The 70,762-nt window shown below is 50.2% G+C and overlaps 1 long non-coding RNA gene across 1 annotated transcript; it reads left to right on the forward strand.

Annotated features, from left to right (window-relative positions):
• The first annotated feature begins 35,607 nt into the window (after positions 1-35,607).
• LOC135328793 (uncharacterized) lies at positions 35,608-39,115 on the forward strand. The gene is made up of 4 exons (XR_010389832.1): positions 35,608-36,123; positions 36,729-36,869; positions 37,044-37,188; positions 38,432-39,115. It is a non-coding gene; the product is annotated as an uncharacterized LOC135328793 (long non-coding RNA).
• Positions 39,116-70,762: the final 31,647 nt, after the last annotated feature.

Raw genomic sequence — 70,762 nt, forward strand, 5'->3', positions numbered from 1 at the left:
CACAGGCCTTTGCCTCAAAATGCCTCCTTTTGCTTTGCAGGCAGTGAAGACAGCTGGGCTGGCATCAGCCAGGTCACCCCAGCCGATGGACTGGTCGAGCTCAGGCAGCAGCTCCCAGGTGGGTGGCAGGAGGTGTTAGTTTGGGCAGAGTTGGAGAGGGTGGCTTGGCAAGCGTGTGTTCTGCTGGGCAGAGGGGCACCATTGCTAGATGTGCTTGGAAGCATGGGCTTGGAAGCCTCTTGTGCATCCACGCTTGTGTGCCTTTGGTTGTGCACGAAATGGGGCATAATGCAAGAGACGTTATTGCGGGGGGACCTGGGCATGTGTTTGCTGTCCTTGGCATGTGGCAGAACCCAACAGAGAAGAGGCAGTGGCTCTTGGTGCTTCTCTCAGTGTGCCCTTGCCTTAAAATGCTGTCCTTTGGTTTTCAGGCGGTGAAGACAGCTGGGGTGGCATCAGCCAGGTCACCCCAGCCGATGGACTGGTCGAGCTCAGGCAGCAGCTCCCAGGTAGGTGGTGGCAGGAGTTAGTTTGGGGAGAGGTGGGGAGGGTGGCTTGGCAAGGGTGTGTGCCGCTGAGCAGAGAGACACCACTGCAAGATGGTCTTGGAAGCGTGAATTTGGAAGCCTGTTTTGCATCCATGCTTGTGTGCCTTTGGTTGTGCCCAAAATGGGGCATAATGCAAGAGACGTTATTGCGGGGGCGCCTGGGCATGTGTTTGCTGTCCTTGGCATGTGGCAGGACCCAGGAGAGAAGAGGCAGTGGCTCTTGGTGGTTCTTTCTGTGTGCCCTTGCCTCAAAATGCCTCCTTTTGCTTTTCAGGTGGTGAAGACAGCTGGGCTGGCATCGGCCAGGTCACCCCAGCCCATGGAATGGTCGAGCTCAGGCAGCAGCTCCCAGGTAGGTGGCGGCAGGAGTTAGTTTGGGGAGAGGTGGGGAGGGTGGCTTGGCAAGGGTGTGTGCCGCTGCACAGAGAGGCGCCATTGCAAGATGGGCTTGGAAGCGTGAGCTTGGAAGCCTGTTTTGCATCCACGCTTGTGTGCCTTTCATTGTGCCCAAAATGGGGCATAATGCAAGAGACGTTGTTGCTGGGGACCTGGGCATGTGTTTGCTGGGTTTGTCATGTGGCAGGACCCAACAGAGAAGAGGCAGTGGCTCTTGGTGGTTCTTTCTGTGTGCCTCTCCCTCAAAATGCCTCCTTTTGCTTTTCAGGTGGTGAAGACAGCTGGGCTGGCATCGGCCAGGTCAGCCCAGCCCATGGACTGGTCGAGCTCAGGCAGCAGCTCCCAGGTAGGCGGCAGGAGTTAGTTTGGGGAGAGGTGGGGAGGGTGGCTTGGCAAGGGAGTGTGCCGCTGCACAGAGAGGCACCACTGCAAGATGGGCTTGGAAGCGTGAGCTTGGAAGCCTGTTTTGCATCCATGCTTGTGTGCCTTTGATTGTGCCCAAAATGGGGCATAATGCAAGAGACGTTGTTGCTGGGGACCTGGGCATGTGTTTGATGGGTTTGTCATGTGGCAGGACTTAGAGAAGAGGCAGTGGCTCTTGGTGGTTCTCTCAGTGTGCCTCTCCCTCAAAATGCCTCCCTTTGCTTTGCAGGTGGTGAAGACAGCTGCGCTGGCATCAGCCAGGTCACCCCAGCCAATGGACTGGTCGAGCTCAGGCAGCAGCTCCCAGGTAGGTGCCACTGCGAGATGGGCTTGGAAGCGTGAGCTTCAAAGCCTGTTTTGCATCCATGCTTGTGTGCCTTTGGTTGTGCACAAAATGGGGTATAATGCAGGGGGACCTTGGAATGTGTTTGCTGTCCTTGGCATGCGGCAGGACCCGGGAGAGAAGAGGCAGTGGCTCTTGGTGATTCTTTCTGTGTGCCTCTCCGTCTAAATGCCTCCTTTTGCTTTTCAGGTGGTGAAGACAGCTGGGGTGGCATCGGCCAGGTCACCCCAGCCCATGGACTGGTCGAGCTCAGGCAGCAGCTCCCAGGTAGGTGGCGGCAGGTGTTAGTTTGGGGAGAGGTGGGGAGGGTGGCTTGGCAAGGGTGTGTGCTGCTGAGCAGAGAGGCGCCATTGCGAGATGGGCTTGGAAGCGTCAACTTGGAAGCCTGTTTTGCATCCATGCATGTGTGCCTTTGGAGGTGCACAAAATGGGGCACACGAATGTGCGCCTTGTGTTCCTTTGGCTGTGCCCAAAATGGGGCATAATACAAGAGACATTGTTGCGGGGGGGACCTGGGCATGTGTTTGCTGTCCTTGTCATGTGACAGGACCCAACAGAGAAGAGGCAGTAGCTCTTGGTGGTTCTTTCCGCAGGACTTAGCCTCAAAATGCCTCCTTTTGCTTTGCAGGCGGTGAAGACAGCTGGGGTGGCATCAGCCAGGTCAGCCCAGCCAATGGACTGGTCGAGCTCAGGCAGCAGCTCCCAGGTAGGTGGCGGCAGGTGTTATTTTGGGGAGAGGTGGGGAGGGTGGCTTGGCAAGGGTGTGTGCTGCTGAGCAGAGAGGTGCCATTGCAAGATGGGCTTGGAAGCGTGAGCATGGAAGCCTGTTTTGCATCCATGCTTGTGTGCCTTTGGTTGTGCACAAAATGGGGCACAGGAATGTATGCCTTGTGTGCCTTTGCTTGGGCACAGATTGGGCTAGAGTAGAGGGGACTTTGTTGCGAGTTGGCCAGGAAGTGCGTTTGCTGTCCTTGGCATGTGGCAGGACCCAACAGAGAAGAGGCAGTGGCTCTTGATGGTTCTTTCCACAGGCCTTTGCCTCAAAATGCCTCCTTTTGCTTTGCAGGCAGTGAAGACAGCTGGGCTGGCATCAGCCAGGTCACCCCAGCCGATGGACTGGTCGAGCTCAGGCAGCAGCTCCCAGGTGGGTGGCAGGAGGTGTTAGTTTGGGCAGAGTTGGAGAGGGTGGCTTGGCAAGCGTGTGTTCTGCTGGGCAGAGGGGCACCATTGCTAGATGTGCTTGGAAGCATGGGCTTGGAAGCCTCTTGTGCATCCACGCTTGTGTGCCTTTGGTTGTGCACGAAATGGGGCATAATACAAGAGACGTTATTGCGGGGGGACCTGGGCATGTGTTTGCTGTCCTTGGCATGTGGCAGAACCCAACAGAGAAGAGGCAGTGGCTCTTGGTGCTTCTCTCAGTGTGCCCTTGCCTTAAAATGCTGTCCTTTGGTTTTCAGGCGGTGAAGACAGCTGGGGTGGCATCAGCCAGGTCACCCCAGCCGATGGACTGGTCGAGCTCAGGCAGCAGCTCCCAGGTAGGTGGTGGCAGGAGTTAGTTTGGGGAGAGGTGGGGAGGGTGGCTTGGCAAGGGTGTGTGCCGCTGAGCAGAGAGACACCACTGCAAGATGGTCTTGGAAGCGTGAATTTGGAAGCCTGTTTTGCATCCATGCTTGTGTGCCTTTGGTTGTGCACCAAATGGGGCACACGAATGTGTGCTTTGTGTGCCTTTGCTTGGGCAAAGATTGGGCTAAAGTAGAGCGGACTTTGTTGCGAGTTGGCCAGGAAGTGCGTTTGCTGTCCTTGGCATGTGGCAGGACCCAGGAGAGAAGAGGCAGTGGCTCTTGGTGGTTCTTTCTGTGTGCCCTTGCCTCAAAATGCCTCCTTTTGCTTTTCAGGTGGTGAAGACAGCTGGGCTGGCATCGGCCAGGTCACCCCAGCCCATGGACTGGTCGAGCTCAGGCAGCAGCTCCCAGGTAGGCGGCAGGAGTTAGTTTGGGGAGAGGTGGGGAGTGTGGCTTGGCAAGGGTGTGTGCCGCTGAGCAGAGAGGCACCACTGCAAGATGGTCTTGGAAGCGTGAATTTGGAAGCCTGTTTTGCATCCATGCTTGTGTGCCTTTGGTTGTGCCCAAAATGGGGCATAATGCAAGAGACGTTATTGCGGGGGCGCCTGGGCATGTGTTTGCTGTCCTTGGCATGTGGCAGGACCCAGGAGAGAAGAGGCAGTGGCTCTTGGTGGTTCTTTCTGTGTGCCCTTGCCTCAAAATGCCTCCTTTTGCTTTTCAGGTGGTGAAGACAGCTGGGCTGGCATCGGCCAGGTCACCCCAGCCCATGGAATGGTCGAGCTCAGGCAGCAGCTCCCAGGTAGGTGGCGGCAGGAGTTAGTTTGGGGAGAGGTGGGGAGGGTGGCTTGGCAAGGGTGTGTGCCGCTGCACAGAGAGGCGCCATTGCAAGATGGGCTTGGAAGCGTGAGCTTGGAAGCCTGTTTTGCATCCACGCTTGTGTGCCTTTCATTGTGCCCAAAATGGGGCATAATGCAAGAGACGTTGTTGCTGGGGACCTGGGCATGTGTTTGCTGGGTTTGTCATGTGGCAGGACCCAGGAGAGAAGAGGCAGTGGCTCTTGGTGGTTCTTTCTGTGTGCCTCTCCCTCAAAATGCCTCCTTTTGCTTTGCAGGCGGTGAAGAGAGCTGGGCAGGCAACAGCCAGGTCAGCCCAGCCAATGGACTGGTCGAGCTCAGGCAGCAGCTCCCAGGTAGGTGGTGGCAGGAGTTAGTTTGGGGAGAGGTGGGGAGGGTGGCTTGGCAAGGGTGTGTGCCGCTGAGCAGAGAGGTGCCATTGTAGGATGGGCTTGGAAGCATGAGCTTGGAAGCCTGTTGTGCATCCACGCTTGTGTGCCTTTGGTGGTGTACAAAATGGGTCACAAATGTGCGCCTTGTGTTCCTTTGGCTGTGCACAAAATGGGGCATAATACAAGAGACGTTGTTGCAGGGGGACCTGGGAATTTGTTTGCTGTCCTTGTCATGTGGCAGGACCCGACAGAGGAGAGGCAGTGGCTCTTTCTGTGTGCCCTTTCCTCAAAATGCCTCCTTTTGCTTTGCAGGTGGTGAAGACAGCTGGGGTGGCATCAGCCAGGTCACCCCAGCCGATGGACTGGTCGAGCTCAGGCAGCAGCTCCCAGATAGGTGGCAGGAGGTGTTAGTTTGGGGAAACCTGGGGATCGTGTTTTTCCTGTTGGTGCAGCTGTCGTTCTTTTTGGGAGTGTTGGATTTGAAGGGCAGTGAGAGGTCGTAGTGCTGCCGGGATAAAGGAGGTGCTGTAGGAGCGGGTACTCTTGGGTGTCTCCCCCAAGTGGAAAAGCTGCCCAGGCCATGGAGGCTTTTTGTGTGAGTGGCTGTGGCAGGCAGGAGAGAGCTGCGTTTAGGAAGGCTGTGTCTGTGCTGGCATGTGTACTTGGATTGTAGCAAAGATCGTCGGGATGTGGGAGAAGATTTCAGCTGAGCATGAGAGCATCCCAGGCTGTCTTGCGGAGTGTGGCTGGCTGTCTTCTGGAGGTTCATTTGCTCTGAAATATGTTGGGAAGCACTTTGTAAGCAACCACCTTGTATTTGAAGAGATGTTTGTGGAGGACGTGGTTTCAGAATTATTGGCAACAGCATGCAGGAAATAGGAGAGGAAAATTAAATAAATTTTCTGAAATAGTGTTCCATCAGCTGCATGCTACACTGTTATGTCTTGTTGATACAGATGAAACCTAATAACTGCTCAGGTAAGAGGGCAGGTACTCAGCATAACATGGCTGCTGACAGTTTCTGACATTAGCCTAAGAATTTCTACAAGCTGATGCTCTTAACAGCATATGAATAAGGCTGAAAGAGGGGATCTGAGCTTTTCTGAACGACTTTCAGGCAGAATAGGGAGGGCTTTTGGACTGTGGTGACTTTGGACAACTTTTGGACCCCCTTTTGGACTGTGGACAACTTATTTTGGACTGTGGTAACATAGACCCATGAGACAGCTTCAGAAAAGTGGAAGAGAAGTTACAGCCATGAGTTTAAGATCCCTTTCAAGAGGCTCTTCCTGCAACATCCTATGATTATGACGTTCTTTAATCTTTTGGTGGCACCAGGTGCCTATAGCTGAATTTGATCTTCAGCAGTTGCTGGATACAAGGTTTAGTTGCTTATATTTTGGGCAGATCTTTTCTGGGAAGGAGGCAGTCTAAAGGATTCAGCTGTTTTGGATGATAAGGGAGAAGAACCATTTGGTGGGGGCAGGGGGAACTGTCCTTGCCTCTGTTAAGCAGAGCAATTCTGATGTTTTCCTGCTTCAGAGCCAACAGCTGGGAAGTAGGGAGGTGTAGAGCTGTTCTTGTTGATGTGCCACCTTCTGCTGTTCTAGTGAGTTCCTTTTTACTGCAAGAGCACAAAAAAGTCTATTGGAGATGGGCAAGCGGTTGAGCTTCTGCCAAGAGGAGAAGGGCTGAGGAGTCCAGCAGCAGAGAGAGGGAGAACTGCCAGAGAACACTCTGCAAACCTGGAGCCAGCTCCTTATTCTCCAGCTTCAGCATCTCTCTGCTGCCTATAAGGTACTGGGAAATACACTGGGAAAATACATGAGGTGGTTGCACTGTAGGTTTTTCTAAAAAAGAATAATGTGTTGCTGCAGTTAGTTCTTGTAGTTCAAGCAGGTGAAAGGAAGCTCAGTGGGACTAATGAGCTGATGTGTCCTGACAGCTCCCGTGCTATGCGTTACTTGCTTAGAAGGACTTTTGGCAGTTTAAAATACAATTTCTTGAAATACAAACAATCTCAAGGTTGCAAAGGCAAGCCCTCAGCAGTGAGAAATGCTAGAGTAGAGACTAGAAGTCTCTCCTGCTCCAGCTAGGTGTTCTGGGAATCTGAATTGTCATGATCACGTACTGTAGTGCCACACATCTAAGTTAAGTGTTAGGAGGGGGTTGAGCAAGACTGGCACAATAAGGTGAGTCGGGCACTTTTCAGCTCCAGTTTACAGCCTCTTTAAGGGGCTGAGTTGTGCCCAGGTCTTGTGTTAAGCAGGAATGGACAAGAACTTCCTGAGAAGAAAAGTCTGTGGCAGGAATTGATTCTGCATCCAGGCCCTGCTGTTTCTCAGCTGTCAAAAGCCATGTTTAATGTGACAGCCCAGCCTATTTTCTTGTTGATAACTCTCTGGTATCCTAACAATATCAGCCCAAAATGCCCATTTCTACTCCCTGTCTTCTTTCCTTTCTCCCCCTTCCCCCCCCCAACCTTTTCTTCTTTCCTGTTTGCTGTGTCCGAAGCATGAAGAGCAGCAAGTTGGCAGTGAACTCATTATTCATCTGCAGAATAGCCAGCTAGAGTGAATTGGATTCAAACGATACTTCTTGCTTGGCATCTTGATTTTGAAGGACTTTGTGGGCTTTTTTCCCTCATGTCTACTAGCGAATAGATTTTGAGGTTTGGGCAGGGCTTTTCCAGTATTGTGACCACAGGACAAAGTGGTGCTGAATCTTTCAGACTGGTACTCTAAAGCAGTCTTGTTAACAGCCTGGATGCTCTGGGCCTGTATATTTGAGATCAGCCAAACAGGATGAAGGTTTTTTTCCTTGTCAGTTCTGTGGAGAAGGCAGCTTTGGGCCTCTCTGCAGAAGCCATTGCTGCCATATGTGACTTGGGCTGCTGTAAAAATCCCGTGTAGGGTGAAATTCAGCTACTCCCCCCCATTTTTAGTAGGCTTTTTCTCAATACCATTCATTTTTGCAATGGAAGTGATTGTTTTACAGAACCCAAAGGACTAAGAGTTGGAACTGCATCTAACAGATGAAATTATGAAGCAGCAATGTACAGAAGCATTTTGTTTCAATTGGAGCTCGTAGTATGGAGGTCTGTAAAATTCAGGCGCCTCTGGACTGCATGCATTCAAAATGACCTGTTTTACAGCTGAGATGCAATTTTACTCAATTCTGCCTCCTTCTGGCCTCTTGCCATTCTCCACAGTGTTTAACAGTGTACTATAAATTGTGGAGCCAAATTACAATTGGTATTGTCCTTTCCAGGAATTTTGGAAAATAACCCATTATCTGTTGAACTGTGACTTCTTCTCCACTGCTTCTGGGAAAGGATGCTATATAACATAACCTGTCAGCTAATATTAAAGAGGAGCTAGTGTCTTACGTTCTTGGGTAAATGAATTGCACCTAATGACAACTCTCAGGGAATCCTGACCAGCACAACAAAGTTATGGACAGGTGTAAGCAGGGGACCTACAATGCCTTGGCTTTGCCATGCCGTCAGGATGCACCAGCTGAAACAAAAGGCCTAGCATGTATTACACTGACGTTTGGCAGAACTGAGAGGGATAAAAAAACAAATCTTGGTTAATGTTTGAATTTGCTGATCAATAGTTGATTTGAGAGTTGGGGAAGAAAAAAACGCCCAGCTGCAGTATTAAATCTTCTTCTCCTCTGTTGGGTTCTTTAGCCCTTTCTGAAAACGCTTCTTTGCTTTTCCTGCTTTTTCCTGCTTTCCCTCTCATACTGAGTTGCAGCCATAAGCATCTCTTCCACCCTGTTACAGACACACTTAAGCTTTCAGTCCTCATTATTTTATACTCCACACAGGTGTGGCATAGGCATCCTGAGCTCAGTGAAGGAGGGGATGCTGCTCAAGAAGAAATTTCTGAAACCATGAACATTTAAAATTCTATCTACAGGCACGCTTTGGCAGAATTGGGTCTCAAATCACCAGCTAACAAAGAGCTACAAGTGCAAACTGATCTTGTTGCAGTTTGGGTACAGTGGATGTCACCAGCCATTGAAAACGTATTTAAATTCAAAGAATGTGTCTAGAGCTGAGGCACTCATACAGCAAATTGTACTTTGAAAATACTGTAAATGATGAAGAAATATAAGTGGAGCAATGGTGTTGCCAGCCATCTTCCAGCTCTGATTCTGAATGTTATTGGATTGTCTTTCTTTTTTTGTTGAGGAACATATCTATAGGAAGGAGAAACAGAATTCCACTAACAATTTTGCTTCCTAAGTATTTAATGACACACTTAACTACATGTTCTAGTTCCCTCCTCAGAAATCATTCCGAAGTGAGAAATACTGTGGCGAGAAATACTGTGGCTGGGCAAATGCAGTGGTGTCCAAAGAGACCCAATCTTCCCTCCCTTCCTTCCTTCTCTTCCCCCTGCTCCTTCATTCATAATCTTCCCGAAGTAAGATCAACTTAGTACGTCACAGAGCGGCTATCAGGTTATTTCTCTTAATGTGATTCCAATATGCTGCAGGGCAGGGCTTGAAAGACATTTCAGAACATGGCATCTCCAGCCACCTCTGATTCCTGAAGGCCAGTCCTGGCGTTTCCCTTGAGTGACAGTTTTATCTTCTTAGGGTAATTATCACTCATTCCTCCTGGCAGTATAAGGGAGGTCTCTCATCACTCTTTTTCAGAAATTAGATGAGAGGTAGAAACTAGGGTATTCTTCTCCTCCCCCCCACCCCCCCGCCCCGCAGTTGTTTCCACACAGTCCACACTGGAACCAGAAAAATACCCCCTCATGTTTACAGCACCCGTTCCCTAAAGGAATGTATCAGGCCCTAGTACGTTTGTACAAGACCCTTCTCTTCCTATCATGTGTCTGTCTGCGGTGTCTGCATGACAGTCCTGGAGTACAGGCTTCTCTCAAAGCAAGGAGATTCCTTCTTCTTTTTGAACTGCTCTCCCTTCTCTCCCTCTTTGAATCCAGAACCCAGCATTATTCCTGTTCCTTTGTACGCTGACTGCAGTGCAGACTGTCTTTTTTTCCTGACAATACAGACAGTCTGGAAAGCCATCAGAGCCCTCCTCGTGGGTGGATTTTCTATGTAAGCTTCCTGCAGGGAAGCAGGTCTGAGCATGTTCCCTGTGAGACCCCTGGGTGGAAGCAAGCAACGAACAGCATGCAGTTGTGTCCTCCTGCCTATCTGGAGAGCTAGCAAAAATGTTCATGGAGGCCTCTAATCAGAGGGGGGAAAACAGAAAAAAGCGCAACATTTGTGACCTTTCTGTTCCAAGGTGGTTTGTCCTTCCCATGATTTTTTGTCTGTTTTCAGTAAACCAGGGACAGTGGGTGAGATTTACCTAGGATGTTACGCTCTGTAAGGGAAAGAGGCTTTCTCATTTTCTGCTGGAGTTGAGGATGATGCTACTCAGCAAAGTCACCTGTGCTCTCTCTCTGCTCCATGTAGGCAACGTGCGACATGTTTGGTCAGTCACTGCGGAGTCGCACTTAGACGTTTGGAGGCGTTGTGTTTCGGCATCTCTGAAGGGTGGATGTGCTTCTCAGCAAGAGCCTGATCTTGGTGGGAAGAATGTCAGCAGGTACTGTGTTACCTTCTGGGGGGAATTCCCCTCCAGTTATGGTGACAAAGCCTTGTCAGACCTCAGGAACTAGAGTGCCAGCAGTCAGTTTTAGAGCAGATGCTGTGTGAAAGTTGCCAGTGAATGACTTCTTCCCTCAGTAAATTAAACGCAGTTTTTGTGGGGACTGGGTTGTGGGGACAGTTGCTTGTTTGCAGCTGCCCTCAAGGTTGCTCGGCGTACCTTGAAAAAGGCCTGATGAGCAAGGCTGTCTGTGGGTGGGTTTAGTGCCCCTTGTGGAAGGAAGCAAGAGCCTGTGGCAGTTCATTGCAAGGTCCCACAGGAGACCGGGGTGAAACATTACCCTGGTCCTTCTCTTTCTGGTCCTCTTGAGAGCACACTGAGCAAGGTGATGGGAGCTGCACTCCTGTCTTTCTCATACTGTCAACTGAGTTGCTGGAGAGGGGCCGATCTGCTGTCAGCACAGCTAAAATAAACAACAGGCCAGGCATTTAGGGGAAAGGAAGCCATCATAGACTATATGGCTTGTTGATGTTTGCCAGGAGATTGATGCAGCTTGTCCATTGTCTGTGAAAATGTTTTTCCTAGATGATGCAGGAGAGTTTATTTCCTGTCTTTCAGAGCACCTTGTTCCTGAAAGCCAAACCTGTTCTAATAGAGGGTATGGGCACTCTGTCTTTTTGCATTTTTCCAGGCTGCCTCAGCAAAGGTATTGCAGCAGTGATACAAGCTTATCACAAGGCAGATCTCAGGGTAAGTACGGGGATAACTTGTATTTCCCTCTGCAGTATATCTTCCAAGCAGCACCAGTTTACTGGACTTCCCAAAACATAATAATGCTGCTAAAGTCCATTGCACTTTGTGCTTGTTTATGTCAGTAGATGAGAGAGACCAACAATAATTTCCTAAGTTGCTGCATTTAGAGTCTCTGATTCTTCTTTTTCCCTCTTTCTTCTCTCGCCTTCCCGAGTTGCACATCTTGTGACACACTGATGTGGTTCAATGGACTCAGAATTCATGGAGCTGGTGCGAGTGCCTTCATCCCCAAGATACCTCCTGCAGTTGGTTTGGAGCAAGAGAATTTACCGTTAAATGGGCATATTACAGAAGTACGCAGCATGCTGTGGCCAAAGATCCCCCTTAATATCTGTGGTTCCGAATGGGGATAAGAGACCTGTGCACGCCATGGACGCTGCACATGCCCCTTTTCCACACACCTGCCCAAACACAGTGCTGCGTGCACACAGCACAGTGTCCAGCACACCTGCACCTGCTGCACCCACAGCCCTGGGGCAGCGGGGCTGGGCATGGGGGTGGTGCAGGGCTGGTGCACAAAGACTGCCTCCCTCCTCTCTGGTTTGGGTGGGAAGGTGAAAGGCAGGGGTCTACTGGGGAGAGCAGGGGAGAGGCTGACTGGGAGCCCAGACACCTGGGTTCCCTCCCAGCTCCAGTGCACTGCTGGCAGCCAAGTCTGGGGAATGCCATTTCTCTCCTCTGTGCCTCAGCCAGTCCCTGGGCTGTCCAGTGTCAGCTCTGGGGCAGTGCTTACCTTCGGGGGGGGGTGTCCCTGGAGGAAGGCCCCTACAGCACCCAGACACCCTGATTCCCCAGTCCAGGGTCTGGCTTGCACTGCTTGCTCCTGAGCTTCCTAGCTGAAAGGAGAGGCAAACAGACAGAGCTCTTTATGCTACAGTGGCCTGTGGGATAGTGCATGAGGTTGAGCAGCTCCCCTTTCCTGTAGGGAAATCCACTGCAAGGCACAGGCTGGTCGCTTCTGCTGGGAAGCAGCACAAAACCATCTTTCTTTTGCATTCATAGGTAGATTTGAGCAGCTGGGAAAGTATGCCACCACACACGTGCTTTTTAACAACACCAGTGGTACAGAGGGGCCAGCACTGACAGCAGCAGTGGGAGCTCCCACACGAGACTGCCTCCACTCAGCCTTGTATGTGCACTCAGGTAGGAGATGCCAAATCCGATAGCCCAACAGAAGCCAGGCTGCCACAGCTCCATGTCCCCAGGTCCAGGCAATAGCAAGGCTGAACCTGTTTTACCAGTAGTCAGACAAGCACACCTGCACACACTGCATATATTTATCACCAATCACACAGCTCAACACAGAAAACAGCACTTGCACAAACAGAAAGGAGAGGGTCCCCTCACCCCAGAGAATAGTTCACAAGGGAGTTAAGAAGAGGACAGGACAGGCTGCAGTTATCAGGCACAGGGCCAGAGCAGCTTACTGGCCAAGCACCTTTTCACAAGCAATCTGCACCTTTTATCCCCTTTTTCTTCTGCTTTTCCACATTGGTTCCTCCCCAAAACTAGCTTGATCCCTCTCTTTCACTGCCTTGGGTCTTTCCTCTAAACAGCCCATAATGAGTCTCAATTGCAAGATGTTCTTCCTGGCATCCCGTATTGAGTCCCATAGCCCTGCAAGCAGTAACCCCTCCAAGGGGATCTGCAAGGTGGTCCAGGGAGACCATTGACTCATGTGGTGGGTGTCACACCAGGATCATGGGCTGAGGAGCCATGTTAGGGAGCCCTGTTGGTTCTGATGAGGTTACGGAGGGTTCCTCAGCCTGTCATTGTTCCTCTGCTCCTCTGTGTGTGTGGAGATTAGCCTTTAGTCCCATAACCTAACACAAACCAGGAGGGACAATAAGAGCTGATTGGCTCAACAAGACACACTTTTAAGTATTTTAAAGAGCATATGCCAGGCTGGCAAGGGGAGGGGGCACGGCAGAACCAGGGGAGATAGATGGAATCAAAGTGAACGTGCTGTACAATCAAGAGTTAATGATGTTTGTCATTATTGCAGGGAACAAGGACACTGGAAGCAGCAATGCCCAGTGAGGCCCCGTGTATTTAGGAATAGAGGGGCCAGCATGAGACAATCAAACACTAAGAAGGAGATCAGGCGATTCCCAGTCAGTCCACAATGACAGGAGATAGGAGACTCAGAAAATACTGTGGAAATTGGGGTAAATTTATGGGATATAGGTTTGAATTTGAAGGGCCATGTAATGGCAAATACAGAAGGTTTAGAAGTTCCCTTTCTAGTGGATACTGGAGCCACCCTTTCCCTTTTAAATTTGGAGCCTAAAGGATGCAAGTCACCAGATAAAATAGTGATGCGAGGAGTAATGGGAAAAGGCGAACGAATGTTATCTAAGCCTTTATTGCCCACTATTGGAGGTAAAAGAGTGTGGGGCTGTTTTATAATTTCCACAGACTCGCCCTCTTGCCTCTTAGGGAGAGATCTCCTGCAAGCCTCGGATACTCAGATCTGTTTACAGCCGGAAGGGATAAAATTAATAATTATGGGTTCATGTGTTCTGGCTAAGACACCAGAACCAGAGTCAACTAATCTGCAGATTCCAACAGGTTTAGAATCAGTTCCTAAAAAGTTATGGAGCTCTTCAGGAATGGATGTGGGACTACAGAAATCAGCTAGTCCAGTCCTGATAAAAACAAAGGGGGGATTGCCTCCCGCAGTTAAACAATACCCTATCCCAAAGGAAGCAGAGAAGAGTATCCAAAAACAAATTGATCATTATTTGAAACTAGGTATTCTTAGAGTCTGTGAATCCCTGTACAACACCCCAATTCTGCCAGTTAAAAAGAACAGGCAAGATTCTGATGGTGATCCAGAGTATCAGTTTGTACAAGACTAAAGGGCTATAAACCAACATGTAATTACTCCACACCCAGTAGTTCCTGACCCATCAACCGTGTTATTACAAATACCTCACTGGGCAACTTATTTTACCGTGATTGACCTAACGGCAGCCTTTTTCTAGCATACCGATAGCTGAAGATAGCCAAGATCTCTTTGCTTTCACTTGGAAGGGACGACAATTAACTTGGATGAGACTACCGCAGGGATTTACTGGGTCTCCGACTATTTTTTCGCGTATACTCAAAAATGATCCCTCAGATATCGAACTTCCAGGACATTCAGTGTTAATACAATATGTGGATGATTTGTTATTAGCAGGTAAAGATTATGAGACATGTTTAAAAGACACTATTTCTCTATGTAATGCTCTTGCAGAAAAAGGGCATCAAGCATCTCTGTCTAAGCTTCAGCTGTGTCGACGAGAGGTAAAATATTTGGGTTTTATTTTAAAGGAAGGACACAGGTTAGTTTATCCGGAACGAGTAAAGACAATTCTTGATATGCCTCGTCCTGTAACAAAAAAACAGCTTAGGGGATTTTTAGGAGCTGTAGGATTTTGCCGACCATGGATTCCTGGGTTAGGAGAACTTACTAAGCCTTCAGTGCAGGCAACAAAAAAAGAGGAGATAGAGCCTTTGGCCTGGGGCCCAGAAAGGGAGAAAGCTTTTACATCTGTAAAAAAAAGCGTTGGTTTCAGCCCCTGCTCTAGGGTTGCCAGATTATAGCAAACCGTTTGAATTAATTGTCCATGAATGACAGGGAGTAGCAAGTGGGGTACTGACCCAAAAACTAGGTCCTCACCGCAGACCAGTGGCCTATTACTCCACGCAGCTAGATGAGGTAGCTAAAGGCACTCCAGGATGCATCAGAGCAATAGCAGCTACTGCAGCTCTTCTTGAAAAAACACGACCTGAAGTTTTGGGTCACTCACTGACTGTGTATGTGCCACATGAAGTAGAACTGTTAATGAAACAATACGCAACTCCAGCACTATCCCCACAGAGAGCTCACCGCTATGCACTGATAATACTGCATGCAGATAATGTGACTTTAAAGAGATGCAATATCTTAAATCCAGCAATGCTATTGCCTCTGCTGGAGGATGGAGAGCCGCATCATTCCTGTGAGCAGGTGATCGTCGGCTCGAGCAAGCCCCGGGAGGACCTTAAAGATGAACCTTTGGAAAACCCAGACTTAGTTCTGTTTACAGATGGATGATCCTATTATTTGGACGGAAGGCGCCACTCAGGTTATCCTGTCACTAACATCTTTGAGGTACTTGAGGCCAATCCTTTGTCTCCGTCTGTAAGTGCTCAAGGAGCAGAATTAATAGCATTGACCCAAGCAGCAAGAATTGGTAAGAAGCTGCAGGTAAATATCTATACTGATTCTAAATATGCATTTGGAGTATTTGATGCAACAGGGATGTTATGGAAAGAACAAGGATTTTTTTGTCATCAGGAAAGAAATCAGCTAGTGGAGAAGAAATACGTGATTTGCTGGAAGCAGTTCAACTGCCCCAAAGAAACTGCTGTAATACACTGCCCAGCCCATACTAAAGACACTACAGAAATTAGTAGAGGAAATACATTAACTGACGCTGCTGCGAAGGCTGCAGCTCGACAACCTCTGAGAGAATGTATGGGGGCAGTTCCAAGGATGAACCAAAGTGAGTGGCCAAATTTAATAGAGCCCAAAACCATGTATGAAAAGGACTGCTCCATGGAAAAGAAAAAACAATGGGAACAGTGGGAAGCAAAACAAAATGATGATGGAATATGGACAATTGGAGGAAAACCAATTCTACCAAAAAAATATTTAATTACTATAGCTAGGTGGTTTCACAATACAGCTCATTGGGGAGCCGAGGCAATAGCGAAGCAGGTACAGAAAGTATGGGCTGCTCCAGGAATTTATGCGGCTGCTAAAAGAATAATGAATAGCTGCCTGACCTGCCAGAAGACTTTAAGTAGCAAACCAAGCTCAGAGTTAGGGGGACGACCATGGGCCTACTTCCCTTTCCAAAGGCTACAAATAGATTATGCGGGTATGACATCTGCCAATGGGTATAAACACTTGTTAGTGAGAGTAGATCAGTTATCAGACTGGGTAGAAGCTTTCCCAACAAGAAAGGCTGATGCAGGGGGAGTAGTAAAAGCCTTACTGAGAGAAATCATACCTAGGTAGAGAGTCCCAGAAGCCATTGATTCAGACAAGGGTGTCCATTTTATGGCAAGCACAATCACTCAATTATATAAATCATTAGGAATAAAAAGAAACCTATGTACCCCTTATCACCCACAATCTTCAGGACAAGTAGAAAGAATGAATAGAACATTAAAAGAAAAAAGAACAAGAATATGCACACGTGCTAGCCTAAAATGGCCAGAAGCATTAAACTTAGCTCTATGGGATGTTTGAAATGCCCCACGGCAACCCATAGGACTAACACCAGCAGACATTCTTTTGGGGAGACATTTAGCGATACCAGGCACTTACTATTCCAGCTAAGACCAGCCTGTTAGACAGAGATGAACGACTAATCCAGTATGTTCTAAGTATGCAAAAAAGGCTTGAAAATCTTTAAAATAAATAAATAAATAAACGCTCAATGATACCAATCCACACCACCTTATTTTGCTGTTAGAGTTGAACTGTACTTGTATATGTTAAAAAAGGATGTGTATGTGTAAGAACATTTTGTAATCTTATATTCATAGATAACATTGTTGTAGATACAAGTAATTAATTACTCAAATATTTGTATTTGTAACTTTACCCAAAATTATGGGATGCGACTTTAATTATTCAGCTCCTATTAGATCTTATCAATTGTTACAATCTAATTATACATTAATTCAAAATCTACTACCTACCCCCATTGGAATGAATCTCACACTGGTGAAGAAACTACTGCAACATGATGACCTGCGTCGACTGCTAGAACGCGCCCAAAACAATGGACAAAAAAAAAAACCCTCTCATCACCATTCATCATGATGCGGAAGAGATACACCACATCTTGGAAAGGGTAAAGAAGGACAGAGAACATCATGGCTGGCAAATTCTTCTAGGATGGTCACCAACTGCAACAGGGATTTATAATCATGTGTTGCACCCAGTAGTAGTTGTGTTAACCGTTATGCCTATTACTTATGATTATATTATACATAAGATTATGGAAAGTGATAGTATGCCTCAAAAGGCTTCGAGAACTCTGTTTAAAGCATTAGCAGGGATGCTTAATAAAAACAAAGGGGGGACTGTTAAGGAATAGCAAACTGAAACTGTAGCTGCTTAGCACAACTTCTCTAAAACTTGCTTAGCATGAGTAGCTGAATTTGCTGAAGCCTTAGGCCGCACTTAGATAAAATAATGAACTTTTACTTAGTCCAGGAAGAAAAGCGCCTCAGAGCTGGTTCCAGCTGGGAAGATAAGGAAGTTACAAGCAGTCTGCGTTCCTGCGTCTCACACTCCAAAAGGGAGGGTGTCAAGGCTTTGAAATAAGACCAGTGCAGGGCATTAGGACCTTGAGGGGCAAAGCCTTAGCTCACTGCTGGGGCAGTGTTAATTGTTATGATTTAGAATCACCTCCTCCTCCTCCTCCTCAGGACCTTGAGAGAAAACAGTAAGACCCAACCAAAATAAAGGTACAACCGTCAGCAGAGACCGCAAAAAATAAAGATAAGGAGAAAAACAGCTTACCTAGGAACAACAGTGAGATCCAATGAGGAGCAGGAGACCCCAGATCTAAAAATTACTATTGGTCTAACTACTGCGTGAGGGGTGGGAAACTTAAGTTGAAAAAACTATAATTGCCCAGGATTTTTTTTGTTGGGGTTCCTCTTTGGAGGCACCCAGCTCGAGCTGTAATTACGGCACGTGCGTGATTAAAATTTAATTATTTAATTTGCTTTGATTCTGATTGGCTCTGAACTGTACTTGCGGGAACCTAGGGTCGAGCCCTGTTATGGTGGCCAACAAGCCTAATTTCCATAACAGAGTGATTAGAAAAGCACCTGGTACTTATATGCAGCTTGACTTTGGCACACAGTATGCCAGAGCCTTGCAAAGTAACTGTATTTGTGAATCTATTCCCCCTGATTTCCTCTGAACTTCATGTTCACAGATGTGACCAAAACAGCAGGACAGATCAAGAAGGGCACTCCTGAGAGAGCTTCAATTAATTATGATGCACGCAGGAGGATAATTACGAGGCATATAGTTTTTGGCTTGAACCTTTTTAAACATTCTTATGCCCCTTGTTCAAGTCTTGCACAGGCTGTGGAACATGGGTGAGGTACTGCCTTCACAAGCTATTGCATAATTACATCTCTTCCTCAAGGCATGATGAGCTCAACTACTGCAACATCCTCTTCCGTCCTGAAATACAGCCTTACCCCACTCAGATCCATTCAGAAAGTGGCTCTAAAGATCATATGCTGAACTTATTCCCTTAATCACAAAGAGCATTCTCCTGAAAGCCGTCAAGTTTCTTCCCTCACAGCAAACAAAGTTGCTAGAGCCTTTCACCAATTACCCTCATTCCCACATTATTTCCCACTGAGTGCCCAGAGGAGAGCTCTGATTTCCAGGCCGGCACTGACAGCAGCACCTACTGACTAACTCCTCAGTACAAAAATGCAGCAGCACAAGAATTTCTGCTCTAAACCAAGGCTCAGTAAATGTGGAGGTTGCTGCAAATTCTTATCCAGATACAAAACGGAGCGTATCAGCTAATCGTCAACTACTAATCCACCAGTAGAATCATGAAAAAAGCAATAGTTCCTCAGCAGCCACAGAACTGTTCATACTGTCACTTGAGAGATATCATACAAATTGCGTGAGCAATTCTGGTCTCATTTGAAAAAAGGGAACTGAGATTCAAACAAAAAGTGACAAAGGCAAGCTATGAAGATGCTCCAAAAATGAAGTGCCAATCATTCAAAAGCACACTAGGAGAATGTAATTTGACATAGCAAAACTAAGACAGAGGAAATATGATTGTTACATATAATAGAAGTTGCTCTAGGGACAGAGAACCAGTTACGCTCACAAGTAACGCTGGTACAAGAACAAATATGCATAAACTTGCCCCCAATAAATGCAGTTCCCTAAAAAGGAAATCCTGGAAGTGACTCTCAATGAAGGGAGTATATTACAAAGGAGCTTAAGTCAATTTATAAAAATGATTCTGGGATCCTTTTGCCTGTAACAGGCAACTAAACTACAGCACCCAGGAGATTCTTTGGGAGGTGAGGAGATGTCAAGGAAAAACAGGCAAATGGGAATCCAAATCTCAGCCACAGGGACAAGCACAGGACGCTAAGCAGTGCCTTTGAGCCTGTAGGCTAACCACACTGCCCAGGCAAACATCATTCTTTTGTGCATGTGGAACAATAAGATTCAGGAGCTGAGGAGTAAAATCACAAAAGCTTAACAGCTTAGTTGTGCCTAGGCAATGGAAGGCATCACACAGTCTTCTTGCATATTTCAACCCCAGCCATTATTTCTGATAAGTTTTAAAGTGGAAAAACAAGTCCTGAAACAGCTGTTTGTAAGCAGAGTATCTATACAAAAATCACAAAAAGGCAATTCAGAGAATGCAGCATAAAGCCTATATACTGACTGCTCACCGTTATTTCACATTTTCTGAGGAAGAAGCTATGTCCTCCCTGCTCAGAGCATGCCTCTAGCATGGTCATACCTATCAATATGTAAATCGTAATTAGAGAGGAAAAATGAAAGTTTTCTCAGACCGTGATACTCTGTGAAAGAAGTTGTTTCTGCTACATTAGAAGCATTACTCGGCTGTGCGAAATATACTACTTACACAGAAAGGGTAAGATAAATGAATGTTTAAACTTCTCTGCATCACCAAACAACACAAGATCTTCCATCACCTTCACATCATCCGCTGGCTTGCTATACTGCTTCTGTGGGACTGACAGAAAGCTGCACACACAAGAGCAAAGAAAACCAAGTGTCAAAAAAGGTTGGACACAATGCGTACAAGCAGCAGGACATCTCATTGTGGACTGCAGATAACGACAGAGTCAAATTAACACTTAGCTAGGTTCTTCAAAACTAAAAGAAAGTTAGTTCAAATGTTTGCTTTGTACAGAGCGGTTTAAGAACAAGTGCTTGAGACTCTGCAATCACACACTGCACTGAGGTTCATTTTCCCTCCCCCGAATACAGTGAAAAATCCACTTTTGTAGGAGAAAAAGAGAAATTCTAAAGGTCATAGTCAGACATGAGAAAGAAATTATGGCAGACGTTAACAGTACTTGAACTGCTCTGCAGGACAGCAGGAAGCCCTTTGCAGCTAACAGCCTCCCCCAGACCCAGCGGCTCTCTGTTCCTAACTGGGGTGCAAACCGCGGGCATTGCTCCATGGTGGCACACGTCGGACAGGCCACCCCGCGGCGGCCCCACGCTGCAGCTCCCCCAGGAGACAGCGCCAGCCTGGGCTGCCCGAGGGCCGCGTCGGGAAGGAGGCTGCAGGCAGAACCGCAGGAACGTCAGGACTCCTCGGGGCGGGCTGCGGTCCCTCTGCCCCCGTGTCCGGACTCGCCCCACGCACGAACCGCATTTCGATGCGCCTCAGCCTGGAGCAGCAGCTCGTCAGCGCTCCAGGAGCCTCTCACCCTGCAGCCGCCACTAAGATGGCGCCGTCCCACCCGGGTCACGTGGCCACAGCATTGCCATGGCAACACCCCCAGTGCGGCCCTGCTGTTGGCCGGCAAGAGGAGGTGGGTGGGTCTGGGTGGGACTGACAGCTCTATCAACCAATCAGAGTCCAGCATGCAGGGTCCTCGGGGAGGAGAGGAAGGGGTGGGGCCTGACTTGGGGGAGAGAAGCGAGCGGGAGAGAGAGAGCGGGTGGGGGTGGGTCTGGTGGGGGCTGTGGATGTGTTCAGATGCGGGTGGGTGCCCTCCCGCTGGGGCGGGGCAGTGGTGCTGCCGACGGGGCTGCTTCCTGCCGGAGCTGCAGCAGGTCAAACCCTGAACTAGGAGAAGGCTTCTTGTCCTGGGTGTGCAGAGCGTTTGCTGATTGCCGAGTTGTGGGAAGGCCTCTCACCCTGATGGCACAGGAGGCCCTACTGTCCTCAGCTCCATGATCGCTGCTCCCATGCAATGCTCCCATTAGAAAATGTTGCCAAGAAATCCGGGCTGTTCTCCACTTCCTAAGTGTCATAGGCTGGGTGTAGGTAATACATGGGCAGAAGGTAGTGTTCTTTTGGGGTGGTAACTGGTACGTAATGGGTGTTTTGCTGTGCTATGGGGGCGGAAGGGCAGCTGGGGTTGCAGCAGAGCCGTGTGTCAGGCCCTGGGATGGCCAGCGAGGCCATGCAGAGCCAGGATGGCCATGCCTCAGTCTCAGTTTGGCCCTGCACAGAGGCCAGGGAAGTGCTGCTGCGCAGAACAGCATAACAGATGAGTTGAGACTGCTGTGGCTGTTGCTGTGGTGGTGCCTGGGCCGGAGAGCGGCCTGGCTAGAAACAGCCTGTGGCTGCAGGGCACCGTGAGAGGCAGCTCCCAGCAGTGGGTGGGGGTAGGACCCTTTTGGAGGAAGCTCCCAGCACAAAGGGGCAGGGCACTCGGGGACGGTCACAGCGGTGGTGGGTACCCAAGGTAGGTAGGAGATCCTGGGGACAAGCGGAGCTGGAGGCAGCAGCGTGACCCGGCAGCACAGCCGGCCCCGCACCCCAGCTGTGTTAGCAGAGGGCAGCCAGCAGGGCGAGGGAAGGCATTGCTCCCCTTGGCTCGGCCTGGGAGAGACCGTGTGTGGGAACAGGGTCCAGTTTGGGCTACCCAGCCCCAGACAGACACAGACACACTGGCGCGAGCCCAGCAGAGGCCCCCGAGCCGGTGGGGAGCTGGAGCATGGGACGTATGAGGCAAGGCCAAGGGCACTGGGTGTGTTCAGCTGGGAGAAGGGAAGGTGCAGGGGGATCTGGCTGCTGCCTGCAGCTGCCAAGGGCAGGGTGGGGAGAGGATGGAGCCAGAGGATGGAGCCAGCGCATCCGCGAGGTGCCTGGGGCCAGGACGAGGGGCAAGGACACAAGGGGCAGCAGGGAAAATTCCCATCTGAGAGTGCCAAAAGCCTTTGAAGCCTAAGGGTGCTCCAACAGAGAGAGTCCGAGCTCTGCCAGGCCCTGGGAAACCCCCTCTGGCTGCCACCCCTTGTGGCAGGAGCTTGGAGCAGAGACCTCCAGAAGCCCCTTCCCACCCCAGCTGCTCTGGGACTCTTTGACTGGTTGAATGGGTTTCCCTCCAGACCTGACTGGCTTCATTGGCGTTGCCTGCACTAGTCTTCCTCTGGAGACGCACCCAACACCAAGTAACATGGGCAGAAAAAGCCTCCCAGGGTTTTTTATTCGAAGCAGGCAATGGCTGTCACCGGCTAGGGCTTGTGAGAGCTGTGGCAGCATTTCTGTAGCACCCAGGACAGCATCTCCGTCGCTCTTGCTCTCTGCTCTGCGCCAGCCCCGATCTCAGGGGACCTGCCCGGCACTTGCACCCGCACGCCGTTCCTCTCACTGCCCCGTGACACAGCGGCAGCAGAAAGCTCTGCGCAGAGCCCGAAGTGCTGTGCTGAGCCGTGAGGGCCATCGCCTGGGCGCTGCAGCATGCGGGAGGGTGGCGTTGCCTGTGGCGGGAAGGAGAGCCGCGTGTGAGGGGCAGCGAGGGCGCAGGACCGGCACCTGCCTGTCCCCTGCCACCAAGGGCTTTCCCGCGGGGTCGTGGCCTCGGCACAGCCAGCTCCCGAGGGCTTCCTGCTGCCGGCCTCGGTGCCCCTTGCTGTGCCGGCACAGGCCCCCCGTCCCCAGAAGGGCTCTTGACTTGGGTACGTACCTGGGTCAGCCTCTGGTGTGTGCCTGAAGGAAGAGGATGACTTCTGCTCGCCTTTGGGCTCAGAGGCAACCTGCATGGGCGGAGCAAGAACACACACCCGCGTGCCATCAGCTGGCGATGCTCAGGATACTGGTGCCCCGGGATGGACGGGGGAAAGGGCTTGGGGTCGGGGGATGCTGCCACCAGCTGCGAGTCCCAAGGGGAGGGAGCTGCGGCTGCCACAGCAATGGCACAAGGCCGTAGCAGCAGGGCTGGGCTGGCTGGGGGCTGCGATGGGCAGGGGCAAATGGAGGCGGCCGGGTGCATGGCAGAAGTGGGGGTCGCTCACCGGGTGTGGGAGGGGGCTGCTGCTGGGGCCGCCCCTCCCCTCCTTGCTCAGCATCCATGCCCCAGGGCTAAACGCAGCACAAGGGGTGGAGGGCACGTCAGCCCTGTGCCTTTGGCACTTTGAAACAGAGAGGAGCAGGCATCTCCCCCATGGGAGATACTGCAGAGGATAAATGGCTGGGGGTGACCGCTTGGCACCATGGCCGGGGGATGCCACGCGATGGGGCAGCTCTCTGCCCCCACCCTGCACACCCCAGACGTAGCTGACACAGCAGCTCCCTCTCATCATGGGTGCCAATGGCGTGCTCGTTGCTCACCTGGTGAGGAGGGCCTCCAGCCAAGGCAGAGGTCGCTGGTGGTGTTTCCTTGGGCAAAGGCTGTTGGAGAGGCAGGCTGTTGCTCTCAGCCCAAGTGCCTATGGCCAAGGGAGAGGCCTGTGGCACAGCTTCTGCAGGAACTGATGGAGTCAGAGGTGCATTTTCCCCCACATCCGGAGGGATGCTGGCTGCGGGGGAGGCCTCCTCCGGCTTTGTTCCTGCGCTCAGAAATGCTGATGGGGCGAGAGACGCGCTGTCCCCCGCGTCCTGAAAGCCATCGGCCAAAGCAGGTGCCGCTGCCTCGGCTCCTCTGGGCACTGCTGGGGCGAGAGGCGTGCTCTGCAGGTCGCCCGTTGCCTCCCCGGTAGCGTCTCTGGCCTTGCCGTTGGGAGAGCAGGGCACCTTCTGGGGGCACGTCTCTGTGTCTGTGAAGAGGCTCCTGAGGCTAGGTCTGACCCAGGTCATGCACAAGGAGGGCTTTCCCTCCAGCTCCTCCCCTTCGCCAGCGGCAGGAACAGCATCGGTAAAATGCCTCTGAGGTCACTTCAGCCTGGTCAGCTGTTTGTAGCAGGAACACGGCTGTGAAATTGCTTGTGAGGATGCTTCTGATTGATAGTCCAGAAACGCGCTGGACTTGCAGGGTGTTCGCTGCTGGGCTGGGGCACTCCAAGGAGGCCTGAGCCGCCCCCAGGCTGCCTTGGGCAGGGGGGGTTGTGCCAGGCCCCCACACAGCAGGTGCCTGGAGTCCACTGAATAGACTCATCACTCAGTTCATGCAAGGAGGAATTTGGTAGGTTTGCTTGGGATTTTTTTTGCACACTGAAATAGAGACTGCTGTTGCATTTAGAAACAAGGACTTATCAGCTGGTACCAATGAACCACATACCACACAGAACTCTGAAAACACAGTTCGTGCAGTTGTGTGGGGACTCTGTTGTTCTACGCAAGTGCTCCGTTATGAAACATATGTATATATGCATATACGCATATATACGTATACACCTATCTCTGTGTATTGTTTGGGTATCTAGGAACTACAGAAGGTGTTCCTGGTGATCGGCTATCTTTATTCTTAGGAGAATAGGTGTGTTCACCACTGCAGAAACAGGCAAATCGTGGTATTCAGGAGTGCTTTGTAGAGACTGGTACAGTCTCCTTAGATGCTTGGTAGGATGAAGTTCTAAGCAAATAGTGTGTTCCCATTAAATCAAGAAATGCAAGATGATGTATTTCAGCACTGATTTAGAAGCTGTACTAATGCAAGTGAGGGATATGGACTATTCAGAGAAGTGAACAAAGATCTCTGGTCTTTCAGACAGTATAAATGCTACCATAAAAGAAGAGGCAATGGATAGTGATGAGGAGTCACCTTCAGGCTTTGAAGATGAGTTATCTCATCAAACGCCTAGTAGACAAAAGGAAACATCCCCTGACTGCAACAGGTAAATGTCTGTGTCCTTTTGAGTCAAATTCTTCAGAGTGCTGGGTCTTTCTCAACAGTCTTGGCTGTTGTAAGTGTGAGGGGACGTAGAGGAGGGAGTAAAGAAAAGATTTTCAGGGAGGGAGGGTTATATCAATACATGCAAGAAGTAAGCAAGCACAAAGATAAAACTAGGTATTAAAGTTCCAGTAAAGTACATTGTTATTACTGATCAAATTGAAGGACCCAGCCTTCTTTTCCTGCACATAAAAGATCCACAGACTCTTTGGGTGTGTTGATTTAAAACACGGTATGCCTTAAAAGATTAAGGACCAAAGAAATATGTTGTCTATCCTTTTAGATAAAAGAACCTATATGGCCTTGTCTAGCCATCTTTGCCCTTCCATTTCCAGGATTGTTAGAACAGCAGTGAATTGTGTAGTGGGCATAAAACTGAGCAAGGGTTTGTTAAAACAGCATAAGAAAAAACACAATGTCGGCATTTGTTACTGTGAACGCAAGGCGGGCAAGAGACGGTCGGACGCTGGCCGAGAGAGCCACTCAAAGTTCGTGAGGGGTTAAACAGGACAGATTTAATCAAAGACTTGCACTCCAAGCTGCACAGGGAGCCCAGGGAGCCACGCGGAGGGGTCACTGAGAGGGGGATGCTGGACACACGGGTTGGACGCCCAGGCAGGACTCCCCCTGTGTAACCCAAGGGCCCCCTTTTATCTACTAGAACTATTTCCTTACCTCAGCTGTGCTAACCTTGAGTAGCGACTGTCTGGGAAGCACCAGACATTGCTGACAAAACAGAACACACCTGGCCCTGAGGGGAACTTGGTCCGTGTGTCGTTTCACACGCTGGGCCTGCTACCACCTACTCTGCCAGTCACTGACTCCTTGCCAGATCTTCCACAGGTGTTCTTACTACATTGACCTTTCAGCCAGCTTATGTTAATCTCTTGCTCTTTCAGTGTGAAAATCATGTAAACCCACAGATGAAAAGTGAGGTTAGGTTGTCCCAGTTGGGTCAGTCACTTTTCTCAATTCCTGTTCCTGTGTTGGTCAGGAAATCTCCTGAACTACTAAACTCAGTTATGGCACTAGGATCTTTGGCTTGAGGCAGTATATAAGGTACTGCAGTGCTGTGGTGGCAAAAAGAAATGGTGTCCGCAGATGTATTTCCTAATACTAGAGCAGGATAACTAGAAAGTTTATTTGCAGTCTAGGTTAGTAATCAACTCACAAGGAAAGATAAAATCAGTGGGATGGCTGAACAAAATAAGTATCTCACGTGCACTTATGGTACTGCTGTAACTTCACCCATCCAATTTGCACTTCTTTAGATACAGCTCCTGTGTTTCAAAGTTCATGTTTTTTTCTAAAAATGTTATTCTGCTCCTTCTTCCCTTCCCACCTTCTTTGATAACTGCTGACCAGTTCCAGCGGAACATGACAAATGTAGAGCTCTCAGTGTTTCGGAAGTCCTGGCATCACAAAAATTAGTGCCTGTATGGCGAGGAGAACATGTCACATGTATGCTGAGAGAGAAAGCTGCAATGCTACCCCATATCAGCTAACTGACACCTTGCCCTGCATGCATTTGGCTGGCCAGTGCCCATGTGTGATGTGAGACCCATCACTTGCCCAGCCAACATGGTGGGGACCAGCAGGCATGGTGGGGATCAGCAGGATTGCTTAGGGGAGGTATGGTACGAGTCATCAAGAACATGGGCTTTGGTAGTCATCCTGACCGCAGAACAGCTTATTCCTTGCTGGAGAATGGAGGGTTTTAAGCAATTAAAATAAATAAATAAATAAATAAAGTGGTGAGAAGGGGGAAAGAAAGAAAAAAACCGTTAACATCTTTGTCTTTCTTGGTAATTTTATTTTTAAAATTCTTACTTTTGAATTATTGTTGTAGAAATGCTTATTGTCAGCCACCATAGTACAGGCCGGGGCTCTAAACAGCTGCAGAGCCACGATACAGGCAAAGGCCTCCCTTGGAGCCTGCAGGAATACATGCTCGGGAAAAGTTTGCAGTTCATACCCCGGGCCTGTCAGGTCTATTTGTTAGCACCACATCCCCTGAAGAAAGATGCAGTTACCTTCTTCCTTCTTTAATCTCATAGGATGAATAGACTCAAATGAGGTAGGTGGAACTCATTGTTATGGAGGTGGCCTGGTTTGGTGCGCTTCCTATTATTTCTGTCTGGATATCCACATTTCTTCTAGATTGAATGACATCAAATGACAATGTTGTACATGATCATATCTTCCACTCCAAATTGAACAGTCAGGATGTTGCTGGCAGCTCAGGGAGCTGGAAGATGCTGCTCATAAACCTCTCTCAGTGGCAAGAACTCCTGCTGACCTCAGTGGGATTCAGACCGTGGTTTTCATCACCTCTTAAGATTCTGTAGCTCCTGGTAGAGCTCCATCAGTCTGATGGCATGTCATGCGCTTTTTCTAGCTTCTTTTATTTTTATAATGGTGTATTGCAACAAAGGATTTTTTGAGCAAACATCTGGGGGTTTTTTCTGTTGTTGTACTGAGGAGGAAATATTAGAACACACTTGGTTAATATAAACATTTCCTGTAGCTGAGTACATTTACCAAGTGTAGACAACACCACAGCCTGTAATGCTGCATTGTAGGCACTAAAAGCATTTCAACTCTCAGAACACTTCTATCTGCAAATGTGTGTCTTTTTCTGAATGAGAAAAAGCATAAACAGACTCAGTGCTGTTTTGTTCCTTTCTACTTTTGGGCAGGAAATCCATTCTGTTGTTTGGCATCCCTATATTACAGCATCTGGAGCTTTAGTAGAAGCATTTGAGAGCTGTGACAGTATGGGCAGACACGTTACATGGCTGAGTGCTCATCTGTCCCATAAGAGGAAGATCTGCATTTGGGTTGTTTGATGGTTGCCTCTGTGGTCATCTACCAATAATGTCTAGTCAGTGCCCACATGTACCAACAGCATGTACTAATGTGCCTGAGGCACCACATACAGGCAATGGCTTGTGATGTTCTTGAGCAAGAAACTTGGTCTGAAGGAACCTCTGGAAATGAGGCAGCAGGCTGTGAGCTGGGGAGCTCTTCAGACAGGTTGAAGGCTGGTCACCTCTTACAAAATGACCTTCTGTGATTCAAAACCAGGCTTCTAGGACAGTGCCTGCCCTCAGTTTTCCTGCCTATGTCGTGCTACTTGTGCTCCAGACTGACTTGGGCACAAGCCCATCCTGAACTGAAACCTCTGCAGTCACATGACCACATGAATCCAGCTGTGAGGCTTCTTAGGAGTGATCTTACATCTCAGTAGCTCTGAAGTCAGGCAGAGATTAAGGTCTAATTCTGTCTGTGGAGCTAGGTCTGTAATGTAATCAAAGTAGATTTTTTTCACCTACCAAGACAAACAAATATCTTAATGGAAGGGGTTTTCTGACACTTAGTACTATCTGGCTGATAAACAGTTTGCAGTTTACATCCTGTTTACATGTGTTAGTTCGCATAGATACATAGTTACTAGCTACATAGCAGCCCATTCTACCTGGCTCAATATTCTCTTGATATGTATTCAACTTCCTTTTCACTAGCAGGCGGGAAGAGCAGAGGACAGCACCAACTATCATTTATATTCCACATGTCCGTGTATGGTGGGAGGCTGTTGGAGTCTCACTGGAAGCTACATTAACCACATTATTACAGAAGGGTCCAGCATCTGCACCAGCTGTTTTGCTTGCATGATACATGGATGGATGGATACATGTATTTTCCAGTTTCATTTCATTATCCTTTTCCAGTTTCATTTTCATTTATGTGCCCTTGAAGCCCCTGAATGCTGTGCTTTCCCAAGCAACTGGATACTGTTATCACGAGGGCACCCTACCTGAAGCTCTTTAGACTGAAAACATTTGTCTAAACCCTTCTCTGAGTCAAGAGATTCACTTGGACCCAGCCTTCCCCACGTTCTCACAACCATAGGGTTATTAGACAGATCTGTAAGTGTAAGTTTGCCTAGGAGAATAACTCCAGTGACTCTGAGATGACTGTTTATATCTTGAGTCAAGTGTATGCAATGCACTCAATGTAAAAGGCAATCAAGATGTGTTCACTAAACGCATACCTTCCGACAGTCTGCCATTGAACAGTATGGTTGTTGCATTGTTCATAAGAGAAATCAATTGAGCATTTCAATAACTTAACTGCAAGGTCAGTTCTTTCTTCATAAAGGCCAAAGCTTGAAAAATTAGGAAGCTAAATCCCATCTTGTTCTTCAGTGACTTTAGGACGACAACTACCTCGATTTCCAGCAGCAGACTTCCGTTAGGAGTACAGCCTTCACTTTCCAGACTTCTGAGAGCTGGCATTAAAAGAAGGTGTTTAAAAGATGAAACAAGTTGCTCTCCAGTGGATAATGTTTTCCTGAATATGGAAACAAAAATCTTGACTACGTGTGTTTACCACCAAGTGCTTTCAAACTACATGACTTGGATAGTGTTGGTAAATCCCTTCTAAAACTGAATACTGAAATTCCAGCATGTCAACAGTTTCTGGCATCAAGGCAGGTCCCTTTTCCAACAGAAGGCTCCAGTAGCTCAGAGCTAAGCCCCCAGCTCAGGGGTCAGCGCTGGCCCTAGAAACAATCCTCCATTTCCTCAGGATCAGGGTAGCCACGTCAGGCTCTGATGTCCAGTAGCCATGGTGCAGAGATTCAACCTTATCTTTCCAAAGAGGATGAGAAAAAATGGATTTAAGATGTAATAGTTAACACAGGCCTTGTCAGAGAGTTCAAAGCCCTTCACACCAAGTAGCAGTACCTCAAACACTGATATGTTTGAGTCTCTGCCTGAAGCCATTTTTGCAGTTCCTTCAAATGATATCATAATATATGCTGTCCTGCTGTCTAAAGCCTCGCAGCTTCTCCCCAAACTTTTGCTGCTTCCCCATACTCCTTCTGCCTCCTCCCATTTCCATTTCATATCTTTAGCAGTTCACAAGAACTCAGTCCACTGGTCCATGGATTTGATCTATCTCCAGATACACAGGCAGGACTTGATAGTAAAGCCTTTCATTCCTTCTTAAAAAGTTGTAACTTATTGGATTTTGTCTCTCAGAATTGGTCGGCAGTAGCTGAGGAGAAAGTCTAAAGCTGGGAGGAAGAAAAAGGTATTCTGTATTTCCAGATAATACTTAAATATCAAGTAGAAAGGCTAAGCTACCATTGTTTAGAAGAGAATGCCAATGAATAAAGCAGCAAAACATTTGAAGGTTTTTCTTATTTGCTGTACTTTTAACCTTCTTGAAAGAGAAGAATTTAAAGTTCTATTTCCTCATGCTGTGAACTGAGTTTTGCTGATAGGGAATATATAGAGCTAACTATTAAATCTACAGACATTGCACCCATAAAGGGAAATGCCTGGTCTTTCAAGCAAACAATTGCAATTGACTTCCAACAGACAAACCTCTCCAGCTTATAAAGTAATCAGGTTCTCAGGTATGTAAAAAAAATCATAGATGACAAAACTCCCAAACCACCTTTTTAAACCAGGACATGTTTTGAGTATACTTTCCGCTTATCACACAAGACACTAAGCCTTTAACTATGGCAAGCAATCCCCTATACTTTGAATCTATGTATATTCTGGATTTCATCTGTTCTTAAGAAATTACTTTTTACTGCTACTATAAAAGCTCAATAATGGCAGAAGCTTTTCAAGCACACAAATGTATTGATGTCTCAGTTTACCTAAAGATAAATCCAACAGAACCCATGTCCTGGGTTTAAGAAAGGCAAAGAAACCCCATCGCTGCCTCTATTTATAAATTTTCTGTTGGGGGGGGGTGGTTCTTTCTGAATAGCCTACTGTAAAGCAGAGGGGCAGTAGAATTTTACATTAAAATATTTAGAGTTTATGCCTAACCCCTTCAAAGAAATCCAATTCCTTTTAAAAAGTCTAAAAATCCAATTGCAGAGAGCCCCCTTAGAGCCACCAGTGCCAGTAAGTTACATACTATGCTAATGGATTAAATATTGCCACCGTTTAGAGTCTGCATAGGAGCAGGGAGGAGAACACTTCACATCAAAAATCAAGTGAAGCCTCCTCCAGAATGTACTGTGAGAGCTAAGAAGTTTCCAGCCCATTATCTGTATTCCTCGTGCATCTGATTTCAAACTGCATTACACGTTTCCCCTTGTGAGAGCAAAATTCAGTCTTTGCTGGGAAGGTAAAATGTTTAACCAGTTTACAATCAAAATTCAGCTACAAGTTGTTCAAATCTGTAATCAGACACACAGAGCACCCAGTTTCACTGAGCATTAAGTATCCACTCTGTAAAACATAAGCCCTTTGCATGTATTGAATCATCGCTCTTCCAAAACTGAGGCCCCCTCTTCTTTCCTAAACTGACTGCTCTAAAGAATGTCAAAGTGTTCTTATCAAGCAATAGATAGCTTTCTCCAAGCTCCAAGTGCTTACAGCATCCAAAACAACCTTTCTCACCACAATCGCCATCAACACTTCTTTATGGAATTTTTCTTGTTTAAGAGTACTTCTACAGAGAAATAATCCAAGAGGATATTAGTATTGCCATCTGAGTGATTAGAAAAGCACCTGGTACTTATATGCAGCTTGACTTTGGCATACGGTATGCCAGAGCCTTGCAAAGTAACTGTATTTGTGAATCTATTCCCCCTGATTTCCTCTGAACTTCATGTTCACAGATGTGACCAAAACAGCAGGACAGATCGAGAAGGGCACTCCTGAGAGAGCTTCAATTAATTATGATGCATGCAGGAGGATAATTATGAGGCACACAGGTTTTGGCTTGAAGCTTTTTATACATTTTTATTCTCCTTGTTCAAGTCTTGCACAGGCTGCAGAACATGAGTGAGGTACTGCCCTCACAAGCTATTGCATAATTACATCTCTTCCTCAAGGCATGATGAGCTCAACTACTGCAACATCCTCTTCCGTCCTGAAATACAGCCTTACCCCACTCAGATCCATTCAGAAAGTGGCTCTAAAGATCATATGCTGAACTTATTCCCTTAATCACAAAGAGCATTCTCCTGAAAGCCGTCAAGTTTCTTCCCTCACAGCAAACAAAGTTGCTAGAGCCTTTCACCAATTACCCTCATTCCCACATTATTTCCCACTGAGTGCCCAGAGGAGAGCTCTGAATTCCAGGCCGGCACTGACAGCAGCACCTACTGACTAACTCCTCAGTACAAAAATGCAGCAGCACACGAATTTCTGCTCTAAACCAAGGCTCAGTAAATGTGGAGGTTGCTGCAAATTCTTATCCAGATACAAAACGGAGCGTATCAGCTAATCGTCAACTACTAATCCACCAGTAGAATCATGAAAAAAGCAATAGTTCCTCAGCAGCCACAGAACTGTTCATACTGTCACTTGAGAGATATCATACAAAATAGCGTGAGCAATTCTGGTCTCATTTGAAGAAAGGGAACTGAGATTCAAACGAAAAGTGACAAAGGCAAGCTATGAAGATGCTCCAAAAACAAAGTGCCAATCATTCAAAAGCACACTAGGAGAATGTAATTTGACATAGCAAAACTAAGACAGAGGAAATATGATTGTTACATATAATAGAAGTTGCTCTAGGGACAGAGAACCAGTTACGCCCACAAGTAATGCTGGTACAAGAACAAATACTCATAAACTTGCCCCCAGTTGTGGCGGTCTGATTCACGGACTCCGATGTGCTGGATCAGAATCAACTGTATTCAAGCAAGCAAGCCCTATATATAAGCTCTAGCCCGGATTGGTACTTTCCCACAGTGATTTACGGTACTTTCTCTTCTCCTTGCAAGCGCCACGTTATACCTTCCCAAAGGTCATGTTCCCTCATTCTGTGCGGTTACTCCCTATGTTCCCATACTGCTATCTATTCAGCCCATGGCCTTCAGCTGCTTAACTCTATCTATTACTCTATCCCCTACACCCAATAAATGCAGTTCCCTAAAAAGGAAATCCTGGAAGTGACTCAATGAAAGGAATATATTACAGAGGAGCTTAAGTCAATTTATAAAAATGATTCTGGGATCCTTTTGCCTGTAACAGGCAACTAAACTACAGCACCCAGGAGATTCTTTGGGAGGTGAGGAGATGTCAAGGAAAAACAGGCAAATGGGAATCCAAATCTCAGCCACAGGGACAAGCACAGGACGCTAAGCAGTGCCTTTGAGCCTGTAGGCTAACCACACTGCCCAGGCAAACATCATTCTTTTGTGCATGTGGAACAATGAGATTCAGGAGCTGAGGAGTAAAATCACAAAAGCTTAACAGCTTAGTTGTGCCTAGGCAATGGAAGGCATCACACAGTCTTCTTGCATATTCCAACCCCAGCCATTATTTCTGATAAGTTTTAAAGTGGAAAAACAAGTCCTGAAACAGCTGTTTGTAAGCAGAGTATCTATACAAAAATCACAAAAAGGCAATTCAGAGAATGCAGCATAAAGCGTATATACTAACTTCTCACTGTTATTCACATTTTCTGAGGAAGAAGCTATGTCCTCCCTGCTCAGAGCATGCCTCTAGCATGGTCATACCTATCAATATGTAAATTGTAATTAGAGAGGAAAAATGAAAGTTTTCTCAGACCGTGATACTCTGTGAAAGAAGTTGTTTCTGCTACATTAGAAGCATTACTCGGCTGTGCGAAATATACTACTTACACAGAAAGGGTAAGATTGCCTGAGTTCAGTGTGGTCTTCTCAGTTTCCCCTTTTGTTGTCCTCTAAGTTCCCTTTGAAACTCACCACCTTCAAGACCTTTCAGGCTCCTGTCTTAGCTGCCCTGGTGTGGAGAATGCCTGCTGTGGTTGGCTGAAACCTCAGTGTTGCGAGGGCTGCAACCTGTGTGGGAGAAGAGGCCTTTTCTGTCCCTGTCTTCATTCCTCAGCTGCTTTCTTGTGTTTCACAGAATCACAGAATGGTTGAGGTTGGAAGGGACCTCTGGAGATCATTTAGTCCAACCCCCACGCTCAAGCAGGGTCACCTAGAGCATATTGCCCAGGATCATGTCCAGACAGCTTTTGAATATCTCCAAGGATGGAGACTCCACAACCTCTCTAGAAAACCTGTTCCAGTGCTTGGTTACCCTCACGGTAAAGAAGTTTTTCCTCATACTCAGATGGAACTTCCCGTGCTTCAGTTTGTGCCCATTGCCTCTTGTCCTGTCGCTGGGCACCACTGAAGAGAGTCTGGCCCCATCCTCTCTACACCCTCCCTTCAGATATTTATACACATTGATAAGGTCCCGCCTCAGCCTCCTCTACTCCAGGCTGAACAGTCACAACTCTCTCAGTCTTTCCACATATGAGAGATGCTCCAGTCCCTTCATCATCTTAGTGGCCTTCTGCTGGACTCGCTCCAGTACGTCCATATCTCTCTTGTATCGGGGAGCCCAGAACTGGACACAGTACTCCGGATGCGGCCTCACCAGGGCTGAGTAGAGGGGGAGGATCACCTCCCTCAACCTGCCGGCAATGCTCTTCCTAATGCACCCCAGGATACCATTGGCCTTCTTGGCCACAAGGGCACATTGCTGGCTCATGGTTAACTTCTTGTCCACCAGGACCCCCAGGACCTTCTCCACAGAGCTGCTTTCCAGAAGGTCATCCCCCAGCCTGTGCTGGTACATGAGGTTATTCCTCCCTAGGTGCAGGACCCTGCACTTGCCTTTGTTGAACTTCATGAGGTTCCTCTCTGCCCATCTCTCCAGCCTGTCCAGGTCCCTCTGAATGGCAGCACAGCCCTCTGGTGTATCAGCCACTCCTCCCAGTTTTGTATCATCAGCAAACTTGCTGAGGGTGCACTCTGTCCCTTCATCCAGGTCACTGATGAAGAAGTTGAACAATATTGGACCCAGCATTGACCCCTGGGGCACACCGCTAGTTACTGGCCTCCAAGTAGACTTTGCACTGCTGAGCACAACCCTCTGAGCTTTGCCATTCAGCCAGTTTTCAGTCCACCTCCCTGTCTGCTCATCTAGCTTGCACTTCCTCAGCTTGCCTATGAGGATCTTATGAGAGACAGTGTCAAAAGCCTTGCCGAAGCCAAGGGAGACAACATCCACTGCTCTCCCCTCCTCTACCCAGCGAGTCATCCCATCACAGAAGGCTCTCAGGCTGGTTAAGCATGATTTCCCCTTTGTGAATCCATGCTGACTACTACTGATCACCTTCTTATCCTTCATGAGCCTGGAAATGGTATCCGGGATGAGCTGTTCCATCATCTTCCCAAGGATTGAGGTGAGGCTGCCTGGCCTGTAGTTCTGGAAAAGGAAAGTCAAACAAAGGAATTCAGATCTCGTTATGCACTGATTTACTGAAAGATCAGGAGTGCTTATAAGCCGGCATACTGTTTCACAACTTCAATGCACTCTGGCAAACAGAAAGACACAACACAAGCAGCTACTGATCAACAACCTTACAACGTTAACTGGTAATCCATTTATAATTAACTTCTGTAAGTGCATAAAAAAATGAAGTGAGAGGATGAGACTATCCCTGATGGAGGGGGAGGTGTGTGTGTGTGTGTGTATGTGTGGGGAGAAGGGTGAGGGAGAGTTGTAAATATGATGGGTGAAAAATCTCACAAGTATTGCTGCCAAAATTATATCCAAGCAAGTATTTATTGGAAGGGCAGAAGAAACCAGGAAGAAATCAGTTGTCAAGCCTTCTCTGGCTCTCCTTTCCCAAGATTTCTCTGAGCTGGGGCCAAACAGCTCCTTCTGCATCTCTCCAGGCCAGGGCTTGAACGTGCCGCTGCCTGCAGCTCCTGTGAGCCTGGGAGAAGGGAGTAACACAGACACAGTTTTGATGGAAAAATGTGCTTTGTGTGTTTAGCTTGGGAGGGGGGGTGTTAATCATTTGCATGAGCTATTTAGTTCTCAGAATTATTTCTCTGAAATTCATTAACAGGATTTCTACTGCTGTTTTCTTTCTGGAATGCTTCTTGATGTTCTTGTGTCAGCCAGAGCTTTCTCCTCTGTTGCAGATAAGAGCAATGGCCAGAACATGGAACTATTCCTGTGAGTCAAGACTTCAGCAATACCTTGATATTTGTGAATTATGCAGAATTTGCTTATAATACACAGACTTATCCAGCTCTATTGCCTAGAGAAAAACACATTTTATCATCACTATTCATGCCTTCCATTCTTGACACCTCTTTGAAAGTACAAGAAGTGCTGCCTTGTGTAACACTGTGGTCATCCGCTCTAGGGAGAGATTCCTGCTACATTATGAGTTGGTGGTAAGCCTTACTTTCTGGCATAATAAAAATAGATGGTCTGTCAAAAGATGATGTTCTCAATGCTTTGTTTTGTAGTTCTATCCTGCCATCTTCTCTGAATTAGCAAATGTGAAATGCAGCATATGGATTTATGAAAAGAAAAGTGCAAGTAAGTATCACTCAAATAGCATAGGCATGTGTGAGGCATCAAAACTGGTTTGACTCTTTTTGGGGAAAAAAAGATACTTTAAAAAATTGGTTGTGCTTGTTTTTAAGGTGTAAAAGAGATGGTTCCTGCATCAAAGAGATTTACAATACATCTCACAATATCTCTGAAAAGATTTGCAGCTTTCACTGGTGGGAAGATTAGCAAGGTGTATATATATATGTAAAATTGTAGTGCAACTTTGTCTTCTTGGAATGGGAGATTTCCCAAAGCAGAATAGTCTTCTAAAAGTTGTTAATATCTACAGACAATAACTGTAGACTGAAGATATCAAAGGAAAATCACTGCAATAAGTATTTCTTTTTTCTCTTCTGGCAACAATAAAGTTCATGTGATGGTAAACATATACTCTGCTATGAAAGCTGATTTTGCAGAGAACAGTTCTCTGCAACTGAAATTACTGCATGTTGTTTATTGGGAGGACCTCTTTTTAGTGAACCAGTAAATACATTTAAGTACTTCTAGTCTGTGTTCTTTGATGTGTTTTTATCAGGCTATTTCATAAAGTATTCCAGGATAATTCTTGCGTCTTCTTGGTCTCTCTTTAGGATGTGAAATATCCTGAGTATCTGGATCTTCGAACATACGCATCTCAATCCGTTGGAGAACCACTCCTCTATGCCTTATATGCAGTCCTGGTATATAGAGGTGTCAGTAGTCATGCAGGACGTTATTTCTGCTACACAAAGGTAAATAACAATTTCATTTCTAACAGGGTGAGCTCTGTGCTGGTGAGGAGGTACTTGCATGAAAACTTTACTGGTAACCACTGCTTTTAGGGAAAAAGGTTTTATTTCATGTTTAATTTGATCTTTTTTGGTGTATTCTCTGTTCTGAAGAGTTCTCTTTGTGTTTTCATTTAGAAAGTGTGCAGTTCCTCTGAAGACATGGCTGCTTTTATTTGCAGGCTGCTGGTAGACTTTGATCTGAGATGAATGATGCCTCTGTAGTCTTTTGTGAAATCAAAATGGTTCTCAGTCAGCAAGCTTATTTACTTTTTAATATCAGGTAATAACAAGTATTAAAATGTGTTCAGAATACATTTGCTTTCCTGCTACTGACTTTCTTCTTCTTCTTCTTCTTCTTCTTCTTCTTCTTCTTCTTCTTCTTCTTCTTCTTCTTCTCCTCTTAAGTATTTTTCTTCCTGTCCAAGGAGAAAATTACTATTTGAATAATTCATTTGTCTTATCTGAAATTCCCCATGTCATTATCTTTAATCGCTTGGCTTTCAACTGCTACACTTATGTGAATTGCTGCATATCTACTCTCTGTCGTTGGCTAATTTAGGAAGGAGGAGGAATTAATACCATAGATAGTATAAAGACGAGTTATTGCTCTGAAGGGGATAGATATAGTAGTAAGACCATTATCTTGAATGGGATTTAACTCCAGAGTGGGCTGAAAGAACAATTCTAAGCTAAGAGCGCGATTGTTTACCAAGACATTATGATTTCACACTTGGAGAATGTGCCTTTTAGTTATCAGCAGCACTGTCTTATCCCCATCCATTCTTTGGTCAGCAGGGGGCCAGTAGTAAGCAGGCCAGATTTACATGACCATGGCTTCCTCCTTGTATGGTTAAGGTGATCTGGGGGCAAAGCAACAGATAATGATACCAAATTAGTAGTGGATTTGGTTTTTTTTAGCACATGAGTTTTATTTTCTCTCCCTCACTGCAGCTTTCTTCACAGCCCTTATGCTGCAACCAGAATCATCCAAATAGTAGCTAATGCTAAATTTTGCAGCAGTGCTGCTTCCATTATTTTATACTTCCAGCTCAGCTTCCTACACCTCTGATAAATATCCTCTTGATACATTTTAAGTGGATCTTACCAATGCTTAAAACATTAAAAAAAGAGATTATTTGTTTTAGTTTTAGTAGTTTCACTTTAGCTGAGACAGTGAAACCAAACTGTCTCCTTCCTGAGCATAAGAACAGTTATTCCAGGGTTTTCAGGGAATGTTTAATGGAGAAAAACATATATATTTTGGAATAGCTTTAATCCATGTTGAGCTGTTTGGGTAGGGTTTCAAGAATGGTCCTCATTTGATACCAATATGCAGAAACCTGAATGTAGAAATTAACCACACTTGTTGGACTTGCATATATAATTAAAGCAGGGTGGCTTTTTTCTATCTAGGTGTCGAGGCCGTTTGTAGAGATATCTAGTAGGAGAGTGTTCTGTTTGGGGATTTTAAAGGCTGTGTGTTTGCATATATCCATCTTGCAATCTCTTCTTTTTAAATGCAGAAATCAAGTCATTTAAATGGAAATGAACCCCTAAAAGAAGATCCAAATACCATTGCTGTTACCCTAGAAAGGCCTTCTTCGGCTCCACCAACAGCTTGTGTTCAAAACTAGGCAATTACCAGGCCTTTATTTGCTGATCCCTCAGAAAAACAAAAGATCACTTCATAACAAACTGCCTGCACATCAAACTGTCTCAGCCTGACTGTTTTAGCAGTGCTGTGGTGGATGAGGATCTAAACAAGCCTGTTCCTTCATCCACAGTGTGGCGGACAGATGAGTGAATTTTTGCCTTAAACGTTTCTTGGTACATAAGGTGAAAGCCTTCCTGCGCACATTGCAGATTTTGCAGGAAACCATAACCCCGAACAAGCCATCTGTTCCCTGTGGAAACAGGACGGAGCTGCTGCAACCCCGAAATGGTCTCCCTGCGACCACTCAGGACACACCGAGCCTGCGAAAAACCAGACCACGATCAGGCAGAGACTTTTGGACCTGGAGTGTAAATTATTGCTGCTTAGCACAACTTCCATAAAACTTGCTTAGCATGAGCAGCTAAATTTGCTGAAGCCTTAGGCCGCACTCCTAGTTCAGTCAGAAAGGGCCCCAGAGCTGGTGCAGGCTGGAAAGATAAGGGAGTTACAAGCAGTCCGCATTCCTGTGCCCCACACTCCGGGAGGGAGGAGGTCAAGGCTTTGAAATAAGGCCTGCTTGGGCACCAGGACCCTGGGAAACAAAGCCTCCTCTCACTGCTGAAACAGTGTTAATTGGGGTGGGGGGGGTCTGGACTATTTCCCCCTTGTCAGGACCTTGGGAGATAACACCTACTGTCACTGCTGGGGCAGTGTTAATTGCTGGAATTACTATCTCCGGGTCGTCAGGACCTTGAGAGACAAGGGTGGGACCCAAGGAATGAAGACACCTCTGTCAGCAGAAACCGCAACAGGAAAGATAAACAGCCTGCCTAGGGACAGTGATGAGACCCAATGAGCAGCATGGGACCCCAGACCTGAATATTACTATTGGTCTGAATTACTGCGTGAGGGGTGGAGAGCTTAGACTGGAAAGTTATAATTGCCCAGGGATTTCTTTGTTTGTGGTCCCTCTTCGGAGGCACCCGGCTCGAGCTGCAATTACTGCACGCGCGTCATTACAATTTATTTATTTAATTTGCCTTGATTTGGCCCTGAACTTTTCCAAGACACCCAGGGTGAAGAGGACCAATGAGACACCGCTGGATCCACGGGTGGTGATCTCTCTTTCTTTCTCTCTCTCTTTCTGTCTCTCTCCTTCCTCTCTTTTGATGAAAGTTTATAAGATCTGTTCAAATCGTGTGGCACGGGACTTGTTTATCTAGTTAAGGTAGCCATCATCGAGTTATCATATTTAGCCACATGCCTTGTCTTTTGTATTAATAAATCATAAAACTGATTGGTTGGCTGGCATCATTTCACCTTAGTTCAGTCCAAGAGCATCACGAACTTGGTTGTTGGTCCCAAGGAGAGGGAAGTCGTCCTAAACGACTGCTTTCGGGCTGTGACACACAGTTGCAAACTCTTCTGCAGCAGAGTCTAGCTCAGATGCATCCACCATGTCAATTGCTACTAACATCTCCAAACAAGAAGCTGCTGATGAAATTCTTGTTGTCTCCCTTGACTTCTTACAACATGGTCCCTTATGGTGCAGAATCTTCAGAAAAGAATGAGAAGGACTCAAAGAGCTCAGCAGAAAGGAACTGCAATGCAATACCTTCAAATGGAATTGTGATTTGGAAGGTAGTCCATGTGTTGAAGATTTCCCATTCTTCCTGTCAGAGTTCTGAAGAAGAAAGATGCCAGCCTGAGTAACCCAAAACTGAGTCACTCCATGGTGCTATTAGCTTAGATAATGAATCTAAAAAAAAATGGAGTAAAACTTCATGATTCCACTTGCCACATCCAACCTTCTAAAGCTTCTGAGATTTTCTTTTCTAAAACAAATGGATTGCTGGGAAGAGGGAGTTGTGTTGGTTGCATCTAAAATTTCTCACCAATGATGTATTCAGTATTCAGGATTATTATCATGTTCCTAATCCAGGCGAAGTACTGAGAAAATACACAGCACACATTTCACTGTAGCTCTTTGTGTCATTAACCAATTAGAATTTACAGAACACAGCTGATATATTAGAACTTGTCAACTTTAGAAAAGCTTAGCTGAGATAATAATACATGAGATCTTCATGAACTCTGTTTTGGGAAGGGGGAGTGTAAATTTCCGTATTTAACACCTAACGTAGAAATTTTGCAAATAGTGGTTTTCTACTCCCAACAGTACCTTCCTACCTGTTACCTTGTATAATTTAATTACAGATGCCTATAGCTTTGCCTCCAGTCGCTCAAGAGAGAATCTTATAATCCCTCACAGGCAGCCTATTTAACAGCTTGTCCAAGGAAATAAGGTAAAATAAGTATGCTTTGATTAAAGTAAGATTTTATATGAGGTTAGCACGGGTTTATCTCTCTACTGACACTATTTAATGGGAAGATTTAAATCAGTTGAGAGAATTCCACACTGCACGTAGTGTTATGAACAGAACTAGCGATCAGCACTGCAACCTATTAATTGGATATTAAAAACATGTGGCTGATGCCTCACTGAAAACTTGGGCTTCTACATAGATTTTTTTTCTCTTCATTTTGTCATCCTGTCTATACTTTCTGCATTCTTCTTTCCTCTTTTTCACTTCACTGAATGTGAAGGCATTTTTGTTTTGTGCATTTTCTCTGGACCGCAAAAATATTCTGAGACTGATGCTCTTATGGAAACTGTAGTGATGGAAGCACCGCTTGTCTGTGAAGAATCCAGAAGAGTTCCTACCACCTTGAGCTGTGATCTTGAGAGTCTTTTTATCCAGTCAGATTCTGAAACAATTTCCACCAACAAAGAAGTTGCTGAAAGTCTTATAATAAAAGCTGGTAATGTGCATCCCGATACCAAAGGTCAGCACAAGGTCAGGAAATGATCCTTGGACACTGAGGATGAATTGCTTGGGCAGTGTGAGTTTGAAGGCAGTGGGGACAAAGGCAAACCTAGAAGATCAGAAGAACCTGGACTTATTTTGAAAGAAAACCTTTTGTACATCAGAGACTGAAGAGATATTAGGGCAAACTTCCTCTGTGACATTGAACATACTTCTAAAAATCTTGTGTCTCTGGATACCACAGATGATACATGCCAAGATACAAAGGACATTTCTAATAGCTACGTAGATAAGAAGTACATAATAGTCCTCAATTATCTAGTTATCTATCTAGTTATCTGAGAAGTAGATAATTACAAAATAACTATACAGATAAGAAAAAACACTGTAGAAAAACTCACAAAGAGCACTACAGAAGGAAGAGAGAACACTGTCTCTGGAGAGCAGGACAAGCAAAATGGAAGCAGAACAGATGGTCGTTCTCACAGGAGGGGTGCTTTTGCGTGGTGGAAACAAAGCAGCAAAATTGCCATGAGCAGGTTTATTGAAATGAAAGCATGTATAGCTCTTCTGATAATGAAAGAAACATCCCTGATAATGGCAGAAGCTTTGGAAAATGTCCTGTTTTCAGATCCTGAAAGAGAAGAAGAACAGAACAAGACAGGAATTGCTGTACTCATTCCAAAAGAGAGCGAGCTTGGAGCAGAGAAAGATCCTGTCAAGGTGAACCATGGAGATGGGAACAGTGCAGATGCTACAGTGATCACCATTCCTCTTCTGTAATGACAGGTGGCAGAGAGTTGTCTGATTGTGATAAGGACTTTGACAAATCAAGTCACACTTACAGCAACGGGTCTTGTAAGGATTCTTACAAATGTAAGGATTCTTACAAAAGCAGAGGGCTTCACCATCCACTCTCTAGAGAGGATGTGCACCACTCCAGCAGCCGCAGAGCAGCCTCACATCATTGTTCGGTGCCTCAGCAGCAATCTGAAAAATCTTCTCATGAAAGCCAGGTACTTCCACCTGTATGGGTTTGTTACAAGACAACCCTGAGAAGCTCAGAAAGAATGTTCGAAGTAGGTAGATTTGGATAACTTCTATCTTAGACAGAATTTGCTTAGCATGAGTAGCCGCACACTTGCTTAGCATAAGTAGCTAAATTTGCTGAAGCCTTAGGCTGCGCTCCTAGTTCGTTAAGAAAAGGCCTCAGAGCTGGTGCAGGCTGGAAAGATAAGGGAGTTACAAGCAGTCTGCATTCCTGTGCCCCACTCTCCGAAAGGGAGGATGCCAAGGCTGAGAAATAAGGCCTGTTTGGGCGCCAAGACCTTGGGAAGTAAAAAGCTTCCTCTCACTGTTAAAACAGTGATGATTAAGGGGTCTGGATTATGTCTTCTTCCTCAGGGCCTTGGAAGATAACACCTACTGACCCAGCTGGGGCAGTGTTAATTAATTGACCAGGACCTTGAGAAGCAGGGGTGGGACCCAGGGAAATGTGAGGAAATCATTAACCAATCAGTGTAAAAGAGGAAGGAAGTCACAAATATGGCAATAAGAGGAAGGAAGTCACAAATATGGCAAATTTGATTGTATAAATGCTACCTGAAAATTTGGGGGGGGGGGGGGGGGGGGAGGGGTGTGCTCGATTTGTGGAAAACCACCGAGCACCCAGGCTTGCGCAACTCTGAAATAAATAAATAAATGTCTCTCCTGAGTGTGTAATTATTGGCTCATTGCACACCGGGCAACGAATCCGCTTTTCGGACAACAGGTTCATTCAAACTCTGAGGGCTGTTCCCAGAAAAATGACTGACAAAGAAACAGAAAAAGAAAGCATACCTGTGCAGAGGGGAGTGAAGCCAAAATAGGGAAAAAAATCACAGAGAGATAGAGAAAGAGCTTTCAGGTGATCAAAAATGAAAAAAAAAATAAAGTCAAGAAGGAAAAGAAGTCCAAAGATAAACACTGAGAGAAGAATTACAAATAAGCAAGGATTACAGCATAATCAGCAGTTTTTCCATGATTACTGGGTGTTTCTCATGTCTTTCCTTTTCTTCAGCTTGACTGGAAAATCATTGGTAAACCATCATGCTAAACCTCTAGGTGAGACTTCCACCAGATTTCACTTAGCTAAGGTCTACCATGTGCTATTAAAGCAGGTAGTTTTATCCTAATCCTCTGTACAGTACACCACTCTTAGCAGAAAACTGGAATACAGTCAGTTTTCATGTAAGGGTTTTGGAAGCCTCCCTCTCGAGCGAGTTTGTTCCTGTAGCCTCAGAGCAGATCAAGCTGTTTGGAGGTTCAAGCCTTTGCTGTTTAGAAATCAAACCCTCAGCCAGATAGTTTTATGCTGAGTATCATGACAGGGAATGACATCACTTCCTCTCTGTCTTTCAGATGCAGAGCTTACCGACAGAAGCCTGCAATGCTCAGACTAAACTTACCATCAAACCCCACAACTTAGCATCAAAACCAACAGATAAACATCATCAAAACAATTCTAACCATTAAAATTCAAAATATATTATCCAAGCATTAAAATTACCATCAAAACCAGTCAAAAGTGGTTCTTCAGATTTTTGTTCAAGATTTTCCTGTGAAACAAAGTTAAAAAAATTTTTTTTACTTGAGACTTTCTTTTCTAAAATGTGCTTGTAGTTCTGCTGAATGTTTTAAATTACCATGTAAATATGTCATTGAAAATAATGCCCTAGAGCAGGACATCTCAGGTACTGCTTGGTTACAGGCGCAGGTTGATTGTGTGTTATTCATGTAACGTTACTCCAAATTAGACATCTGGCTCTTTGCTTTACAAGAGGAAGAGAAAGAAAGAGCCGTGGTATATCTTTGTGGGTGATGAAGAGCAATCTGGCCCCAATCATCCTGCCCAGACTCTTCCTCCAACCCCGCCCAGGTGGGCAAGTGCCCCAGGATCAGCTCCATCACACCAGCAGCCCAGCTGTAAGCCAGCACCCCCAGCCCCTCCCCAGGATCTCTGCTCTGTGCTGCCAGGGACTGCCAGAGCCAGACAGAGGGATGGGGAGAGAGCGATAGGGATAGAGAGCTGGAAGGAGAGATGGAGAAAGAAAGGGAAGGATGGAGACCCAGACAAAAAGACAGGGAGCTGAGCAGAGGGATAGAAGGAGGGACAGAGGACTGGGCAGAGAATGGGGAGCAGAAGAGAGGAAAAGAGGGATGTAGAGGTGGACAGAGGAACAGAGAGAGGACAAGAGGGAGGGGGAGTTGGACAGAGAGAGAAAAGAGGAAAGAGAGGCATGGAGAAGCAGACAGATGGCTGCAAAAGGTGAAAGACTGAGAGGAGGACAGAGGGTCAGAAAGAGGGCCAGAGGGCTGGGCAGAGAAATGGGGAGCAGAAGGGTAGAAAAGAGGGATGTAAGTGTGGACAGAAAAACAGAGAGAGGAATAGAGGAGGGGGAGCTGGACAGAGGGTGTGAAAGAGATATAGAAGTATGGAACACCCAAGAGGTGGATGGAGGGCCAGACAGAGGGATGGAGAGTGGAAGGGAGGAAAAGAGGGATGGAGGGCAGACAGGAAGGATGCACAGACAGCAGGATGGAGGAAGGTGAAGAGGCATGGAGGTGGGTGATGGAGAGGGAAGGGATGAACACATGGGGAGAGAGAGAGATGAAGAAGAGCTTGACTGAGAGCTGGAGGCAGGGACTGGCAGGCAGGCAGGGATGGAGAGGTGTGGGGGATGCAGAGGGGCAGAAGGGATGGAGGGGAATTCTCAGCCCTCAGGAAAGGGGGGAGATCTCACCTGGGGTTGCTAAGGCAGATGCTGACAGGACCCTGAAACACCCCAGGATCCCAAACAGGGGCTGCCCACTTCCTGCACTGACTGATCATGCTCAAAGGCTTGTGATGGGCAGGAGGAGACATGCTTGTACCCCAGGGGAGCACCCTTTAGGGGCCAAGCCAAGGACTTGCTGTTGCTGTCATCACATGAGTAACCATCCAGTTAGAGCATTATAATTAGTCCATCTCAAATTAGTGTGGAAAAACTCAAATAAAGAGTCTTATTAAAGGCAAAGTCTCATTAATACACCTACATGTCTTGTGCAGGGGCTACCTCTTCTCAGCCCCAGTCTGCCCAGGCTGGGGTGGGGCAGGTAAGAGTTGGCTGAAGGTGCCAGTTTCTTCATCAGTAGGAGGAGGATGGTGGTGGGTTTGCCCACCACATGATTGGGATGACATTATTAAGGCCCCTCTGCCTTACTCCCGATTTTACACTCTCAGGAGGGCAGTTTAGGTGATGCTGATGTTTATTTTGTCCTTCCTGGCTCCAGCACAGGTCAGGCTCAGCACGGGTGGGGAGGAAGGACTCCGTGGGGTGAGAGCTTCCTGCTCCCTGTCTCAGGCCCCTTGTGGTCCCTTGGGTACCACCCCACTGCCTCTGTCCCCCTCCCCTGTATCCCTCCATGTCACATCTGTGGGGTGAGGCAATGGGAAGCCACTCGGTCATGAGGATGCTCCATCCCAAGACTCAATGAGGTGAAATTGAGCTGTGGAGAAGCCGCGGTATATGTGAACAGATCAGCTGTGAATCCAAGCTGAGGCTTGGCACAATCAGGACACAAATTCGGGCCGTAACTAGCACTGGGAAAGTTGCTGGGAGAGGAGGTTCATGGCTGTGCCCCACTGCAGAGAGACCCTTTGTTCTCCGCATGCCACAACACATGCCGTGGGTGAGTCCTGGTGCCCCCAGGGTCCTGCATTGGCCCCCCAGGACCCCAGGCCCTCTGCGAGCCTCTTGAGTTGCTCAGCATCGCTCCACCAGTCCATGGTGAGCCCAGAGCCTCAGTAGGCATTTCCACTCAACCCAGAGATGCTGTTGGCCTTTCTTTACCCCCAGAGCCATGTGTGCCCCAGAGAAACACCCACAGCACAGGAGCCTGATCCCAGCTCTGTGGGGTGATACTGGAGCAAAACCCTCCTGCAGCCACCCCAGCCTCCTCGCTACCTCGATCAGCTTGAGGGTTGCCAGCAGCTCACACATGCTGTGCAGAAGAGGGAATGCGGCCATGCAAAAAAGAGCTAGAAATAGGATTTAGTAAGAATGTGGACGGGATGTGGGTGATCACATGCTGGGCTCTGCTCTCTGGGACTCTTGCACCAGGCCAGGAGGCATGCCAAGCCAGACCTCGTGGTATGTCTTTCTTTTGCAGCTGCTGATCTGGTCCTTCTCCAGAGGGAAGCGGTCAGGCTGTGGCTCCATGTGGTGCTGGGTGGCCTGGGAATGGCACGGTGGATGTCGAGGGAGGTGCTGGATGTGGGTGTCTGCGCAGTGCTGTCAGGGGGCTGACACCAGTGCCTGGGGCGCATGCGCTCCCAGGGACTTCCTGGACAAGTCCCATTGGTGGTGCAGCCTCTTTGCCCGGACATGAAGCTCCAGGGCCTCCCGGGCCTCCTCCAGCAGGAACAGGGCCTCCGTCATGTGGAAGCAGACAGGCACTATGCCGGAGCGCAGCAGGGCAAGGGGCGTGGGGAGCACCAGCCCGCAGATGGACACCTCATGGGATCTCTGCACCACAGCGGGGAAGCTTCCCAGATGGGTCTCTACGCACTTCCTTATGGTGTGCATCCGCAACCTCCTCCCACAACGCTGTTCCAGCTCCAGCCTCAACATGGGGTGAGGGTCAGCACCAGCAGGCTGGCTGCTACCACCATCCACCGAGCGCGACCCTGGGGTGGCAGGCAAGCCAGCCTCACAGCTGACGTCTCTCTTGGGCAGTGATCGAGTTGCGTCTTCCAGCTCCTTGGCCCAGCTGTGAAGCCTGAGGTCTGGGGGTGGGGGGCTGGGGCAGGACTGAGCAGCCCCCGTGCTGGGGAAGGAGTCTCCTCCACACACTGCACCCCAGCTCAAGGCTGGAGCCCACTGAGGAAGGCAACCCTGGACTGCTAGAGGCCCAGGGGCTTTGTCGCGCTGCACGCAGCCCTCGCTGCCTCTCCCGGGCAGCCTCGCTGCAGGGCCCGCAGGTGAGGTCGTAGCAGAGGAACTGGCCCAAGGACCCGCCGTGGGCAGCGAGGAGCCGGCCCCTGCAGCTGGACATCCGCTGCACATCACCTGCAACACAGCAGGAGGACACAGCACCTTGAGCAGGGCCGAGTGGGTCTGCCCCAAACAGCCCTGTGTCCTGGGACCTGGTTCCTCCCAGCATGGATGCACTCCAGCCTGGGGCAGCTGCTGGGACCCCAGGATGGCTGGAGGTAGGGGGAGGGCTGGGAGCCCCCAGCAGGGACACACAAATCAGCAGGGCAGAGATGGACAAGACACCCCCACGTCCCAGGATCCCAGAGCAGGGCTTGTCCCATGGCAAGCCCCCTGGGAACAGCCTCCCTCCCAACGTGTGCGGTGTGAACTCAGCTCCTGGAGCCCAGCTCCATGCTGGGGCCATGAGCCCAGCCAGGTGGGCACGCCATCCCCAGCAGGAGCCGGCACTGGGGTGGTGCAGCCTCGCCTGGGTCCTGGGCTTCTGAGTGCCTCCCCCCGCACCAGTTCCAGGGAGAGACCTGCAGGCACAGGATCACCCGCACTGTGACCGTGGCCTCGGCTGAACCCGCAGGACCCAGGCCCCGACCCATGGTGCGTGTGGGTCCCACCAGCCGGGGCCTCCTGCAGGGCAGGAGTCGCTCGCCATGGGGCCAGGCTGGCCAGGCTCCCCAGGAAGGGCTGCCCGGAGCCTCCTTCCTACCTGGCGGTGTTGGCCAGAGATGCTGCGCTGGCTGCGCAGGGCGGCCCAGGCAGCCAGGAGCAGAAGGAAGCCGGGGCAGAGGCAGAGGAGGCTGCCACTGCCCCAGAGCAGGGAGAGCCAGCTGTGCTGAGCCAGCCCCATGGCGTCCAGCATGGCGGGGCTGGGGCCGAGGGCTTGGGAGCGGATGCAGCCTTTGGAGCTGCCCTGGCCTCCCCACACAGCCCTCTGTGGCTGCTGCCCCCGTGGGATGGGACAGGGCTGGGACAGTGAGGTTGCTGCCGCCACAGAGCTGTGAGGCCATCGAGCGCATCAGAAGCGCCTGGCAGCGGGGATGGCTGGGGGGCTGGGGGGCACTCGGCCACAGCAGGGGCTGTGAGGAAGGGCAGACCCAGAGCACCCAAAGCTGTGCGGGGCAGGTGGGAGCAGAGGACAGATGGGGCTGAGGCAGCCAAGGAGCACACGGAGGGCAGGGGCAGGGGACACGGGCCCTGGACCACGTCCCGCAGGACGGCCAGCTGGCCTCTGGCCTTGCCTTTGCGCTCTGCTCCCAAGGGCCGAGGGCACCTGGGCTCTGCCCTGGCCCCAGCCAAGGGCATCTCATGGGCTCGGCACACACAGGGACCCCGTGGGGCAGCCCAGCTCCGCTCCTGTGCCCATGGCGCAACTCACCCCTGCCCACGCGGGCTCTTTGCCCACACTGCCCACGGGGATGGGCCCTGCCCTGCTGTCAGTCCAATGCTTGATTAGTGTTGTTTATCCCCAGATGAGGCCAGGCATCTTCTGTACACAGCCTTCACGGACTCCCCCCTACACTTGGAGTGCTGCGTGTGGTCCTGGGCTCCCCAGGACAAAAGGGACATGGAGCTACCAGAGCAAGTGCAGTGAAGGGCCACAAAGATGATGAAGGGACCGCAGCATCTGTCATAGGAAGAGAGGCTGAGAGAGGCAGCCTGGGCCAGGCGAAGCCCTGCCCGCTCGCCTTGTCGGAGCAGGGCTGTGGGATGGTGCCCTCCCACAAGATCTGCGCTGAGCCCAGGGCCGGAGCGGGGCTGCCTGCAGGGCAGATGGGAGGTTGGTGTGGATCGCCTGCAATGCAGCCCAGCTGTTGGCTCACTCCACGCTGCTGTCACTGGCTGAGTGTCTCTTTCTTTTCTAGTCTGTGATGTCAGCAGAGGAGGGAGGAATTTCGGATGATGGCGCCTTTTTCCCTGGAACCAGCACAAGCCAGCTGCACCTGGCAATGCCGCTGGCGCCATCTGAGCTCTAATCGGCCCTCTCTGCCTGGGCGCTTCTGACATTGCCTGGGGAGGCTTTTGCTTGTTGCCTCTTGTGTCAAATACATCCCCAAGCTCTTGTCCAGTTGGGCTTTTTTCAGAAAGGACCCAACCCCTCCATGCAGGGCATGCGTTGTCATGGCCCAGGGAAGGTGGGGAGCAGAGGGAAGAGGTTGCTTTTCTGCTTGGCAGAAGACATTGCCCAGTTCACAAGCATGGCTCTGGCTGAATTTGGCCACTCTGCTGGTTGGCAGCACTCAGCTTGAAGTCTGCTGACAGAGGAGAAAAGGGAAAAAAGCTCAGCGAGTCTGAGATTTCTGCCAAAATCCCGCCCTAGACTGTCATTCAAGCCAATGCAAACTCTGACATAGTCTGAAGCCACCACAGGCCCACTTAGGAAAAACCCAGGCAAACACACAGGGGTGAAGAGGGCTGTCCAATGGACTTTGCAAGCACTGAGGATGTGTCTGAAGCTGGGGGGTCTCCTGGGTGCAGCCCCGAGACCCCGGTGATGTCACTGCAGAGTTGCTGGGACTCCCATGACATCACTGCTTTCAGACAGCTGCAGAGTCGGGCCCTGCTCACTTTGCCCCAGGCTCCCCGCTGGGCAGCACGCAAGGTGCCCCGTGCCCAGCAGGGTCGCTTCACATTTGGGCTTTGCTCCACGGCCAGCAGCAGCTCTGCCTGGCAGACGTGGGGGCTGTGGACCCCGCAGGGCTGGTGTCCCGTGGCCGGGGGTGCCCAGAGGTGCCAGGGCACTGGGAAGCTCTTCAGGCATATGGGGTGTTCCCTGCTGTGCAGGGACAGACGTGTGCAGGTGAGCTGTGCTGATCCAAGGCAGGCAGGCAGTGTGGCCGGCAGTGTGGCATTGGGAGCCTGTTGGGGACTGCCAGCTCTCCCCCACCCCCGCCAGTGCCTCCATCAAACACTCTGTGGGGGGTCAAGGAGGAGAAGGCTCCCTCCCCCCCGCCCATGCTGCTGGCTGTCTGGCGAGAGTGTGGGTGGGCTCTGCCAGATGGGGAGGCTGGCAGGGCTTGGGATGCTCTGCTTCCACCCTGCCCCACTCCCAGGCTGGGGCTGCCATTGCCCAGAATTTGGGAACCGCCTTCTGGCCTTTGCAACACCTGTGCACATGTGTTGGGAAGTCAGTGCCCACGCTTCCCTGCTGAGGAGGAGCTGACGAAGGTGCCCCTTGTGTCCCCTGAGATGGTCTCCTGGTGGTTGTCTCTCTTGATCCTGACTGCCACAGCTTTTCTGCTTTCTCCTCTTTTAGTCTCGAGGACAGCTCATGAACTCTACATCTCTTTTTGTTCATAGGACGTGGCATCATCAGGAGAACTTCTCAGAGGATGGTGGCACTTCCCCTGGTGCCAGCATGAGCCAGCTGCAGTAGGCAATGCTGCCGGACGCCTCTCCAGATGGGCTGTGCCCCTTCTGCCTGGACATACTTGACAACGCTGACTACACTGCCTTCTGCTTGCACAGCTTCTGCTTTGCCTGTATCCGGCAGTGGTCAGAAACCAGAGGTGAGTGACCACTCTGCCAGCACCCTTTTCACTCTGTCCTCCACACGGTGCGAGTGGATGACGACTTCCAGCAGTACCACACTGGGCACTCCGAGAGCTCCTCTTCGGCCAGCCATCGAGGAGGGAGATTTTGTTCCCACTCCACGACGAGCAGGCGGCATCATTCTGCAGCCCTCTAGCACAGGAGCTCCCGTGGCAGCGACAGTGGCCATGCTGGGGCCCCAGAGAGGGCCCGAAGCAGGTGCCCGAGGCAGAACCATGATGGCCGCAGGTGGCTGCAGCACATGCGGGGCCAGAGACTCCCCAGCTAGGAGGAGGTGTCTGAGCCCGGCCAGGCCCCTGGGGAGGAGGAAGGTGTGGGGCCCTCCTGCACCAGCTCTGTGTGGGCTCCTGCAGCCAAAGCTTCTCCTGGGGAAACCTCAGGGAGCTCTGACAGGGCCCCAGCCAACTCTGCCCCCACAGCGCATGCCCTGCCATCGGCGTGGGGCAAAGAATGGCAGGAGCCCCTGAGGTGGCGCAGCAGGCACAGGGAGCCTTCCCCTGACCAAGAGAGGCCCGGCAGCAGGTCCCCCCGAGGCGACCAGCTCCGCTGGGGAGTCCTGGGCACAGCGCACTATGCGTCCTCAGCTTGGTGGAGGAGGCGCAGGAGCAGGGCTCACACTGACAGGTGAGTTCCTGGCTCCCAAGGTGAAGTGTAGGTCTTCTCGGGGAGGACTGAGCGCTGTCACCATGCAGGACTCCAGGAGAGCCGGGATGACTCAAGGGAAAGGTGCAGAGCAAGGGGCCGATCCTGGTGGAGGTCCCACAGCCATTCTGAGTGCAGGCATTGCTAGCACACCATGCCAAAGGGCAGCACAGTGAGCCCCTGGAAAGGAAAGGACTCAGTCACCCTCATGGTTAAATGGGCTTTTCTTATGGTTAAATGGAATTTCTGTCTTTCCTTGTGTGCCCATTGCCTCTTGTCCTGTCCCTGTGGACCACTGAGAAGAGTCTGGCTCCATCTTCTTTAACCTCTCCCTCCCACATCATGTATTTCTTTCTATACCCATTGAAAAGGTCCCCCTGAGTCTCCCCTCCTCTATGCTAAACTGTCCCAGCTCCCTCAGCCACGCTTCGGGTGGCAGATACTCCAGTCCCCCAATGATCCGTGTGGCCCATTGCTGGACTTGCTGCAGCACGACCATGTCTGTCTTGTCCTGGAGTCCAGAACTGCTCCCAGTACTTCCAGCATGGTCCCAGCAGTGCTGCCAGAGCAGGGCCAGCCAGGGGGGCTCCAGCACATCAGCCCCCTCCTGGCCCGGCCCGGCCCAAGGTTCCAGCATGCAGCAGGGACCTGGCAATGCTCAGGGCATTGATGGTTGTGGGAGCCTCCCCCTGGCCCCCAGGTACGGGGGGTTCTCGAGCAGTGGGAGGGCAGGAGGGTCCGGGGACAGAGCGTGGGCAGAGCTGGAGAGCTGAGCTCTTCTGGTGGTGGGAAGGCAGTGGGGCCTCGTGGCCAGAGCTGGGCTGGGGTCAGTGAGGCAGCTGGGCTCCCTGGGATGGGTGTGGGGTCTGTAGTCCCCCTGCCTGCCCTCAACGAGCCTGGGGAGAGCGCAGGCATGAGGGAGCTGGAGGGGAACAGGATACCAAGGCTGAGGACTGGAAAGGACCAGAGGGTGAGCGGAGATTTTTTATTGCTCCTGGTCATGCTCTGGTCCATCCTGGGGCTGCCCCATCCCATCCTTCTGCCCAGGGGTCCCTGGCTGCCCTGGGGCTGTGCAAGAATGGCCTTGCTCTACCTCCCCTCCCTGGGGTTTGAATTGCGGTGCTTCTGCTTTGCTCTGAGCCTGCTGCATTTTCCCAAACCCCAGAAGCAGAAAGTGCCCAAAGGCTGGGAGTGGTCAGAGGGAGGAAGCAGTGGCACTGCTGAGGGAGAGGGCAGGATGCAGCTGGGGTGGGCGGCAGCAGCCGCTTGGTTGCACCTGGCAGGAGCTGGCTGGGGGCTCCTGGCAGGCAACAGGGCCAGAGAGAGAAAGAGTTGAGGAGGGGCCATGGATTTTCCTTCCTTTTGCAAAGTGGTGCCTGAAATGAAGCAGCAGGGTCCAGCAGACAGACTGGGTGCCATGGAGCCTGTTGTGCCTCCTTCCGCGTTTGAGCATCTGGTTTTTGACATGATGGAGGCAGCACCTCCTGCATGGAAATGACCCCAACTCTTCTTGGATAACAGGAATTTTGCCATGAAGGCACTCAGCTCCTTTTAGCAAGCTCAGTGTCTTGATCCCTGGAGGCAAGGCCTTGGTATCTCAGAGGAAAGGAGTCTCCTGAGGGAGCCAGCAAGGGCTGGGAGGGCCCATGGAGCTCCCTTCTGATTCCTCACTTGGATTTGTACCCTGCTCCTGCCATGCAGGACAGGCACGTTGTGCATCTTTGGAGCAGGAAAATCCCCTTCCTAGGCTCTGTGGCACATTTGGACAAGCAATGAGAAGAGCCCAACTAGAAGCACTGCAGGCAGACTTCCTGGGCACTTTTCCCCAGCCAGGGCAGACAGAGAGGAAAGGAGGTGCGAGCAGCCCGCTCAGGAGGAGCGCAGGGGAAGGAAAGTGTGTTGAGGTTTCCAGGCAGTCTAAAAGCAAACCTGCTCAAATTGTGTTTTCAACTCTGGGCTGAGTAAGCACTAAGGGAAGCAGAGGTTTTGGGGCTCTTGTGTTACAGCCTGTCGTGGGGCAGGAGTCACTGGCAGCGTTTGGAGAAAGCCCCCCTGCCCCTTGGGTGCTCTGTGCCCTTGCTGGGGGTCCTGAGGCGAGCAGCGGATGTATTGAGGTTTGGAACAGGAGTCCCCAAGTCCCTGGAGGGGTTATTGGGGATGAAGCTTCTGGAAGGATGGGTCCAGACCTCTTCCTGGGCCAGAGTTGAAATCTCTCCTTGAAGCAGCTGCTAAGGGGACTGGGGCTAATCTCAGCCCTCCCCAGTCCTGGCCTGTGGGTTTTCCTGTGGGAGAAATGCCAATTGCAACAATGATACTTGCAGGAATGGATAAATACTTGAAGATACTTGATACTTGAAGTGAAAAGATAACTGAAATAGGGAAATAATCAGGTAACAAAGGCTCATCTGAAAAGTAGAGGTCTCTTGGCGATTTGTAGGGTGTGCGGTGATTTGTGTGTGTTTTTGTGTGCACATATTTTTATATATGCCCCTTGCTGCCCTCTCCCTGGGAAGAGGCTCAAGCATCCCCCTGATGCTCCGTGTGGCCCATAAATCCCCAGTGATGGCAGCTCTTTGTTTGCAATGGGTCAGAGCCGCTGTTGGTAGCACGGCTACAGCGAGGTCTCTGCCATGAAGGGCTCAGGGAGTGGTGTCCAGCTGGGGTCCGGTCCTGCCCTGCCATGACGAGGGGGGATATTTTGGCTTCTGCTACACCAGGTTGTGGTGCTGACTGCTCTTCTGCCTTCTCCTCCTGTGGTGGGGGGAGCTGTGAAGGAGCTTTTAGCGCTTGTCCATGGATATGCAGAAATGTCTGGGCCTGGGGCCTGCTGTGCCCATCGCTGGGGCTCCCTGACAACCCGCTGCTACCCTGGGATTTTTTTGGGGGAAGGGGGGCAACACTGTGTGTGGGGCACAACAGTGGCTCTGTTTGTTAGTGCTCTTGGGGTAGTGCTAAATATTGGTTGCATCTGCAGCTGTTGCCTCCTGGGTGCTGCCAGGCAGGTCATTTTGGGGAGCAGCTAGGATCCCTGGCTTCTTCACAGCAGGCAGCCAGTCCTCAGCCAGCGTTTCTTAGGCTGGAGTTTTCTGGGCAGGAGCCTGACCTGGGACCTGGGGTGCCGGAGAGACACATGTTGGTCTTGTCCCAGTTCTGCTCTCATTTACCCACGAGGGGCTTTTTTTCTCAGCACAGGTGATGCTGTTTGCAAGGAAGTGTCAGAAGCCCCTGGCAGGGAGCACTGTCCTGCCAGTATACAGGGAGGGAGGGAGGATGCGTGCACGGCAGGAGATGTTGGGTAAGTGCCCCAAAGCAGCGAGTGACCAAAGCTAGTCCCTGAGGTGGCTTTGTGACCCCTGTTCCCAAAGGGTGGGTTTTCCCCGGTGTGTCTGGGTGGGAGGGCCCAGAGGGGATACCTTGCAACCTGCTGGAGGCACAGTGATCTCAGGAGCATCTGCAAGGCCCCCATGGCCAAGGTGGTTGGTGGGGGACTTCTTCCGGGGCTGTGCAATGGGCACAGGCGCTGCACTGCAGAGGCAGCAGCTGGAGCGTGCTCTTGCCATGGGAAAGGACACCAGGCTCAGAGAAGCAGGAGCAGAGTTAAATCTGAGCTCCAGGGTAGGCCAGCCCTGGGGGAAATGCCTAGTCTTGGCCATTTCCCCCCACCCAGATTGCTTGACAAATGGCCCCCTTTGCTAAAGGTCCTGGTGAGAGCAGGTGTCTGCGCTGGCCCTGCAGCCCCCACAGGGTTGGGGCAGTTTTGCTGTCAGGGCCCCGTGCTTCTCAGTGAGGCCGGGAGGGCTTTTGGCTGGCCAAAGCTGGGGAGAAAGCATTTCTGCAGGGAGGGCAGGAGGCTGTGGGGAAGGCAGAGGTAACCTCAGTGTGACAGGGAGAGGCGAGGGAGCAGCGGTCACTGCCAGCGCAGCTCTGCCCTGCTCTCTTGCTTTCCCGCTGCTCTCTCGCTCCTCCATGCTCGTCTCCCCTTCTTTTCTCCCTCTTCTCTTTCACTTCCCTCTCTCTTTTTCTCTCTCTCTCCCCCCCTCACTCTCTCTTTCTCTCCTCTCTCTTCTCTCCTCCAGATGAGGCCCCACAACTTCCTCCCCTCCTGCAGACTCTGAATGCTAGACTCCGATTGGCTGGCAGAACTGTCAGTCCAAGGGATCCCCACCCTCATCCTCTTGCCAGCCAACAGGAGGGCCGCATGGGGGGGACGATGCCATAGCAACCTTAGTGCCACGTGACCCGGTGGGCGGCCCTCCCCGGCCCAGGCACCATCTTGTGGGCGGCAGGGCGGGGCATGGTGGGGCCTCGGGGCAGCCTGGCATCATGTGCCTGGGCAGTGCAGGGCCCCGGGGCCCAGCCGCTGCCCCGCAGGGGCTGGGCTCTGCCGCAGGAGCACTGCGGGGCTCCTGGCTGCCCTGGGGGCCGTGCGGGGCAGCAAGGGGAGCCCAGCTCTGGGCCGCCGGTGCTGGGAGCAGTGGTGCAGGGCCATGCCATACCCCAGTCCCTCCCTGCGCAGCCCAGCCAGAGTCAGCGTGGGGCTCCTGAGCTCGCTCGGCCTTGGCTATGGCTGCGCTGGCCCTGGGACCCTGTCTGCCAGCCAGGAGGCACCGACCAGCTCTGGTCACGTGCTGGCTCCACCACCCTGGGCCTGGCCCACGGCAGGGGGATCCCCAGCCCCTGCAGGACCCTGGGGCTCAGCCCTGAGCTGCTGCACACCCTGAGGACCAGGGTTGAGGGGAGGTGCCAGCTCGGCCCAGGCTCAGCGCTGGGGGCTCTGTCTTGTTTTGTGACATCTGTGCTTGGACTCAGCGCTGCTCCCCAGCAGGCAAAGTGGGAGCAGCGCAGAGGGGCTGTGCTGCATGTGCAGCACCACACGCCCAGCTCCCTTGCACAGTGCTCCTAAACCTCTGGGGTTCAGTGTGTAGTACCGGTTATCCAGGCTGGTTTGGGAGTGTCAGCACATGCCCAGATGGGGTCTCAGCCTGAGGGCTTTGGTGGGGACAGAGAACGATGGGTCGCATCGTAGCATAACATCCTCCTCTCTGAGCATCAGCACAGTGCTGGGGCACTCTTGTCCTGCTGCAAGTGGCGGGCCCAAACCTCTGCACCCAGAAGAAACCATGACTGGGAAAGCAGCTGGGCATCAAGTGGGGGACGCAGTCCAAAGCAGCAAGTGCTGGCTGCTCCCAGGTTTGGTCTCTGCAGCCGTGGTGGGCAGTGCTGAGGCGAGTGCTACAGGGCCGTCTCCCCCAGCCCCCTCCTGGTCCCCTTCTGCTTCCATTCTGAGTGGCCGTTATCGCCATGGGAACACGGATGCACTCAGGGCTCCGGCCGTGGGGTTTCTGTGTCAGAACGGTTCTCCCCGTGGTCGGTGGCCGTTGGTGTGTTGCTGCTCATGATGCCCATGTGCACAGGAGGGAAGGAGGTCGCCTGTGGCCTTCGCCGTGTCGGCCTGGGGAGAAGAGGCCGGGTGCGCAGCAGGGCCTGCCAGCTTGGGCAGGTATGTCTGGTGCTGGCGTGGGGGAGGCCTGCGGGGTGGGTGAGAGGGGAGGCAGGCCCACGAGATGGGGCTGGCGGGGCAGGGTGTGATGGAGGTAATGGGGAAGAGATGAGGTTGGGCCGCTCATTTATCCATGAACCGTTCCACTTTCCCCTTGGCCTTGGGGAGCCGCACCCAGGGAGTGTGTGGCGGAGGTGAGGGAGGACTTGGCCTGGCATGGGCAGTCTCGACTGGACCCCAGGGGATGGGAGCAGTCAGGGGCTGCTGATGCTGGGGAGCTGGTCTTGGCCCCTGGGAGCCTCCAGCCCTGGCGGGGGGGATGTCCCTGGGTGAGGCCCTGGAGTTGTTGGAAATGCCTGTGGGCATTTAAATTCCTGAGGATGAAACATCACCTGATGTTCTGGGAGAGGGGGTTTGGAGGGAGGCTGCAGCCTCAGATGATCACCTGGTCTGCAGGCATTTGGCAGAGGGTCCTTAGGGCAGGGGCTCTTGGAGTTACAGGAAAAGCAGCCTTGTCATTAGATCCTGAACTCCTTGCAACTGCCCTGGCCAAGGGACACAAAGCCTCTGGGCTGACAACCATGGCTGACATGAACACAAAGTGCTTTGAAAGAGTGAAGAGAACAGCCCTGCCCTTGGTCCAAAGCCCCCAAGGGGGAAGTGACACCTACATGGGGAGAGACACAGGGGAGTATTTGTGCATGGCTCAACAGTGACACAGCGGTAGGTGCTGGGCGAAGCAGAGGCAGGCATGCCTCTCTGCCCTTTTCCATCAGACAGGGCAGGCTCCAGGCTTTTGTGCCCTGGCCTTCCTCCTGCGCTGAGGAGGAGGGGGAGAGCCTGCCAAAGGCCTGGAAGGGCTGGCTGAGGTTCCAGCTGGGCTGCCTCACACAAAGGGGAAGATGGGAAGAGGCACAGAGGCAGCACTGACGTCTTGTGATGCTTGGCTAGAAGGCCAGAGGCCCTGTCAGGAGACGATGCCTTCAGACCTGAAGTGTCTCCTGCTTGTAAAGGGCTGCTTCCTACACCAGGTGGTCTGTGAAGCAGTGAGAAAAGACACTGTGGTGGACTTGGTCTGGATTTAGTTTGTGCAGGATTTAGTCTGGGAGGTACTGGAGAGAGTCACTCTGGGGTGGTGAAGTGCAGCTGGGCTTAACATGAGAATAGCAGAGTGCAAGCCAACCAGAGCCAGGATGTACACAGATCATTTCAAGAAAGGGAGCGACATAAGGAAGAGGCAATTAGTAAAATACTACAGAAGACTGCCCAGGAAAAAGCCGCAGGAGCCTGCAGGCTGCTAAAATTCTGCATGAAGAGCATGAGCAGCCTGTTTCTTACAATCAAGAGTGAAAGACTAAGGGTCCCAGTAAACCCCCCTGTATGGTTTACTATGAAAGCAAGGAGTACTGTGTAGAGAAGGGGAAAGTTGTCCTTGGAGTCCTAGATAGTTTGTCAGAGGTCAGGAGAGCAGGGAAGTCTGCAAGATCAGACAGGATAAGGAAAAGAAGAGGCCTTAAAGAGAGCTTGGGATGAGCTTTGCAGAAGGGTCTCCGGCTACTAGTACAGAAGTTATTTCAATGCAGCAAAAGCAAGAGGGTAGTCACAGAAGGGGAAGGCCCACCTGAGGACACAGGTCATAACTGAACATGTGGTGAGAGCAGCTTGGTGACCTCTCTCCATTGCCAACGCTACAGTGGAGATTCCCAGATGAAAAGCAATTCTGACAACAGATGTCTCTGAGCATCCCATTGCACTGAGAGGGAGATGGGGAATACATGAAAATCTCATAATCCGCAACAAATAGCTAGTGGCATTGCGATAAGTAAGAGGCAGTACCATGCTTTTCTGCTTCCCTATTGAATCTTGCTGATATGCACTAAAAATGAGCTTATGGGGAGAGCTAGGGAATAGCCTAGGGCTCATAAAATTTCTCAGGTTAAGCCCAATGCTTAACCTTGCAAGATGAGGCTGGAAAACGTGTTGTGTATCCATTCTTGTAGGCGGTCAGTAAGAGCAAACGGGATGCCAGTAGAAGAGACCCTGGTGGGGCAGGCATGGGAATGTGTTTGCTGTCCTTGGCGTGTGGCAGGACCTGACAGAGAAGAGTCAGTGACTCTTTCTGTGTGCCTTAGCCTCAAAATGTGTCCTTTTGCATTGCAGGTGGTGAAAAAAGCTAGGCTGGCATCGGCCAGGTCACCCCAGCCGATGGACTGGTCGAGCTCAGGCAGCAGCTCCCAGGTAGGTGGCGGCAGGTGTTAGTTTGGGGAGAGGTGGGGAGGGTGACTTGGCAAGGGTGTGTGCTGCTGAGCAGAGAGGTGCCATTGCAAGATGGTCTTGGAAGTGTGAGCTTGGAAGCCTGTTTTGCATGCATGCTTGTGTGCCTTTGGTTGTGCACAAAATGGGGCACCAATGTGTGCCTTGCGTGCATTTGGTTGTGCCCAAAATGGGGCATAATGCAAGAGACGTTGTTGCGGGGGGACGTGGGCATGTGTTTGCTGTCCTTGGCATGTGGCAGGACCCGGGAGAGAAGAGGCAGTGGCTCTTGGTGGTTCTTTCCGCAGGCCTTAGCCTCAAAATGCCTCCTTTTGCTTTGCAGGTGGTGAAGACAGCTGGGGTGGCATCAGCCAGGTCACCCCAGCCCATGGACTGGTCGAGCTCAGGCAGCAGCTCCCAGGTAGGTGGTGGCAGGAGTTAGTTTGGGGAGAGGTGGGGAGGGTGGCTTGGCAAGGGTGTGTGCCGCTGAGCAGAGAGGCACCACTGCAAGATGGGCTTGGAGTTCGAGCTTGGTAGCCTCTTGTGAGTCCATGCTTGTGTGCCTTTGGTGGTTTCCTTTCCTTGGCATGTGGCAGGACCCAGGAGAGAAGAGGCAGTGGCTCTTGGTGGTTCTGTCAGTGTGCCTCTCCCTCAAAATGCCTCCTTTTGCTTTGCAGGCGGTGAAGACAGCTGGGCAGGCAACAGCCAGGTCAGCCCAGCGAATGGACTGGTCGAGCTCAGGCAGCAGCTCCCAGGTAGGTGGCGGCAGGAGTTAGTTTGGGGAGAGGTGGGGAGGCTGGCTTGGCAAGGGTGTGTGCCGCTGAGCAGAGAGGCCCCATTGCAAGATGGGCTTGGAAGTGGGAGCTTGGAAGCCTGTTTTGCATCCATGCTTGTGTGCCTTTGGTTGTGCACAAAATGGGGCACCAATGTGTGCCTTGCGTGCATTTGGTTGTGCCCAAAATGGGGCATAATGCAAGAGACGTTGTTGCGGGGGGACGTGGGCATGTGTTTGCTGTCCTTGGCATGTGGCAGGACCCGACAGAGGAGAGGCAGTGGCTCTTTCTGTGTGCCTTTATCTCAAAATGCTTCCTTTTGCTTTGCAGCTGGTTAAAACAGCTGGGGTGGCATCAGCCAGGTCACCCCAGCCCATGGACTGGTCGAGCTCAGGCAGCAGCTCCCAGGTAGGTGGTGGCAGGAGTTAGTTTGGGGAGAAGTGGGGAGGGTGGCTTGGCAAGGGTGTGTGCCGCTGCACAGAGAGGTGCCATTGCAAGATGGGCTTGGAAGTGGGAGCTTGGAAGCCTGTTTTGCATCCATGCTTGTGTGCCTTTGATTGTGCCCAAAATGGGGCATAATGCAAGAGACGTTGTTGCTGGGGACCTGGGCATGTGTTTGATGGGTTTGTAATGTGGCAGGACCCGGGAGAGAAGAGGCAGTGGCTCTCGGTGGTTCTCTCAGTGTGCCTCTCCCTCAAAATGCCTCCTTTTGCTTTGCAGGTGGTGAAGACAGCTGGGCAGGCAGCAGCCAGGTCAGCCCAGCCAATGGACTGGTCGAGCTCAGGCAGCAGCTCCCAGGTAGGTGCCACTGCGAGATGGGCTTGGAAGCGTTTTAGATCCATGTTTGTGTGCCTTTGGTTGTGCACCAAATGGGGCACACGAATGTGTGCTTTGTGTGCCTTTGCTTGGGCAAAGATTGGGCTAAAGTAGAGGGGACTTTGTTGCGAGTTGGCCAGGAAGTGCGTTTGCTGTCCTTGGCATGTGGCAGGACCCAGGAGAGAAGAGGCAGTGGCTCTTGGTGGTTCTTTCTGTGTGCCTCTCCGTCTGAATGCCTCCTTTTGCTTTTCAGGTGGTGAAGACAGCTGGGCTGGCATCAGCCAGGTCACCCCAGCCGATGGACTGGTCGAGCTCAGGCAGCAGCTCCCAGGTAGGTGGCGGCAGGTGTTAGTTTGGGGAGAGGTGGGGAGGGTGGCTTGGCAAGGGTGTGTGCTGCTGAGCAGAGAGGTGCCATTGCAAGATGGTCTTGGAAGTGTGAGCTTGGAAGCCTGTTTTGCATGCATGCTTGTGTGCCTTTGGTTGTGCACAAAATGGGGCACCAATGTGTGCCTTGCGTGCATTTGGTTGTGCCCAAAATGGGGCATAATGCAAGAGACGTTGTTGCGGGGGGACGTGGGCATGTGTTTGCTGTCCTTGGCATGTGGCAGGACCCGGGAGAGAAGAGGCAGTGGCTCTTGGTGGTTCTTTCCGCAGGCCTTAGCCTCAAAATGCCTCCTTTTGCTTTGCAGGTGGTGAAGACAGCTGGGGTGGCATCAGCCAGGTCACCCCAGCCCATGGACTGGTCGAGCTCAGGCAGCAGCTCCCAGGTAGGTGGTGGCAGGAGTTAGTTTGGGGAGAGGTGGGGAGGGTGGCTTGGCAAGGGTGTGTGCCGGTGCGCAGAGAGGCGCCATTGCAAGATGGTCTTGGAAGCGTGAATTTGGAAGCCTGTTTTACATGCATGCTTGTGTGCCTTTGGTTGTGCACAAAATGGGGCATAATACAAGAGACGTTGTTGCGGGGGCGCCTGGGCATGTGTTTGCTGTCCTTGGCGTGTGGCAGGACCCAGGAGAGAAGAGGCAGTATCTCTTGGTGGTTCTTTCTGTGTGCCCTTGCCTAAAAATGCCTCCTTTTGCTTTGCAGGCAGTGAAGACAGCTGGGCTGGCATCGGCCAGGTCACCCCAGCCGATGGACTGGTCGAGCTCAGGCAGCAGCTCCCAGGTAGGTGGCGGCAGGAGTTATTTTGGGGAGAGGTGGGGAGGGTGGCTTGGCAAGGGTGTGTGCCGCTGAGCAGAGAGGCACCACTGCAAGATGGGCTTGGAGTTCGAGCTTGGTAGCCTCTTGTGAGTCCATGCTTGTGTGCCTTTGGTGGTTTCCTTTCCTTGGCATGTGGCAGGACCCAGGAGAGAAGAGGCAGTGGCTCTTGGTGGTTCTGTCAGTGTGCCTCTCCCTCAAAATGCCTCCTTTTGCTTTGCAGGCGGTGAAGACAGCTGGGCAGGCAACAGCCAGGTCAGCCCAGCGAATGGACTGGTCGAGCTCAGGCAGCAGCTCCCAGGTAGGTGGCGGCAGGAGTTAGTTTGGGGAGAGGTGGGGAGGCTGGCTTGGCAAGGGTGTGTGCCGCTGAGCAGAGAGGCCCCATTGCAAGATGGGCTTGGAAGTGGGAGCTTGGAAGCCTGTTTTGCATCCATGCTTGTGTGCCTTTGGTTGTGCACAAAATGGGGCACCAATGTGTGCCTTGCGTGCATTTGGTTGTGCCCAAAATGGGGCATAATGCAAGAGACGTTGTTGCGGGGGGACGTGGGCATGTGTTTGCTGTCCTTGGCATGTGGCAGGACCCGACAGAGGAGAGGCAGTGGCTCTTTCTGTGTGCCTTTATCTCAAAATGCTTCCTTTTGCTTTGCAGCTGGTTAAAACAGCTGGGGTGGCATCAGCCAGGTCACCCCAGCCCATGGACTGGTCGAGCTCAGGCAGCAGCTCCCAGGTAGGTGGTGGCAGGAGTTAGTTTGGGGAGAAGTGGGGAGGGTGGCTTGGCAAGGGTGTGTGCCGCTGCACAGAGAGGCGCCATTGCAAGATGGGCTTGGAAGTGGGAGCTTGGAAGCCTGTTTTGCATCCATGCTTGTGTGCCTTTGATTGTGCCCAAAATGGGGCATAATGCAAGAGACGTTGTTGCTGGGGACCTGGGCATGTGTTTGATGGGTTTGTCATGTGGCAGGACTTAGGAGAGAAGAGGCAGTGGCTCTCGGTGGTTCTCTCAGTGTGCCTCTCCCTCAAAATGCCTCCTTTTGCTTTGCAGGTGGTGAAGACAGCTGGGCAGGCAGCAGCCAGGTCAGCCCAGCCAATGGACTGGTCGAGCTCAGGCAGCAGCTCCCAGGTAGGTGCCACTGCGAGATGGGCTTGGAAGCGTTTTAGATCCATGTTTGTGTGCCTTTGGTTGTGCACCAAATGGGGCACACGAATGTGTGCTTTGTGTGCCTTTGCTTGGGCAAAGATTGGGCTAAAGTAGAGGGGACTTTGTTGCGAGTTGGCCAGGAAGTGCGTTTGCTGTCCTTGGCATGTGGCAGGACCCAGGAGAGAAGAGGCAGTGGCTCTTGGTGGTTCTTTCTGTGTGCCTCTCCGTCTGAATGCCTCCTTTTGCTTTTCAGGTGGTGAAGACAGCTGCGCTGGCATCAGCCAGGTCAGCCCAGCCGATGGACTGGTCGAGCTCAGGCAGCAGCTCCCAGGTAGGTGCCACTGCGAGATGGTCTTGGAAGCGTGAGCTTGGAAGCCTATTTTGCATGCATGCTTGTGTGCCTTTGGAGGTGCACAAAATGGGGTATAATGCAGGGGGACCTTGGAATGTGTTTGCTGTCCTTGGCATGCGGCAGGACCCGACAGAGAAGAGGCAGTGGCTCTTGGTGGTTCTTTCTGTGTGCCTCTCCCTCAAAATGCCTCCTTTTGCTTTTCAGGTGGTGAAGACAGCTGCGATGGCATCGGCCAGGTCAGCCCAGCCCATGGACTGGTCGAGCTCAGGCAGCAGCGCCCAGGTAGGTGGCAGCAGGAGTTAGTTTGGGGAGAGGTGGGGAGGGTGACTTGGCAAGGGTGTGTGCTGCTGAGCAGAGAGGTGCCATTGCGAGATGGTCTTGGAAGCGTTAATTTGGAAGCCTGTTTTGCATCCATGCATGTGTGCCTTTGGAGGTGCACAAAATGGGGCACACGAATGTGCGCCTTGTGTTCCTTTGGTTGTGCACAAAATGGGGCATAATACAAGAGATGTTGTTGTGGGGGGACCTGGGCATGTGTTTGCTGTCCTTGGCATGTGGCAGGACCCGACAGAGAAGAGGCAGTGGCTCTTGGTGGTTCTTTCCGCAGGCCTTAGCCTCAAAATGCCTCCTTTTGCTTTGCAGGCGGTGAAGACAGCTGGGCTGGCATCAGCCAGGTCACCCCAGCCGATGGACTGGTCGAGCTCAGGCAGCAGCTCCCAGGTAGGTGGCGGCAGGTGTTAGTTTGGGGAGAGGTGGGGAGGGTGGCTTGGCAAGGGTGTGTGCTGCTGAGCAGAGAGGTGCCATTGCAAGATGGTCTTGGAAGTGTGAGCTTGGAAGCCTGTTTTGCATGCATGCTTGTGTGCCTTTGGTTGTGCACAAAATGGGGCACCAATGTGTGCCTTGCGTGCATTTGGTTGTGCCCAAAATGGGGCATAATGCAAGAGACGTTGTTGCGGGGGGACGTGGGCATGTGTTTGCTGTCCTTGTCATGTGGCAGGACCCGACAGAGAAGAGGCAGTATCTCTTGGTGGTTCTTTCCGCAGGCCTTAGCCTCGAAATGCCTCCTTTTGCTTTTCAGGCGGTGAAGACAGCTGGGCTGGCATCAGCCAGGTCACCCCAGCCGATGGACTGGTCGAGCTCAGGCAGCAGCTCCCAGGTAGGTGGTGGCAGGAGTTAGTTTGGGGAGAAGTGGGGAGGGTGGCTTGGCAAGGGTGTGTGCCGCTGCACAGAGAGGCACCACTGCAAGATGGTCTTGGAAGCGAGAATTTGGAAGCCTGTTGTGCATCCATGCTTGTGTGCCTTTGGTTGTGCACAAAATGGGGCACACGAATGTGTGCCTTGTGTGCCTTTGCTTGGGCACAGATTGGGCTAGAGTAGAGGGGACGTTGCTGCGAGTTGGCCAGGAAGTGCGTTTGCTGTCCTTGGCATGTGGCAGAACCCAACAGAGAAGAGGCAGTGGCTCTTGGTGGTTCTTTCCGCAGGCCTTTGCCTTAAAATGCCTCCTTTTGCTTTGCAGGCGGTGAAGACAGCTGGTCTGGCATCAGCCAGGTCACCCCAGCCGATGGACTGGTCGAGCTCAGGCAGCAGCTCCCAGGTAGGTGGTGGCAGGAGTTATTTAGGGGAGAGGTGGGGAGGGTGACTTGGCAAGGGTGTGTGCCGCTGAGCAGAGAGGCACCATTGCCAGATGGGCTTGGAAGCATGGGCTTGGAAGCCTGTTGTGCATCCATGCTTGTGTGCCTTTGGAGGTGCACAAAATGGGGCATAATGCAAGAGACGTTGTTGCTGGGGACGTGGGCATGTGTTTGCTGGGTTTGTAATGTGGCAGGACCCGGGAGAGAAGAGGCAGTGGCTCTTGGTGGTTCTCTCAGTGTGCCTCTCCCTCAAAATGCCTCCTTTTGCTTTGCAGGTGGTGAAAACAGCTTGGGAGGCATCAGCCGGGTCACCCCAGCCGATGGACTGGTCGAGCTCAGGCAGCAGCTCCCAGGTAGGTGGCGGCAGGAGTTATTTTGGGGAGAGGTGGGGAGGGTGGCTTGGCAAGGGTGTGTGCCGCTGAGCAGAGAGGCACCACTGCAAGATGGTCTTGGAAGCGTGAATTTGGAAGCCTGTTTTGCATCCACGCTTGTGTGCCTTTGGTTGTGCACAAAATGGGGCATAATACAAGAGACGTTGTTGCGGGGGCGCCTGGGCATGTGTTTGCTGTCCTTGGCATGTGGCAGGACCCGGGAGAGAAGAGGCAGTGGCTCTTGGTGGTTCTTTCTGTGTGCCCTTGCCTAAAAATGCCTCCTTTTGCTTTGCAGGCGGTGAAGACAGCTGGGCTGGCATCGGCCAGGTCACCCCAGCCGATGGACTGGTCGAGCTCAGGCAGCAGCTCCCAGGTAGGTGGCGGCAGGAGTTATTTAAGGGAGAGGTGGGGAGGGTGGCTTGGCAAGGGTGTGTGCCGCTGAGCAGAGAGGCCCCATTGCAAGATGGGCTTGGAATTGAGAGCTTGGTAGCCTCTTGTGAGTCCATGCTTGTGTGCCTTTGGTGGTGCACACAGTGGGGCACAAATGTGTGCCTTGCGTGCATTTGGTTGTGCCCCAAATGGGGCATAATGCAAGAGACGTTGTTGCAGGGGGACCTGGGAATTTGTTTGCTGTCCTTGTCATGTGGCAGGACCCGGGAGAGAAGAGGCAGTGGCTCTTGGTGTTTTTTTCCACAGGCCTTTGCCTCAAAATGCCTCCTTTTGCTTTGCAGGCGGTGAAGACAGCTGGGCTGGCATCAGCCAGGTCACCCCAGCCGATGGACTGGTCGAGCTCAGGCAGCAGCTCCCAGGTAGGTGGCAGGAGGTGTTAGTTTGGGGAAACCTGGGGATCGTGTTTTTCCTGTTGGTGCAGCTGTCGTTCTTTTTGGGAGTGTTGGATTTGAAGGGCAGTGAGAGGTCGTAGTGCTGCCGGGATAAAGGAGGTGCTGTAGGAGCGGGTACTCTTGGGTGTCTCCCCCAAGTGGAAAAGCTGCCCATGTCATTGAGGCTTTTTGTGTGAGTGGCTGTGGCAGGCAGGAGAGAGCTGCGTTTATGAAGGCTGTGTCTGTGCTGGCATGTGTACTTGGATTGTAGCAAAGATCGTCGGGATGTGGGAGAAGATTTCAGCTGAGCATGAGAGCATCCCAGGCTGTCTTGCGGAGTGTGGCTGGCTGTCTTCTGGAGGTTCATTTGCTCTGAAATATGTTGGGAAGCACTTTGTAAGCAACCACCTTGTATTTGAAGAGATGTTTGTGGAGGACGTGGTTTCAGAATTATTGGCAACAGCATGCAGGAAATAGGAGAGGAAAATTAAATAAATTTTCTGAAATAGTGTTCCATCAGCTGCATGCTACACTGTTATGTCTTGTTGATACAGATGAAACCTAATAACTGCTCAGGTAAGAGGGCAGGTACTCAGCATAACATGGCTACTGACAGTTTCTGACATTAGCATAAGAATTTCTACAAGCTGATGCTCTTAACAGCATATGAATAAGGCTGAAAGAGGGGATCTGAGCTTTTCTGAACGACTTTCAGGCAGAATAGGGAGGGCTTTTGGACTGTGGTGACTTTGGACAACTTTTGGACCCCCTTTTGGACTGTGGACAACTTATTTTGGACTGTGGTAACATAGACCCATGAGACAGCTTCAGAAAAGTGGAAGAGAAGTTACAGCCATGAGTTTAAGATCCCTTTCAAGAGGCTCTTCCTGCAACATCCTATGATTATGATGTTCTTTAATCTTTTGGTGGCACCAGGTGCCTATAGCTGAATTTGATCTTCAGCAGTTGCTGGATACAAGGTTTAGTTGCTTATATTTTGGGCAGATCTTTTCTGGGAAGGAGGCAGTCTAAAGGATTCAGCTGTTTTGGATGATAAGGGAGAAGAACCATTTGGTGGGGGCAGGGGGAACTGTCCTTGCCTCTGTTAAGCAGAGCAATTCTGATGTTTTCCTGCTTCAGAGCCAACAGCTGGGAAGTAGGGAGGTGTAGAGCTGTTATTGTTGATGTGCCACCTTCTGCTGTTCTAGTGAGTTCCTTTTTACTGCAAGAGCACAAAAAAGTCTATTGGAGATGGGCAAGCGGTTGAGCTTCTGCCAAGAGGAGAAGGGCTGAGGAGTCCAGCAGCAGAGAGAGGGAGAACTGCCAGAGAACACTCTGCAAACCTGGAGCCAGCTCCTTATTCTCCAGCTTCAGCATCTCTCTGCTGCCTATAAGGTACTGGGAAATACACTGGGAAAATACATGAGGTGGTTGCACTGTAGGTTTTTCTAAAAAAGAATAATGTGTTGCTGCAGTTAGTTCTTGTAGTTCAAGCAGGTGAAAGGAAGCTCAGTGGGACTAAGGAGCTGATGTGTCCTGACAGCTCCCGTGCTATGCGTTACTTGCTTAGAAGGACTTTTGGCAGTTTAAAATACAATTTCTTGAAATACAAACAATCTCAAGGTTGCAAAGGCAAGCCCTCAGCAGTGAGAAATGCTAGAGTAGAGACTAGAAGTCTCTCCTGCTCCAGCTAGGTGTTCTGGGAATCTGAATTGTCATGATCACGTACTGCAGTGCCACACATCTAAGTGAAGTTTAGGAGGGGGTTGAGCAAGACTGGTACAATAAGGTGAGTCGGGCACTTTTCAGCTCCAGTTTACAGCCTCTTTAAGGGGCTGAGTTGTGCCCAGGTCTTGTGTTAAGCAGGAATGGACAAGAACTTCCTGAGAAGAAAAGTCTGTGGCAGGAATTGATTCTGCATCCAGGCCCTGCTGTTTCTCAACTGTCAAAAGCCATGTTTAATGTGACAGCCCAGCCTATTTTCTTGTTGATAACTCTCTGGTATCCTAACAATATCAGCCCAAAATGCCCATTTCTACTCCCTGTCTTCTTTCCTTTCTCCCCCTTCCCCCCCCCAACCTTTTCTTCTTTCCTGTTTGCTGTGTCCAAAGCATGAAGAGCAGCAAGTTGGCAGTGAACTCATTATTCATCTGCAGAATAGCCAGCTAGAGTGAATTGGATTCAAACGATACTTCTTGCTTGGCATCTTGATTTTGAAGGACTTTGTGGGCCTTTTTCCCTCATGTCTACTAGCGAATAGATTTTGAGGTTTGGGCAGGGCTTTTCCAGTATTGTGACCACAGGACAAAGTGGTGCTGAATCTTTCAGACTGGTACTCTAAAGCAGTCTTGTTAACAGCCTGGATGCTCTGGGCCTGTATATTTGAGATCAGCCAAACAGGATGAAGGTTTTTTTCCTTGTCAGTTCTGTGGAGAAGGCAGCTTTGGGCCTCTCTGCAGAAGCCATTGCTGCCATATGTGACTTGGGCTGCTGTAAAAATCCCGTGTAGGGTGAAATTCAGCTACTCCCCCCCATTTTTAGTAGGCTTTTTCTCAATACCATTCATTTTTGCAATGGAAGTGATTGTTTTACAGAACCCAAAGGACTAAGAGTTGGAACTGCATCTAACAGATGAAATTATGAAGCAGCAATGTACAGAAGCATTTTGTTTCAATTGGAGCTCGTAGTATGGAGGTCTGTAAAATTCAGGCGCCTCTGGACTGCATGCATTCAAAATGACCTGTTTTACAGCTGAGATGCAATTTTACTCAATTCTGCCTCCTTCTGGCCTCTTGCCATTCTCCACAGTGTTTAACAGTGTACTATAAATTGTGGAGCCAAATTACAATTGGTATTGTCCTTTCCAGGAATTTTGGAAAATAACCCATTATCTGTTGAACTGTGACTTCTTCTCCACTGCTTCTGGGAAAGGATGCTATATAACATAACCTGCCAGCTAATATTAAAGAGGAGCTAGTGTCTTACGTTCTTGGGTAAATGAATTGCACCTAATGACAACTCTCAGGGAATCCTGACCAGCACAACAAAGTTATGGACAGGTGTAAGCAGGGGACCTACAATGCCTTGGCTTTGCCATGCCGTCAGGATGCACCAGCTGAAACAAAAGGCCTAGCATGTATTACACTGACGTTTGGCAGAACTGAGAGGGATAAAAAAACAAATCTTGGTTAATGTTTGAATTTGCTGATCAATAGTTGATTTGAGAGTTGGGGAAGAAAAAAACACCCAGCTGCAGTATTAAATCTTCTTCTCCTCTGTTGGGTTCTTTAGCCCTTTCTGAAAACGCTTCTTTGCTTTTCCTGCTTTTTCCTGCTTTCCCTCTCATACTGAGTTGCAGCCATAAGCATCTCTTCCACCTTGTTACAGACACACTTAAGCTTTCAGTCCTCATTATTTTATACTCCACACAGGTGTGGCATAGGCATCCTGAGCTCAGTGAAGGAGGGGATGCTGCTCAAGAAGAAATTTCTGAAACCATGAACATTTAAAATTCTATCTACAGGCACGCTTTGGCAGAATTGGGTCTCAAATCACCAGCTAACAAAGAGCTACAAGTGCAAACTGATCTTGTTGCAGTTTGGGTACAGTGGATGTCACCAGCCATTGAAAACGTATTTAAATTCAAAGAATGTGTCTAGAGCTGAGGCACTCATACAGCAAATTGTACTTTGAAAATACTGTAAATGATGAAGAAATATAAGTGGAGCAATGGTGTTGCCAGCCATCTTCCAGCTCTGATTCTGAATGTTATTGGATTGTCTTTCTTTTTTTGTTGAGGAACATATCTATAGGAAGGAAAAACAGAATTCCACTAACAATTTTGCTTCCTAAGTATTTAATGACACACTTAACTACATGTTCTAGTTCCCTCCTCAGAAATCATTCCGAAGTGAGAAATACTGTGGTGAGAAATACTGTGGCTGGGCAAATGCAGTGGTGTCCAAAGAGACCCAATCTTCCCTCCCTTCCTTCCTTCTCTTCCCCCTGCTCCTTCATTCATAATCTTCCCGAAGTAAGATCAACTTAGTACGTCACAGAGCGGCTATCAGGTTATTTCTCTTAATGTGATTCCAATATGCTGCAGGGCAGGGCTTGAAAGACATTTCAGAACATGGCATCTCCAGCCACCTCTGATTCCTGAAGGCCAGTCCTGGCGTTTCCCTTGAGTGACAGTTTTATCTTCTTAGGGTAATTATCACTCATTCCTCCTGGCAGTATAAGGGAGGTCTCTCATCACTCTTTTTCAGATATTAGACGAGAGGTAGAAACTAGGGTATTCTTCTCCTCCCCCCCACCCCCCCCGCCC

This window comes from Dromaius novaehollandiae, chromosome 6, assembly GCF_036370855.1.
Source record: "Dromaius novaehollandiae isolate bDroNov1 chromosome 6, bDroNov1.hap1, whole genome shotgun sequence".
NCBI lineage: Eukaryota > Metazoa > Chordata > Aves > Casuariiformes > Dromaiidae > Dromaius > Dromaius novaehollandiae.